This window comes from Teleopsis dalmanni, chromosome 2 (assembly GCF_002237135.1).
Source record: "Teleopsis dalmanni isolate 2A chromosome 2, ASM223713v2, whole genome shotgun sequence".
Taxonomy (NCBI): Eukaryota; Metazoa; Arthropoda; class Insecta; order Diptera; family Diopsidae; genus Teleopsis; species Teleopsis dalmanni.
Window position 1 is genome coordinate 68,811,067 of NC_051847.1, and position 72,089 is coordinate 68,883,155.

Here is a 72,089-nt window from a genome sequence, read left to right on the forward strand (position 1 = left end):
TTCAAGTAATAACTCAGAGCATCTTGAGAATCAGGACATATTCTTGACATTATTATTTATATTATTATATTCGATAAATTATAATTATTATTTTTTAATTGAATAAAATATTATTTTTATGTCAACAAAATACTGTACACTACACACTCCAATAAGTGCTCACATTAGCACTAAAATTCACATTGACCTATTGTAGACAGATTTATTATATACATTATAATTCATGATATAAAAAAATTTTTATAACACGACATAGATAATATTATTATACATAATATATACAAAATACATGTATAAAACTTATTCTATATTTTTACAACAAAATGTATAAAAAATTATAAAAACTCTTATATATAATATATATACAAAATATATAAAAAATAATAATAATTAAAATTTATATAAAAATACCAAAAATTTAATAATATCAAAATTATTAAAGTATATAAAAAACTTTCTTTTTCATATATAAAAATTATAACAAAATATATAAAAAATAAAAATTATTAAAATTTATATAAAAATAGTAAAAAATTAATAATGTCTTAATTATTAAAATATATAAAAAACTTTTTTATGTATATAAAAAATTATTACAAAATATTTAAAAAACAAAAATAATAAAAATTTATATAAAAAGTAGAAATTTAATATTGACTATATATCACTTACGTATATAATTTCCAAATCAATCCACCCGTCGAGTTTTTCACAATTTTTGCGTTTTTTTTTATTTTTTTGATTTTTTTTTTTTGTTGTCGAACTCCTACTTAAATTACGCACTAAATTTATATTATGATTATTTTTTTTATTTTTTTATGTTATTAAAATTTTAGTTCACAAAAAAAAATTTTTTACGCTTATCGACTTCCTATTTTAATTAGAGATGCACTAAATTTATAATATTATGAACTATTTTTTAAATCTTCAAATTTTTAAAATGTTTATGAACTATTTATTTTTATTTTATACTATTATTTTCACTATTATTACTATTTTCACTATTTTTTTTTGGTAGTTAATGACTAAGTAAGCCAAATAACAAACACACCAAATTTATAATATTATGATTTATTTATCATAATAATATTATAATAATATAATTTCTTTCACTATTAAAATATGATAATAATTTAATAATTATTTAATTTAATTTAATAATAATTTAATAATTTTCAGTTTTAAATTTTCTTATTATTTCACATGTTTTATTATTGCACCGAAAAATACCGAAACCAATATTAAACACGAGTTGTGACGTCAGGAAAGAAGAAGCAAGCGTAACTGTTTTTTATGAACGTTAGACATTTATTTCACTTAATTAGTTAATAATATTTTCAATATAATACGAATGTAATATAAAATAATACATTATAATTGATACTTCACATATTTTTATTATTTATATATTATTTATCAAATCACTTATTTAAATTTATATTTATTTATTTTTGCACGTTGATATTATACGCAATAACTGATTAAAAGCCGAAAACGAACTGATCTCCCACATCGAGCGCCATTAGTACAAACAAAGAATTTGAAATGAGTACAGATTGGAATTGAAACGGGCTGTTTGCATTGCTCCCCATAAACAATAGCAAGATTTACAGTAAGACTAACAAATTTAGGAATTTAACCAAAAACATGCTTTAGTTAGTGCACAGAATAAATATATTATTTTTTTCTTACTCTATGCTTGCAGCGTGTTCCATTTTCAAATCATTTGTTGATGAAAAAAGTTGACAATAATCGCTAATGTTTATACACAAATTATGCATTTTGCAGAAACATTATTGTATTTAAGCTCTATTGACTTGCGGTTTATATGTTATTTCAATATTAATTACATTATTTTCTTGTAAATAAATATTGAAATGTGAGAATATGGCATATATTAATAATAAAGTTGATACGATATAAAATTGAAGCTAAACTGAACAATTTATGTTTGAAATCATTCTTCCTATAAACTAACCTTAAAAAAAACTAAACTGAAATTTGTTAAATGAAAATAAACCAATCACAACTATATAAAACTTAACATCAATTAAAAAAATAATTTTGATAATAAAGATTATATCAATCTATAATCTTAGCAATGTCATAACTTGCACATAAGCCGATCCTTAAGGATCGATGATGATATCAATCTCTCTTCTAAGCAGTATCATAGCATCTATACATATAAGCTGATTCCTAAGAACGATGGTGATATCAATCTCTTTTCTTAGCAGTGTCATGGGGTCTATACATATATACTGATCCCTAGAGAACGATGACGGTATCAATTTACCTTATTAGCAGTGTTATTGCGTTTATATAAACCGATCCTTAAGGAACGATGATAATATCAATCTCTTCTCAGCAGTGTCATGGCGTCTGTATAAGCTGATCCCTAAAGAACACTGGTAATATTAATCTCTCTCCATTTTAAATAATTAGGGATTACCTTCTTAGCAGTGTTTTGGCCTCTATATAAGCTGACACAAACTATCCAAACTAATTTAATACTAATTTTAAAAAAAAAAGGAACAACTTTTTTTATAGTGAATGTAAAATATATAGTTGATAATTCAGCATTTGAAAATAAATAAATATTTAACTGTTCTGACACTCATCAGACGTTTCGTATATATATTAGATAGGAGGGAATGGTCTGAACCATTTTAGAATGATTTAAGTTTCAAGTACCACAATATATAATTATTGCCACGACCACTTATCGGAGTACTAAAGAAAAATTAAACAGATTTTTGTACTGAAAACGTGACTGATACCAGAGAATTATTTCTTCTACAACATATACTATCATAAAACAAATCAATTACTTTTATACAAAAACATTTAGATTTAATTATGTTCTTGATCTGCTAGTAATTGGTCTCAGTCTAGTTTCAGACGTGTCTGATTCGCAAATCTAGTTTCCTTCATTTATAATTATTTATATGATTTATATGGGCTTAAATAATCATTTACGAATAATTATGTATAAGACATAACTTTAAAATCAATGATGATTAGTATTTAGCAATACTCGAAACATCTGTAAGGTTAGATAAAAATTAAATTAATTAAATATAAATAAAAAATGTTGTTTTTGCAATTCAATACTATTCGAAACTCCTCCAAGGTCTGCTAGAAATTATATGGTCTGTTTATATACATATATTAATGTTTCTGTTAATTTTTTCTTAAATTTTAATAACTTCATAAATATTGACATCGATTGTTTGTTCGCAATGTAACTATCCTATATTATCAGGTCGAATATGAAAAACATATATTGTTCTAATGTGGCATAAGAATAATTAAATCTTAATTATCTTTGATTACGATGTTTTCATAAATTTGGGTAACTTGATTTAGAAATTTTTAATTACTTTAATTTATCAATTTTGAAATCACACAAGTCCTGTGATAGAAATTTATATGTCTTAACCCAAGCCCGCTCTGTATATGTTTATGTCCTGTCAACGTCTAATTAATAATAAGGATACTAAAATATGCCGGCATATGATAAATATGGTATGAGTTGAAGTTAGAAAGTTGAAAAACAATTTATTTAGGTTAAAAGGTCATTTAGGTTTCATTCAACTTAAGTTGACTTGTAAAGTTTCATAGGAAATTGCATATAAAACAGCATAAATTGTAAACACAACGATATTTCATAGCAAAAACTAATAAAACAAATTTAGTCTGACGTATTATTTCAGAAAATGAAACTTTATCAAAACAGCAAAGTTGCAGTTACTTCAACAACACATCCGCATTAGGACCAGGATATACAGTATTAAGGACATAAGGACTATGAATTGGTGCGCATGAAAAAAATTAGTCTACTACAGTCTCTTAATTGATGCACTTTAAACTTAAGCAAATTAATTATTTAATATATTAAATGAAATTATGTATTTATTGCATATGTGTATATTCTACTATTTATATGAAGTTCGAATTGCTTTCTCATGAAAATAATTTTTATGGAAAACTTTATTTGGAAAATCATAGATAATGGAAATCTGCCTGAGTGGCATTTTATTTTCTTGAATGAATGACATTTTTAAATGAGCGATGACGAAGTAAATGACTTGATGTCAATGATTTATACAAACACTTATATATACCAATATATACTTTACTAAGCAATAAATACTTAAACAATATATATTTATTTAGATTAATGTAGATTTATTGTCATCATAATATGACAAAAATTTCTGTCATCATAATATGACAAAAATTTCTGCTGACGAATAAAAACAAAAATTCTTAATTAACAAGAAATCAAACTAAAATGAATCCTTCGAAAAACATACGAAGAAATAAAATTATAATAGAGCTCCAAAGGGCATTTAATCGGCATTTTCTGAAAAAACTTAAAACCATTTTGCTTATCTAAACATTTATTTACGAATTGCTTCATATGTCAATTAGACGGTATGTAAATGTGATTATATTATTGATTATTTAAATAAATAAGATTATTTATTAACTACATTCTTTTAAATTTTATTCTTAATTTTTAACACAACACCAAAGGGCCAACAGCTAGAGGTGAACCTTTAGAATCGCCGGATAAACTAACCCAACCTATAAAATATCAGCTCCACATAACAGATTCATATACAGTCTATTGTCTTTTTTTGTCAAACATTGACATTTTATAATCATTTCGTTTTCCAAGATTTACTTTTAGTCATCGTACGGAATTGCATTTAATATATCAGTCAAAGTACTTTGTTTGACCAGCATTAACCATTCTGAACGGTTTCTTTTATCACCACTTTTACTGATAACTGATAATTTCGTGATTATTCAATGACTGATCTAAGATTTGCGTACCACCCCGTGCGGTTAGTAAGACAGCCTGCCGACTTTCACATATAGCTTCAGGGCTCTGTCCCTTATGTATTTTTTGACCGGATCTAATTCTAAGGTCTCTAAGAGTCTTCGGAGAACCTGACTTTGTGCAGCTTGTAGCTTCTGGATAGTAAAATCGGCAGTTTTGCTTTACACGACACACCCATAAAGTAGTGCTGGTCTAATTATCTGGCTGTATAGCTTTCTATACTTCACTATTTTTAAAAAAAATATTGCTTTGGGATCAAAATTCGATTTTAGCCATATAGTGAGTACGTTATCCTTTTATTTTTACTAAAATCAATCAAATGAAATAAAAATGCAAAAAATTTTTAAAAACATTTTAGTTATTCTTCACAGCTACTAAGTACACTGTCTGCCAAAAATTACCTTCCATAACAACAATTCGCACATGAACTAGTAATGTCAGTTAAGAGATAAGAGCACAGCTCGACGTTCAAAGTCAAGGAAAATTCACGGAATTCCTGCAAAAAAAAAAAGAAAAAGAACAACAAAAAAATGAAAAGAACAACACTATAGATACAAATATACAAAAAAAAAATGCAGACAATGAAAAATATAATGAAAATAATAAGAATCACATGCCATCTATGAATAAATACATTAAATAAACACGCACACATTAACATGTATGTAAACCGTCGTAACAGTCGCTCTGATAACTAACATACATAACGCACAGATCTGTCATTCCAGCCTGCACATGCATGTTAAATGTGCGCATTATTACAGTCGTCATGTGAATACAAAATGTAAGCTATGCAAACACATTTACTTATCTACATGTGAAAGCTTTCATGTATGCTTAAGTATCTCTGAGCGTCTGTGTGTGTGTATGTAGGTTCCTCTCCGCTGCGATAGCTGTCGTGGTGCTGCAATATAAGTGACATCGTCTTTATATTGTTAATGCTTGCGTCGTACTTGCCTTGTTATTATTTGTTATTGTTGCTCGTTTGATGTTAAAAATGTTAACTTCTGATCCTTTTTATCTATTTATACTTTGGTTTTTTTTCTTTTCTTGTTTGTGTTGTTTGTTTTGCTATACCGTATAGCCTCCACTGTTGCAACTTTTGCTTTATGTTAATGGCGCGGCAATGTTAGTTAATTCTTTATAAAATACTAATTTTCTAGTTTAAACATGTTGCAGAGAAATGAATTTCTTGCAACATTTGACTTAAGACTTCTTCTTCCTTTTCGGCTTCGTTTTCGTCTGCTTTAATGACTTTGTTTTGTTAATTAAACAATCATTTGTTGTTGTTGTTGTTATTGTTTTATTATCATTATTGTTGTTATTTCTGTTGTTGTTATTGTTGTTGTTGTTGTTGTTGTTTTCGGTGGTCTTGTTAATGTTTCACTTATTTTAGTGTTGAGTTGCTTATTTCCGTTAGCTTAAGCAGCCATTTTGGGTATGCCAATATCCGCTGGAAGTGATTTTGTTTTATTATTTTATTTTTATTTTCTACATTATTTAATGTGCATTGGATTTTTCGCTTGTCTTGACATTGCCACAAAATACTTTCATTTCATTTTATTTTCATTGTAGTTTTTGCCTCTTCTATTCTATAGTTCCATAGTTCCATAGCTCCAAAGCTCCATAGTTTCTCTTGACACATATTAAAACAGTAAAATTCATTTTTATCTTGTTATTTTAGTTACTAATTAGACATTAATTTTATTTGTCATGTGAAGCAAAATAACTTTTGTCGACTTCTGTCCTGTTCCGTATAACATTTTTTCGCAATTTTTATTCCTTGTTTTTGTAATTAATTCAAAGCACGTAAGTGTATCCTTGCGAACATCTTGTCCGTTGCTACCGGAATTTCATCTCATATCTCAAAGGACATTTTCCAAGAAAAATAATTTCAAATGAATTGCTTTTGGACAGCTACAATATACAATATAACACACCACAAATTCTTTTTATTTTTATTTTTATTTTTATTAATATTAATACTTACTTTTTCATACACATAAAGTTTGTTATGAGTGAACTATTTAATTAAATATAATTAAATAAATGGAAGATGAGAAATTACAAATAAAAATATGATTAAATATGATTTCAAAATCCTCTTTATGAAATATACTAATTTTATTTCCATCTGAAAAATTTGACGTTAAATTACAACTTATATTCAGAAAATATTGGTTTTGCCCGTCCGAAACGTGGAGTAACATTAATATGAATTTCTCAGTATTACGTTCCTAGATTAGGTTCTATGCATAAGAAAGAATATACAAATCATGCAACAAGTAATACCACTACAAACAGAATAGTATTGATATTTAACAACTAAAAATAAAAATTTAATTAATTAACTCAATTATTCTACAGCTGATTTATGAATTTGTTAATAAAACTTTCATAGCAAATTAACAAAACTCCAAAAAAACTTGCGAACATAAATGTCAAATACGACTTTGGGTCAGTTGACTAAGGTGTACTGACTCTCAGCTTTAACTTTAGCAGGGCACAAGTTCGATTCCTGATACTTGCAGTCTCTAAAAATTATTTGTGAATACAAAAATTATTTCCAAGACCACTCTTGATGATCAGCCAAAAATTCAATTAATTAAAATAATATAAAAAAGAAATTTTTGTTGTTGTAGTTCACTACTTTCCGAAAACCTCTTTATGGATTTTGATTTAATGCAATTTTTTTAGAGAAAATATTATATGTGCTCTAAAATCAAAGTATAATTAATATAATGCTATATTTAGATTATAGCACTTTTTTCCATTTGATGGAAAACATCGAAAGCCACAGTGTGAGATAGTGGGTTCTCTTTCACTAGAGCTCCCACGAAAAGCACCACTTAGGAATGCAAAATCAACCAATTCCAGCTATTGATCTATTAAAGTAAGAAGCGAAAACACCATTTCAAATATTAAGGAAAAGATAAATTTTAGAATATAAAAAGCTTAGTATTTAGACAATAAATATATCTAAGCCATATTTATAAATAATTCCTGCTAGGCAATAATTATTGACTAAGAGTAAACTTTTCACAAGGGGTTATTGTAACCACAAGTATAGAGCGGGAATACAAGGAATACAGAGACTTGTACTTCATATTATAAAGTAGATCAATGGAAAATTGAGTTCAGTGAATAATATCACGGAAGAGGATCACGACGAGTGGTAAAGTATCTTAAAATAGAGAGATAACAAAAGGGTAGAGATAAGTCTTTAGCTAGGGATAATAAAAAGTTATCTAAAAGCTCGATGTGAGAAGACTTGTAAATAGCGGAGTTGGAAAAGTAGCTGTCATCAAGTCAACACTTATAGTTAATGCAGTCCCGGAACAATCTTCTTTCAAACGCTCGAAGGCATCCCATTTAAGAGGATGAGATTCCGGATCAAATGGGAAATGAGTATGTCAAAAGTGATAGTATTAATTGATTGCACCACTAATTGATTGTAATAAAATAGTTTTATTTGTGCATTTAGTAGATTATGCCGGCACAGATCATTTTTTATCCTATGAAGTCGAGGAGTGACATTCTTGATGATATGACTAACGTGCAGAATAAAATTATGTGTGGAATTGAAAAAGATTCCTAAGTATTTTAGCCTACCAGTGGAGTAACTATAGAACTGAACACAACAAATTTCCAGCAATATGTCCCATTTTTCAGCTGAAATCTAAAGTGTTTTTCTAATATAGGAATTTTCTCTATGTTTTCGTAAACGCAACATGCATAAATTTGCTGAATTTCCAAATATACGTAAAGGTGCAGAATGCTTGTTTCAAAAATCTTAGCATTTGGTGCAGCTAACAGCACCATTGTTACATTTTAGTAGTAGTAGTAAAAAATACCTTTTGTGATATAGTTAAACCGATTTGTGATTTTAATGGTCACCACAGTTTCTACTAAAGATGATAGTAAACACTCTTCTATCCGTTAATAAGTTGCAGACATAATACACTACTATCCTTTCATTCGGTCGGATACTTACTATTTGTAATGAATGATTGAGTTAACCAAGAAGGATATCAAGGAATATTATCACTACATATTAATGAACACAGTATAATGTCAAGTTAAAATTATTATTTAACTACATTTTAATAAAATTAGTTCCAATAATTGTTCAAGACTATAATATATTTTGATATATTTTAAATATGAAGATGAAATAGAAAGGAGTTCCTTTTTATTTTATGTAATGTAAAATTTTTAAACGCTTAAGTGAATTATAAGTAAAAATAGAAAAATTTTTGGATTTCCGTAAAATATTTGCCATAATAACAAATGACGTTGTCAGTACCAAATTGTCAAAGTAAATGAATCAAATTGCATTCTTACAGATGTTGCTGATGTTGTTGCTACCCCACCCCTGATAGTGTTGCTGCTGCTCCGATTGCTCTAGCTGTTGCTGTTGGTATTGCTATTGATGTCCTGTTGTTGGTGCATATTTCATATTATTTTAGGGCACTTATGGGGTAAAATACATAAAATACATAAAATGAAACAATGGTAAATCTGCCAGTAGCACCTGACGGAGTCCTAAGTGCTCTGCAACAAATGTTGCAACAAATTTTGTTAAATCCAACAAAATGCATTTACTCTAAGCTTTATTTATGAATTTTATTTAAGGGAAATCATTTATGATTATACAATAAATTTATGTAAAAATAAATTCCTTTAAATTAAAACTGATATTCAAAATAATGAAGAGTTCATGTAATTTTAGTTTTATTTTTATATGAAGAGAAAAATATTTCACATATAGTTCAGTAGAATTTATAATATAAATATATTATGCAATAGTAACCCACCTAATCAATACACCTAATATAGCAGGTGGATAATTGGAAAATTATATTTTATGCTTCAATGTAGTCCCCCTTTAGCTCGACATACCGAGTTCAACGATCTTTCAACATTTAAATACCTTTTAGGTAATACGATGTATAAAGTCTTTTAAAATATCACGACCACACATCATGCGAAAAAGAATAATTTTGAAAATATTTTTGATAGAAACTTATAAAGTATTATTAACTACTAATAAGCAACACCACTTAATATCACCAATGACTGCAGGTGTCAGTACATCGTTTAGAGAAAATGAGTTGTGTTCAAACATGACAATGTCAGATCACATTTATCATTGTTGACTCAAAACAAATTGATGGAATTTGTTTGAAAAGTTTTTGTGCCTCCACCATATAGTCCGGATATTGCACCATCTGACCACTGTCAGAGCAACTATCTTGACGAGGCTCAGATGAATTCTTCAACTTGAAATTTTTTTGGAATTCTACTTTTTCATTTTTCAATTTGATGAGACTATGACTGCCTGCATAACATATGTTACCCCTTACTTGAAATTCGGGACGATCCTTTTTTAATTTTATATTGAATTTTTTTAAGAAATTTATTTTAATAAGCAATTATTGAGAGAATTGAATATTGATGTGTTTTGATAAGATACGTTTCACTTTCCTGAAGAAAATCAAAATTTCATATAAGCAATGGAAAAAGCTAAGAATAAGAAATCATCTTCAACTAAAACTAAGGAGCTACAAAAACATAAATCTCTTAAAGTAATCAATACTCAAAAATACTTTCAATTATACTTAAAGTAAAAAAATACTCAAAAAATAAATCAAAATTCAAACCGAATTGGTGTTGGTGCAAAGATGGCCAAACCTAAAAGTATAGAACCATCTACGGATCAAACTGCGTCCTCCAGAGGGATTTTAATGAATATGTACTCAACAATTTCTTACTTTGTCAAAAAGGTAGTGTTACTCAATAAAAATCCATTGACCATTGACGAAAACGTTAATTGTAAGAAGGACGATTCTTTCGTTGCTGACCGATCTTGTGAAGAAAAAAAGGATAAGAAGAAAAATAAGTACTGTTCTGTCAAGCATGGTAAGAAAAAAAATGGACAAAAGAAATATAAGTTTAAGTCTGCGGTTAGAATTACCAAAAAGAAGCATATTAAGTCCCAGAATGATAATGAAGCGAAGAAGAAGTCCAGTGGTAGCACTGATGGACAGTACAGATAGTGCACTTGTCAACCGAAATTGAATAAATTAAAAGGGAAGACATATAGACACCCAAATTTCTTCAAAACTGTTCAATGTGATAAAGGCGCTTTATCAATGCTTCAAGAACATAATCTTGTAAGAGCTTTTGTAAGTACAGTGGTTTAGTCTTGGAATCCGGAGAAATAAGTACATAAGGCATCATATCGAGAAATAAAACTCTGTGATTTGGGTTCAATACTACAATTTCTACATAAAATGGGATAGGAAAAAAGACTCACAAGTCATTGTTTTATTTTGAGGAAGCAATGGATCTCTAGGTGTACAATAATTACTTTATTATGCATTATAAAGTACATAACGCTCTACAAAGAATCGAAATTCTTTTAAAACTAATCAGTTTATTGGAAATACATTATCAAGAATGCAAATGCAGTGTCATTTGAAATAATCTTTAATAGCAGTAGGCTAAATATTGTGCGTTGCAAAGTGTGGAGCGGTTTACAGAGACCCAAGTATACTTCACATCGGGCTACTTTCCGAACACCTCTTTAATAAATGTGGGAGTTCTACTGAGCTACCTATGTCTGCTCGTTTTATTACTACTCCTAATTAATGATAATTTGCAAGGCGTCATTTTTATTAAGAGCAGAATTTTTTGGACGGTTACGGAACAGTTTGACTGTTTCGATTTATTACTGCTTGACAGCAAAACTTTGCTTAATAAACACTACCCGGATTCTGCTCCATCTACGCAAATGGTAAAGAAGTGGTTTACTGACCTCAAGTAGGACCGTGTACGCTGGAGTACTTAAGATACGCTGGTCGCCCAAAAGAAGTGATGATATCCGAAAACTTCAAAAAGTTTAGAAAATCAGAGATAAATAACACTAAAGATTTTAAAAATATTTGTCAGTTACATTTTGGTTAAATATTATCCATGAGAAACCTCTTTTGGATATCGAAGCTGTATTTGTTGGAAATAATCAAAACCAACAACATGTTGATGATTCTGAGTGCTCTTTGTTGCTCTTGAAGCGGTATAAAAAAAACTTTTTTACCAGCATGTAACATTGGACGAAACTTGGATACACTATTCCACTCCAGAATCGAATCGGTCTTTAGTTGATAGGACAGCAGCCGGTAATCCTCAACCAAAGCGGTAAAAACGTAGCAGCTGAAAATTCTCCCAGCTAGAGAATTATGACAACCGATTTTGGCATGGAATTTTGTTCTTTGACTATCTTAAAAACGACCAGACTATCAATAGCGATCGCAACAAGTCCCAACTAATGCATTAAAAAGAGGAATTTGCGAAAGAATAGTTGTATATGAAGAAGAAAGAAGTTTTCTTTTACCAATGTGTACACGTTTCGAAAGTCGTTTGCTATCATGTTGGTCATTACATGGATTACACTTCGAATTGCTCTCATAACCGCTGTATTCCTTAGAGTTTGGCTTCAGCGATTATTACCAAATCGCGAACTTGCTGTAGGAAAAGAGGCTTGGCTTCGATGCAGGAGTCATTGCGGAAATTGAGGTATACTTTTAGGCCAAAAATGATGACAGAAGCGCTCAAATGATTGTAGTAATCTGGAAGGACATTAAGTTGATTATTAAAGTCGAATTTTACTAAATAAACTTGTTGTTTTATTGATTATCTTAAGGAAATAAAACCCGATGTGCTATACTTAAGTAAAATGATTTTTCAATAAATAAAATGTTCGTTCAAAAATTTATCAAAAAACCGTGAATACTTCTTATATCCATCATTATTCATATACAAAATATAAAGTGTTTAAATATTTTTCTTATATATAATCGAATATACTTAACCTAACAATTCTTTCTTAAGAATCCCAACTGATGACATATTCGGATCTTTCTTACTAAAAATCTATAGATGCTTCCGTTAAATAGGAATAGCTTTAAGCAGTGTGGATTCATACGGAGTGGATTTCAGAAAATTGAATTGAATATTAAAACTGATAAAAGTGACAAATATACGCCTTTCTCAGAGTTATTCTCCCAGCATTATTTTAATATATATGTATTTATATAATTAAAAATTTTATTTAAAATAACTTACTTTGAAAACTTAGTTTATTTAGTTTGAATAATTAAATTTTTTTTTGTTTTTGTTTAATTATTTGTATTTATATTTACATATATGTATATTTATATTATACTCAATATAAACTTATACTTTATTTTTAAATAAATTATTATATAAATTATTTATTTAAATTATTTTGAAATAAATTATTTTTATTTTAATTATTTTTTATTTTATTTTTTATTCCATTTATTATTATTGTTTTTATATAGATAATCATATAGTATTATAATTTAAATTTTAAAGAATTTAAGTTCCATGTAAATATTATTAAATTAAATTTTTATTTATGTTTTTTAAAATCAGATATATCCTTTGAGTTATATTTTCGTTGAACTTAAACTTAACATATCACTTACCTATTGTAGTGGTACGTGTATGTATGAATTTAGGTGTGGAGGTGTAGAGGTGTGGTGATGTGCTTACGTATGTAGACAGCTTAAGAATCAACGGATGTCAGGAGTTTGTCAGGCAGGTGACAGGTAAAGTGAATTTAATTTAAAATACCTCAAGCCTAACCTGCACTTAACCTGTTCAATAAAATGGCGTTGCCAACTAACTACAGGCGCACACACACAACAAAAACCGTTTTGATGAGGTTTTGTATGTTTTTCATGGTGTGATCAATATATTGGTTACAAGTGCACACACACATACAACGCAACACATAAAAAAATCTAAATTTTTTTTGCTTGATAAAAAGGCAGGTTTTTGGCAAGAAAAAAAATAATAATAATAATGTGCTTAATTGAAAATTGAGTGCTCAACTTTGATTTTGTTTTCTTAACATACAAGCATACGTTCTTATTATAAATAAGCAGACATACGACAACATGACCGTACTTAGACATTTACTATTTGATGTTTACATACGCCCCAATTTTAGATATAAAAATTTGTGTTATAAATTTATGTATTTTATTTATCTGATTAATTAAATTTAAAATATATGCTGACATAAATTTAAGATACAAGTCAAAATAAGCTGCAAAATGGAATAAGCCTCTCCTGAACTCACCTTTCCTTATTGTTATCTATATAATAATTTACCTATTCTGCCTATTATAGAAACCGCCACTGTACACACAATTCACTGTGTACGTGCCTTGTATGCACAGAATTCGCTTGAAAAGTTTTCTCTCAGCATGTGAACGGAAATGTGTTTGTGCGGTCGTGTGTGTGTGCGTATGTATGTGTGTGGCAAATATGTGCACAATATTCCTGCGAGAGTTGCTGATGAGGTTTGTGAATTGCTGTGCCACATATTTTCTTTTGGAACACCTCATCAAGTTGCCTAAATTTCGAACCCGAAAATCATCAAATGTTGATTTGTAATTGGTAGAGAATTCGTTGCTGGTTTAAATGTGCATGTGTATGTGTGGTTGTGTGATATGTGTTGTATGTGCGCTGTATGTGAGTACATGCTTAGTGTGCCTTTAGGTGGATTGGCTTACACTTTGTTGGCAATTGGTTCAGTTGACTGATTTCTGAAGTGTTCTTTTATTTGTTCGATTTTTTTTTTTTTTGTTGTTTTTGATTTTTTCGGGTGAGCTTTTCTTCTTTTCTTCTTTCCTTATTAACAATAAATACAAGATTTTTCTTCGTTTTTTTTTAATCTTTGAGTTACTGATAAATTGACAAATATTTTGTTTGCTGCTTTATAAATGGTTTTGTGGCACCTTTTTTTTAAAGCCTTAATTTTACATTTGAGAATAGATAAATTGAATAAAAACTTTTCTGCAGAGGACGATTATGAATTTGTACACGTGCATAATTTATAAAAATAAATTTTTCATTTTTCTAACATTAAGAATAAAAAAAAAATAATGTATAATAAACTATTATGTGTTTAGAGTACTTCTTCTTACATAACGTGGGATTTAAAATTCAACTTTTTAAAAATAAACGTTTCTGTTGAAGCCGGATTTGATAAATGCAATCCGTATACTAAGTTTTCTATCAATTTACCTCCAAATTTAAAAATATCACTGCCAGATTTAAAGCAAGACACTACTTAGCAGAGCAATAGAGGAACTTAATTAACTAAGTACATACGAACGAAGTCAGACTCCGGACACTGTCCGAAATTATCTCCATAGATTAATCAGGCTATTTAACCTAATGCACATGTTTCGAAACCTACTTCGTAGCTAGTAGCGGGCGTCGGCTTTTTGGCAAGGTGTTCACAATTTGATCAAAACAGAATTCCAACTATAACGTATTCCCCCTACTCCTTAGTTTTGTCTTTCCACAAGCAAATAGTGTACAAGACCAACAAAACAATTTATTTAAATGTTCGCAGCCTGTGTTCCACTGGTTTTTATGGTAAAAAGCTGTAGGAAAACGACGACTTACCACAGATTTCGACATTTTTACAACAGGTACCAAATTCTTCATATCTGGAGTTGGTCTATTAATTTTATGAATTAAAACCCTTTTTTTCAAAAGAACGTTTAAAAAAAATATTTGAATCAAATCTTTAATCACACATTAATTCATTTCTAAATATTATTTTTCATTTCAAATTTCTTTAATTTTTTTCTTTACTTTTACCATTTGCTAGTATAAAATTGCAATAATGGTTTATTTCCAACCTCTACATAAGAGTAAGAAACTCTCATGCATTCATTTACTCTTTTATTTTGTATTTACTATGAGCGGTTCAGTTTTTTTATTGAACCATTTGCCAATATAAAACAGCAACCGAGATTTTGATTGTATTTGCACACTTTGTATGAACTTGGGGTTCAATTTGGTCGACTGAACCTCTCGTCAAATGTAAAGCGATTTTCGCTTATTGAACCGCTTGCACGCATTTTTTTAAGAGTAATGATTATTTTATGTACTTATTTTGCGGGGCTTGTTTTCTCTTTTATTTTAATATTTGTTTGTATGTTTTATGTTTATTCAATACTGAACATAGTCCCAATGTGAATATTGTTTCATTTGCATGCTTTGTAAGCAGCGCGGTGCAGTTTTTATTCTGAACCTTAGTATATTTTAAGAGGAATTTATTTTCACTTTTATTAATTATATGTAATGTTGGGTGTAACTAACATATGTATGTATAAGTACTAAAATAAAAAGCCCTGGAAACCCTTTATGTAGTAACGACTGCTGAAACGTACTTTGTAATTAGAAGCAGTCCTTTTGAATATGTGTTATACTTATCGCGTACAAGGCATTAAGTCTTGTCAGACTTCAGAGATTACTACTAAAGTCTTATTCCAGTTCATATTTTGTACAATTCATATATGTTACATTATAATCTAAGTTTAATTATAGTCTTGAAGCATATGTTTTGACCAATTAGTATTAGGTTTTACTCCCACTCATATATTGTGGATGTTTCATTATAATCTAAGATAAATCATATATTTGAACAATTTGTGATGTTATCTTTTTCCCAATTATACCAAATACTGTCATAATTTTTTTCATTCAAAATTTTAATTAATCTTATACCTTCACTTATCGATGTCATTAACCGTGTCAAAAAACCCTTTCGAAAATTTCAAATATACATGAAGATATCCTTCTCCAAATAGATGGATCGTGCATCTGTTCACGGAATCTCATTAATTACTTGGTGATAAATGTATTGCAGTAATCAATCCATCTTTTAATTTATATTTTTTGCAACTAACATGAATTTGTATTAGTTTCACTTAAAAGTTACCTTATATTTTGATATGGAAAACGAAGATTATTCCATCTCAAAATTTAAGTAAAAGCTCAAAATCTCTGCAATTCAATTCAAATAGTGTTAACACAACATTACTATTATTAAGCTTATTTGCGCACTAATATGCGAAATCTATATCAATTTTCCAGGGATAATTATCAATTTAATCCAACAAAGCGAAATACCAGCACAACACATTCGATGTGATAATTTAGAGCGTTGAGCTGAATTTCACAAATTCCATTCCTGCTAATTGATTTAATGAACACTAAACATCGAAATAAGATTTTGAGGTTGCAATTTAGTTTGATTTTCAGTTTAAATTGCAGACGAAACAGCAGATATTATTAATTTTTAACATGTAAAATAAAATTTAAAAAAAAAACTCAATATATATTTCCAAAATGTAACACACACATACATGCATACTATAAATGCAAGCAGTGAATGAGGCTCAACTACAGAAACAAATCTTATTTTTGTTAGTGTTATTAGTATTGCTATAGTTGCTGTTGTTGTTGATATTACTGTTAATGCCTATGCTATTGCCTCTGCTACTGCTGCATCACTGTAAATGTTGTTGCTATTGTTGTTGTTGTTATTGCTTACTCTTAAGTGGCCTTTAGACATCAACGCGCGTTGACAAACACACGAAGTCTTCTCTCTCCATTACACATTAAATTTACCAACAATTTTTTAAACACGCCTCCAGCAAAGAATGCAAAATTTGTTCACTCATCAGTATTAAAGCAATCGCTGAAGTGTCGACAGCGGCTGCTATGCGTAATTTCCTTGCGAAAAATGATGTTTTACATTTAATTTATAATTTTAATTTATATATTTATATTTATTTTTATGATTTCAATTTATATATTTATTTTTATATATATTATATTTTATATAATTTAATTTTTTTTTTTGGTATTTTTTAGTATTTTTTGTATTTTTATTTTATTTTAAATTTTCCGTAGGTGTACAATGCAATTAATATTTAAAACAAAATTTTTATTGTAATTTAATGTTTGGTTATTTTTTTTAGCCCAAGGTTATTAATATTTTAATTCTTCTTAATAAAATGTTTTGGAAATTAAAAATTTTTACCTAGGTAGAAAATACAAATATTTAAAATTAAATTTATTCATATTTGCAAAGCATCGCATGCTAACGACAAATCATGCGTGCATTTAAACGATGTTTACGCTTCCATTTCTCAAAATAAATAAAATTTTGCATGCCGACCAAATCCGACTGTATATGCAAAAACACGAGCGTGGTTGAAGAAATATCACATTTCTTAAAATTTCAAATGTTACTATTACACAAACAAATTTCGCATTTCACAAAGTAGGAGAAAAGTAGGAGAAAAAAATTCTCATGTGAGAGCGATTTTTTAGTATATTTGTTGTTTTATCTGGGGCGTGTTTAAAAAATTTTTTAAAAATTGTTTGTGTAATGGCAAGCGCGCGTTGACAACGAACGTTGCTGTCTAATGGGCCCTTTATATGTTACAATATAAAATGTATTCATTTTCATTAGTCGTGAGTCTATGTTGTGGGTGTACCTTGAGGGGCGTTTATTGAATTGTTTGCTTGGTTAGTTTCGAATTCGTCGACACTGTAGGTGTGGAAATTTGCCCTTTTCATGTGTTAAGTAAAGCTACTCAAAATACTCAGCGCTTCATTGTAAATGTGTTTATGTTTATTTTTGCTCTTGTATTGATATCCACAAATATTGCAATATGCAAATATGTACGTATAAATGTATGTACACATATACGTATGAGCATTTGTAGTATTGTATTTGTATTTGTTAAAACTTGACGGTAATTGTATTTATTTAAAATTGACTACTAAGGATCTTCTTTTACTTTTGTGACTGTTGCTACTCTGCTCATAACGATACGTTGCGCTAATATGTAAGTAGATACTCTGTTAGTGCTCTGTTACTGTTATTGATGCTGTTGGCAAATAAATTCGTTAAAAATCTGTGAAAATCAATTTAATTTTTTTTTACACTTGTTTATATACATTTTTTGCGGTTAAGCCAACAGCATTTTACAACAAATACAATATAATGAAAAAAAAAAAATAACAAATATACTTAAACTCAATATGTGTAGTGAGTTCAGCCTTAAAATTTATTTTTGCCACATTTTGTCTCACATATTGCAGCTATTTTCCACTTGAAGTTCTGTTTTTTTTTCTTTATCGTAGATATTTTATTTTATTTTATATTATATATATTTTTTTTATAAATATTTTTAAGAAAAAGGTTATCAGCTTCTGCATTTTTCTTGCTTTTATAATAGCAACGAAACCGAATAAGAAAAACAGTGTAAAAAGGACAATTTTATTCGCTGAAAATCACTTTTCCTTGCACTGTTGACTTGCCTTCAAAAGAATGAAATAAGAAGAAAAAAATCTTAACAGAAAAGTGTAAATAAAAGTTTAAAAATTAAATATAATGAAATTGGTGTCGAGAGTACAGAGTGGGCTATATGGGCTGAATGGGCCGAGTGGGCAGAATGGGCGTGTTCAAACACCCCAGTTGACATGTTGTGTCTTTATTTTTATTTGTCCTGGCAAAAACGTCTTTGAACGAATGAGCTGTAAAATTAATTGAAATCTTATCACTGATGAATTTAGACGCAATTTAGGTTGACATTAGGCCCCAAAAATTACAACAGTCGAAAACTTAATTTGGCTGAGCTGCTCTTGAGCTGATTTCTAAGTGTTTTGTTTGCTTGTATTTATGTGTATGATTTCTGCTGCTTTCTTCCACTTTTACTTTCCGTTTTGACTTTTTCACTAAAGCAAAAAAAAAGACATTACAAAATCACAAATAAAAGTCTCCTACCTAATTAAGTTGCTGGGGCTTATCTCTTAGGGATTTTCATACAATTTCATTCTTCCCTCTTCTGGTTTTTTTTTGTTTTTTTAGGGACAATTTCAAGTTGACAAAATTTTATAGAAAATTGCCATACAATTTCTTTTTTTTTGTTTTCAATTTCGTCTATAAAGCAAAACACACAAAGCAGAGATTAAGTCTATAAATATTCAATAATTGCTTCCTAAGGAAATTAAAAAATAATTTTTTTTCCTCTAATTTATTAGAAAAATAAGAAATTTCTTAACAATTTTGTAATAAAAATAAAATATCAATCTTAAGGTGAATGATTTGTAATAAGACTTTGTGGCAATTACGCCAAGTTTCTCTCAAATACCTTAAGCACTTAAATTTCGTCCTATCAAGAGAGATAAAAAGATTTTGAAGCTTCCAGAAAACTAAATCGATATTTGAACCAGAGTGAGGTACGGGGAGAATTTTACTTTAACATAGTATAGGTTAAGTTAATTAGTGTTTTATTGACTTATCCGCACATTAGGTGGAAACTTTATAAAACTCTATATTACTTTATAAGTATATGAATAATATAATTAATTAAGAATAATCCTTTATATTTATGTCAAATTAAAGATCATCAGTTCATCATAAAAGATAAAAGGATTAAAACTTTTCAGAAAACTAAATCAAAATTCAAATTACATTGAGGTAAGAAGAAAACTTTGGCTCAAAATAGCATATAAGAACGTTAGGTTTACGAGTGAGTTCATTAATGGCTCTATATATACCAGTAATATTGGCAACCCCACTTTCTTTCAGACCACAACAATTTTTTACAAGAACTACACCTCTAAACTAAATCAAAATTTAAATCACATGTGTTTTGATTCAAAATAAAATATAAGATTAGTCTCGTTAATGGTACAAATTCGTTAATCTATCGCCGAAGTAATTCATAGTATTGGTTTGGGTTTTACATACAAGAAGTTTTTAAGATACCTGTATTCCTAATTCAAACACTTCCCAAAGTACTTCAACTCATTTAATTATCTAGAAAAGATTTTGCAAGAAAAACTTACTTCGTTTCCATCCATAGTAGGACTCAATATAGTCTCCAAATCGAATATATAGTTAAAAGAACTTGACAGTTCGATTGAAGTTACTTTATTGTAAGAGAAATAAAGTATATATATAGAAAGAAAAAATGAATAATAAGAAAATAGAATTCCACAAAGATGCATTTTGTAAAGATATACATTCTTTATCAATACTTTAAATAAAAAATGTGAGGTGTTGCTTTTGGTATAATTTGTATGCTATGCTTTTAATAATAATAAATGTTTGTTCCTTGAAGCATAACAAAAAATAACTATGTTCGTAGCGCGACTGCCTTGGGCCTTCCGAAGACATCCACTCAATAGGTGAGAACTTAATTCCTCATATTTTTCTTGACAAAATATCAGTTAAAAATAAGTTATTTATATGCCTACATATTAAATACTAGTTAATGATAAAAAAATGATAGTATTAACAACATCAGTCCTACTAAAATCAAGCCTAGCCAAAGGAACTATAGAGCATTAATTAATGTATTGGCAGATCACTGACTGGTCGCATCACATGCGCACAAAGTAAATTTAATTCGGAGCAATACTTGTAGGAAATACAACGAGCTGAATGAAAATAAAACTCTGAAGAATCTGCTTTTTAACTGTTCGGCTCTCTCGAGAACTCGACAAAAAAATTGGGGGCTGTCAGGCTTACAGGACTAGATCACAAACCTCAAGTTGCTATTGAACTCTGAATGCAATTCGCTAATAAATCGCGCATTCTAAGTAATGCACACTATCGCTAGAAATAAGACTCTGATCTAGTATCGCCATGGACCTTAATCTACTAACCTTTAATAAATTTCATAAAATAAAATAAATTAATTAATTAATAAATAAATCATCGCATTTCGAAATGTAATTGTTGGAAATAAATCATTCTGTATGATGACCATAGCTATATCTACGCGGAGTCAAAAAGTGTCATCACATTTGGAAGAGTAAGTCTTTCAAAATGAGGCAACCTATATAATATCCATATCTATAATTATCCGGTGTCGAAAAGTGTCATCGCATTTCGGAAATAAAGTATTTTGAAATGAAACGCCATATTTATGAAACGAATATTTATACCTATAATTTTTCGAAGTCAAAAAATATTATCACATTATATAGAGCAAGTATTTTAAAATAAAACACTCTGTATACTATCCATATCTTAATTTTTCCTCAGTCAAAAAATATTATAAACATTTTTCGAATAAGCTTAATGAGTACTGTGGATACTATCCAAATGTTAACCTGTTAGTTGACGAAATCCCCTTCTATTGACAGAAGTAATTTACACCGCACATAAACTTTTTAACTTATACTCAAAAGAATCAATCAATAAATTTTGCTTTGAAGTTAAATATGACGAAAAAAAAACTATTTTTAAATAAGAATTAATTGAATACCACCAACAAATATTTTATATTTAATTAATTGAATTTTTTTTTTGCATTAACATCATGTGTTTCGAGCGCTGCCAAATACCCAACGTCAATAGTCTTTAGCACATCTTTGGTCTTTAGAAGCAATTTAGGTTCAATTTAGTTGTAAACAAAATTTGCCCTTAAGCTTTAAGAGAAATAAGAGGAAATACGCCGGTTGATTTGCTCATCATCTATGCTTTCAATATTGAAAGATCACTCAGAATGCCTCTCTCTTTTTTATTTAAATGAAAACACTTGCCACTTAGCACTTGCTTTCTATTTCATTGAACAGCTAAGCGAAGAGCACCTGCTAAGCACTCGCTTCACAATTATGTAGAAGTGAGTGCTGTTAAGAGAGAGAGAATGCGCTATTTCATACACTTTGCGCTCTTGTGCATGGCATGTGCTTAGAATGGGCTTAAAATATAATTTAATTTGTTTTTGTTGCTTTGGTTAATACTTGTAAAACAACAAGGTCAATGCACAAATATTTTCCTGCCTTTGCGTTTTTGTTTTCATATTTATTTTTTTCTTTTGTATTTGTTTATTTTGTCTGCCTTTTAGTCATTTTGTTACTTCAATTCTAAGTGTGTGCGGCTTAAGCACAGAGCAGAACAATAACCGCTTTTAATTATAAAAAAAAACATGTTTAGAATTTATACTGAATGTGAGTAACAGCGCGTCATATGTTTTGCACTGCAATTAATTTTAATTATTTTAAAATTAATATTGGCTGTGTAAATTACTGTACATATATTTTTAAAAAAATAAATTAAAAATTGAACAAACAAAAAAAATTAATTTTACTCCAAACTCAAAACAAAAACTGCATTAATATACACATTAAAAATTCAATGACCGATTTATTAATTAACAGCAATACATTTAAGATATGTAATTAATGCTTGTACTTGCTATCTAATTAATTAAAATTCAGTTTTATTATTTAGTCATGAAATAAATTATACACAAACAAGCAATTAAAACGTTCAGACCTTTGATCTGAAATTTCAGAACACTTAAGGGCATTTATAAATACAAAACTAATATAAAATATATATGTATATAGTATATGCAAATAATTTAAGTCGCATTTTTTTAAATTTAATTCCTTAATATGCAATGATAACTTTATATCTTTAATCCCACAAGGCAATTATTTTAAATCAAAATCAAAGATAACAGCAAACATTCATATTTGCACGTATTTTTTATCGGTTTTATTGATTACAGTCGAACGATAACGTTGAATAAACCAGTGACGAAATTAATTTAATAAAATATAATAAAATTATATTTAAATATTAACACAATAGTCGAATTGAATAGAAGGCAATATAATATGTCTGGTATAAAGCAACTCTCCAGTTATTTTATCTTGTTTGGTGAGAGAAAACTTTTATTTTGGCATTGTTCTGCTCTCTCCAGACAAAGATTTAACTCATCATAATAGTTATATTCGTACTTACAATAAATGGTTAAACTAGATTTAGTGCTCATAATAAAATCTTCCATAGACACTGCACTATCAGTATGAGAACGTGCAATTAATTCACTACCTTATAGTATGTTTCCACTGCTTACTTAGTAAGTTACTTAAGTAACATCAAAATTTTGTTCTGTTTGTTCTGTTTAGAAAAATTTTAGTTGATAACAAAATGAATGTGTAACTGATGTATTGAATCATTTATATATACATATATATATATACATATATATTTTATAAATCTATTACTAAGTCAATTAATGAAAACAAAGATTTCATTAAATTTTTACTTTCTTAGTACGTTTGTTTATAACTCAACTGTTTTTTGTTTACATTTTATAAAACATATGACAAATATTTCAAATCTTGGTAATTTCCTTTGTAGGAATTTATTTTTAAGGCTTGCATTTGACATTTTTGCTCTAATTTTCATTGATTTGTTTTTAAGTAAGTTAAAAAGAATGAAATTTACTTAGTAAGTCAAACTTACTAAGTAAGCAATAAAAACATGCTCTCTGAATATTACTCTCTTCAGACAAAGATTATATTCCTCAAAAAGTTTCTACTTTGAATAATTCGCTCTATTAAATTGGGTGATCAGAACTAAAACTTCTGTCGAATTTATCAGTGTGAGGACGTGAAAGAAAAACTTATTGTATCACTATAGTATATTACTTTCATCAAACAAACATTTTATTTATGTTATATGATTTCTACTACAAGGAACTGCCAAATCTAGGTAAAATCGATTTAATAAAACTTTTATTGTTCATTATGGATGCGACTAGTCTGTGACTGCTCAGTCTTGATCTTGGCCAGGAGGAGGTCATTGGGTCGAGAATTACTCTACGCTTCTGACATTAAGACGTCCTCAATGGCTAACATTCTGATTTTCATTTGGTAGTCGGAATGTCATCTGTTCGGTAAGGGCCTGTTGCAGCACAAAAAATTAACAGTAATAATTAATAATTAGTATTGAAAAACTGCCTTAATTTTTCTAGCTCCCTAGAAACAATTCCAGTGCTCCGCTCCGTTGGAAGCTGGTTTAATAATTAGTATTGAAAAACTGCCTTAATTTTTCTAGCTCCCTAGAAACAATTCCATAAAAATAGTTCATATGTATGAATGAAAAATGATATTACTGATTTCATAAAAAAACATTATGTTGGCAACTCTAAACGTTATCAATCAAAGATATTACATACGGATATTACCGGCTACAAAATCAAAATTTCTGCTTCTACACAAGAAAAAAAATATGGTTCGCTTATCAGCGACAAGAATTACCAAAGTAAAATTTAAGTTTGAATTCAAAAGTTTGAGAACAAAAAAAAATGAAAACACCAACAACAACAAACAAAACAAACGATTCAATGAGTGTAAATTGTGGCCGCACAAGTGCAAAGTACGATAAACAAACTAATTTTCAATGGAACAATAACAAAAACAACAACAACAACAATCACAGCTAAATTAAAAACTAATGTGAGAATCACATTCATATAATAAATTAAGTAACAACAACAAAAGCCAAAAGAAGAGCTCGCCTAACGGCATAAAAAGCCAGAGAAGAGTAGAAGAGCAGAAGAGAACATTTTGCAGCAACCGTGGGAGCATGCAAGTTTTTTTTTAAAAAAAATAACGCCGCGGAAAGCATTGTGCGTTCTCAAATATCAGTTGAAGTGCAACAACGGAAAGGCGCGATCATCGGGTGCGAAAAAACGCCCGCGACGGAAGTGAATAAAACAATTTCCATAGAAAAAAAAATAAATAAATTTTAATGAACTACACTACAAAAAAAAGTACATGGGAATTTTGTGAATTAATTTACGTACAAGTCTATATGTGTGTGTGTGTGTATGTTTTGTTATAGCATTGTTTTTGTGCAAGTTAATATTATTTAAAAAAAAATTCTTATTATTTTAATTACTTAATTGTGTCCTTTAAAAATTTCTGTGAATAAATAAATTAAATTAAAATTTACACAATTTTATACAAAAAACAAAAACAAAAAACGTAGGAAAAAAAAAACTTAATATGACAAAGTATCAGAAACTGTATAATAGTAATACAAACCTCACAACCGCAGTCGATGAAAGCTTAACATTATTAATTGATGATAAGCACAATAACCGCAACAACAATTGTAATACTATCAACAATTCAACCGGCAGCCACAACAAATACAACAACAACAACAATAACATTGCTGTTAATGATTACACAGCAATGGAAGCCACCGACGAGAATATAATGGAGGTGCCCCTGTTAAACAACAGCAACCATGCAAGTATCACTTTACATGCCATCATCGTTAATAACTGCGGTTCCATTTATTGTTGATAAAATTAATAGCGATCATATATCTATAAAGTTAAACTTCACAATGGTCAGGTGTCTAATAATATGTGAGGTGTACATAAATTTACTTGTTTTTATATATGTATGACAATATTAACCAAGCGATTATGTGTACAATTGTCGTTTAGGTAGATGTCTTTAATTGAGACCACTTATTCACACAAAATAGGCTGAAAGCTTATCCGGTTGTAGTAAATGAATTATATTTTCATACAGTCATCTACAAGTTCAGTTCAAAGCAGGAAGATAACGATGCAAATTAGTTAACAAAGTCTTAATGTCGCACAGCGTTTGAACTTCTAGTCTTTACACATAAATTTAAACAGCACTTAAGTTCATCAAAATATAAACAGTAAAATAAACAAAGCATAAAGTGCCAGCTAACAGTATAATTTATATACTTCTTTTCTTCCTCAAACAGCGCTTAACTTAACCCAAACCTAACTTAAATTCTCAATGTCACATAGCTTATACTTCATATCTTGACTTATACATATAAACAATACTAAACTTAAACCAAATAATAACATTTAAATGAACATAGCACAAAGTGCCAGCTAACAGCATAATTTATTTACTTCTTCTCTTCCTCGTACATGCCAACAGCGCTGAACTGAACCCAAATCTAGCATAAATTCTCATTGTCATATGGTTTGAACTTCGCTTCACTCATACATGTAAACAATACTCAACTTAAATCAAATATTAATAGTAAAATAAACATAGCTTAAAGTGCCAGCTAACAGCATAATTATATACTTCTTTTCTTCCTCAAACAGCGATGAACTTAACCCAAAACTAACTTAAATTCTCAATGTCACCTAGCTTGTACTTCGTCTCTTGACTTATACATGTAAACAATACTCAAGTTAAATCAGATAATTAACAATAAAATAAACATAGTATAAAGTGACAGCTAAAAGCACACTACACTCATATACACAGATAACGCTCAACTTAATCCAAATGTAAACAGTAAAATAAAGATAGCATAAAGTGCCAGCTAACAGCACCAAAGCAACCAAAACAAAACTTATTTCAAAGCCAAAAACTACACAGGAAAAATAAGAAAAAATTTGATCTTTTATATAAATATTTGTAGAAGTATTTATTTTCGAACAAATTATGATCTAATTTACACAAAAAACTTAAACCAGTTACTAATAATAATATAAATTTCTCTGTATTACATTGTATGTATATATTTAAAGAAGTGTTGTGATCGCAGATTCGCTGGTGTAGTTTCTTTTAAGAATCTTGAACGGCACCACTTGGTCGTCGAACATAACGAGTGGCTCTAGATCGCAAACCTGACTGCTCCTGGTTACTCAAAAAGAGTTATCTGTTGCGATACTTAAATAAAACCCTACCCTAGAATGCTAGTACAGCATGGGTTGTGTGCTCGTGACACATTTTCAATATAAAAAATTTTATAATAAACTGGAAATTTAGCAAAAACGACCTTTATTTACGCTATATTATATATCAGTATTTTAGCAAAATCGATTCTGATTTACACTACATTATATGTCGGCATTTTTGGATTTTCTAAATTTCTGAATTTTTTACATGAAGAAATCTACAAGTACACACACTATCTAGAGAATAGATCCAGCAAGATGGACCCCAAGCAATTTTTTATGCTCTAATGGTATGTTTAGATTCTCGAGACATCGGACTTTAAAGTTATAAATTTATACATTAAGATAAAAAAAGAGTAGACTTGTTGATAATGGGAGTGCTCAGGAATCCGCTTTATTTTAATTCTGCTAAGACAAGTATTACAGTTATTTCTAATAATGCAGATAAGTTCACTGCTATAGTTAATATTTGGTATGAAAAATCAGCGTTCTTTTATTCCGATAACTAGAAAACCAAGTAAATATAGTCTGGAATATAATACCCATATATATCAAATCATTTTATATGTATGAAGATTTATATTCAATATGATTATATATATCACACTAAAAATTCTCTAGGATGCCTTTATATTAACATGTTAAAGAACTAGAATATTTTTACTGGACATATAGGTGTCAGTATTATAAATGCAATGATTTCGTTATGAAATTCCCATTTCTTCCCCAAAATAAATCAAACTCTATTAAAGTATTTTATAAAAAATATTTAAAACCTCCCAATTCTTCCAACTTTCAATGTATAATGTCTGTATTATTATAATTTAAGAAGTGCATGTTTCATATTAAATTTTATTTAATGTATGAAATTCTCTAGAATGCCTCTAACATATTAAAGAGCTAGAAAATTATTCCAAACTATCCAGTTCTCAGTATTTTTAAAATCAATTATTTTATTATAAGTTTTAGCACGTAATCTTGAATTCCACAAATATTAGACCAATAAAATCGTATACATTAATATACGCTCAATACATGTAATACTAATACATGTAATACATGTAATACATGTAATAGTAATATAATAATTTATATTGGAAAAACTATTAGTAGTGGTACTTTATGCAAGTACTACTGTTATTCATTTTATATTCAACAAAAACATATCGCATATTATTTTCAGAAAATGGTTAACACATACTGAATACGATATATAGATGCCGAAGAACAGTTACTTATTTTAGATCAGTTATATAGCAATTATATGATATGACTCATTCATTTGGTTCATTTTATCAACTATTTGGGATCCGTTCCCTAAAAGTTTGCATAACTAAGTTCAACATAAAATGTGATGACTAAGTTTTTAAAATCAAATATGGACTTTCATTTATCTAAATTAAGAACTGAAATATTCATTATAATTTAAATATAAACACATAAAATCACAGTTTATAGAGTCAATGAAAAATCAACAAACTTTACTGTTTGATTTATAGAGACCCATGTTAAATGAAAAACTAGCGTATTAAAAAAAATTTCTCAGAATAGCAGATCCATCGTCGATTTGGGACTACTCTGATCCATTCAGATTATTTTTCTTTGTGATCCTTACAGATTTGAATGCTTTCAAATCATTTATGCTAGCATTGTTTTTATCTCTAACATATGGTTTTTGAAAAATCTATCCTTAATTTGGGACTACCCAGATATATGCAGATTATTCTTTTCATGATCGATACACCTTTGAACTCTTTTAAACAATTTGTGTAAGCATTATTTTTCTAATCCGCTTGCGATAACTCTAACATATGGTTTTTGGTAAATCTGTCCATCATCGATTTGGAAGTACCCAGATACATTCAGCTTATTCTTCTTTATGATCTATACATCTTTGAATACTTTCAAACCATAATGCTAACACAATGTTTGTAATCCGCTTTCGACATCTCCAACATATGGTTTTTGGTACCTAGATATATTCAGCTTATTCTTTTCTATGATCTATGTACCTTTGAATACTTTTAAACCATTTATGCTAGCATTATTTTTGTAATCCGCTTGCGACATCTCTAACAAATGGTTTTTGGACTCAACAACACAAACAGCTCTCTCTGTTGACGACCATCGTTGGATACTTCATTTTCCCTCAATATGCAAAAACGAAAAGAAGTTATTCAGTGTTAGATTACTATATAACTGTTCGACGAATGAGGATGGCTCATTAATTCGTTGTATTAATTACTTAAGAAGTAATTTATTTGAGCGGATGTGTAATGATCTGAATTATTATTTTCTAGAATTATACGTCATTGGCAGCTGACTATTCCTATTTTTCCGACTACCCAAATAAATAAATTGTGCTACACCAATACATAACTTCTAAAGAATTAAAAGTAATATAATTGTCAATAATATTATCAATATAATTGATAATAATATTATCAGTAAGATCAATAATTTAAAAATTGCTCAAGTTAAATGTCAGCTGGTAGCGAATAATACTTAAAATTGCTACTGTTCGCAATAGAGATATATGCATAAAATCATTTTTTTTTCCAATTTAAAAAAATTTATTGTATTTTTAAATTATAATTATTTTTAAATTAACATTTAATTAATTATATAGTAAGATACAATTGGTAATTGACATCTCTTTCTTTGCATTGCAAAGGTATCAACAAACTTTATATATTCTTTATATGCAGTGGTATACAGGGTATAGAATTCCTATGTGTACTTACTATATACACTTATTATTTAAGTTAATACCAAAATTACTTTATTCATTCAGTTAAATATATTTATTCACATATTATCCATTCTACAAAATAAAAGGAATTCGCTGATCATAGCATGAATGAGAATTTATAATGAAATATTGTAGTGAATGAGACGTACGATATTTGATTTGTATTTTATTTGGATATGTAAATAGCTTACCTCAACATTTTGTCCGCAGTCACTATTTAAAATACAGGGGTCTATTATATTAAATGTATGACGAAAAACTTAGCATCCAGCGTCATAGTGTTAAACAATGCTGAATATGCATAAATTACGCTACTGAGAACACGTCAAACCAAAAGGCTCCTGAAAGAATCTTTTAGGAGCATAAACCGTTGTTATTAAAAAGGGAAACATTCAGTATGATTCTTGTAAAGAAAAAAGTAGAGACTATTATTAGACTGGAAATGGGCATGCAATAATTTTCAATTTGTAATAAATGAAACTTTGGATTCGCAATAGCATGGACGTTATCACAGAATGTTGAAGCAGCACTGGGAGTGTTCGAGAGTAGTCCTTCTTAAGAACTTTGATCCTCTTTGAGTTGATGACCACTATCGCATCCGAATGAACCACGAGCTGTACGAGCTTTATCACGACATTGATTTAATTCAACGAATCCATATACAGTAGCTTTGGCTGAATTGAAAATGTGATGAGAATGGATGAAAATGCTTCAGCTAAAAAGGTTTTTGAAGCAGTTGTTGAAGAACTAAGGCGTAGAGGTAGACCATGTTTCCGGTGGAGTAATTAAGTTAGGCAGCGCTAACTTCACTTGATATTCGAAACTACAGATCGCGCACACAGCAGAAGCGCTTGCTTCAGCCCGAAACCTGATAACGGGTTATGATCAAATAAGTAAGTCAGTAAGTTACATAGAACTGTTAACAAGCCACTGTAGATTGCTATGCTATCTGATTGAAAAAGATTGGAAACAGCAGAACACGTTGTATGCGCCTACTCAGTCAGATGCAAATTATCTAGGCAGTAGAGTTTTGAACTCTAAACAGCTAGCTAAAATACGGTCTACAGTTCTCTTCAAAATTTTGAATTTGAACTAGTTGAGCGAAAGGCTGCAGAAAAAAATCTTTCAGTTCGCAGTCTATCCATAATAAAAGTCAGTAAGTACCTTTAGATTTATAACACAATCCGAAAAATACTCCTTAAGACTACTTCATTAAACACCTTCGAATCAGATTTACATTGGTTTGTTAAAAAGCATTCCCGTATAAAACTTAAAGGCCATTCAAAAATGCCTATCAGCATCGACTGTCAACCTCTTACCAGCGTTTTGACAAGAAGTGGATCTACTAGAAAATATACGTATTGGCAGTGGTTTATAGTATATTTATAGATTATATTACTAATGGGGGGTTCTTCCTTGGTTGTTAAAAATGAAAACAACCTGAAACTAAGCATCAATAAAACTTTTCCTCAATACTACCTTAGAGGTATGATATAAAGTAGAAAACCTTATTTATACTACTTTAAATAATTATTATTTATCTTTCTCTCTCTATAGGTATTACGTTAGTTTCTCATTTATTTTATTTTTCCTGTATTCTTTCTTCTATGTTATATTATTCTTTCACATTGTTTGTTTTATATTTTTTAATTGCTGTCTTCACTTTCTATATCCACAATTTCTAGAAGTAATAGTAGACGATGAGTTATTGATTTCTCATTAATTATTCCAAAAACAGGTAGCGATCTCAAACCTCATCCGTGTCTGTCACCATCTTTTATGATTGTATTGCACGTGTCAACCGTTTAAGCTGCATGAACTAATATTGCACTAATTTCACGGAATGAATCATTATCACCAATTTTAATGAGAAAAACCATTAATTGTTTTAGTGGTTACTTAAATATTTATATTAGTAATGAATTCAAAGCAAACTAATATAGATATTTCACAGCTCAACTAGAGACCCTGCTGTGTAAAATGAGACCATTGAATGTGTGAATATATTCAATGGAAAATGTTCTGTATCTAAAGTATTGTTGAAAGTATCTAAAATATATAAAAAGCAAAAACAAGTTCCAAGTGAAGTACAACAAATTTTTTTTATATGAAAATTATTGCTAATAAAGATTATTTTGACGGGTTACGAATATTCAATTTACAACTCAATGGCAAAATTGCTATTTTTGCGTTTAGCGCGTTCTGCGACTATATAAGCGGAATTCAGATAAGAAATTTAAAAACAAATCAAATGGTTTTGCAGTTTTGAAAACATTATAAATAACTTTTTTTAATATTAAAAAATTTTTAAGCTCTTATTAATGAACACAAGGTGAATATTTTGAAAGTTTATCTATGTATATAAAAATATTTATATTGGTATCCTAACTTTTTACAGCAAAACGGTTTATTTTTCATATATATGTATATATATATATAGCTAAAATAAGTAGAAAAATATTTTTATTCTAACAGCAATAACCTTTACCTGGTAAAGTACAAAAATGCATTAAAGAAGAAATATACAAAAAATAAGTTACCGATGTTTGAATATAATTCACACGTAATTATTAAGCATTATTTAGCAAAAGTTTAGCAGTTTAGAAACACAAGTTCGAGTGATTGATATTTTAAAATAAAATCCAAAATCAGTGCTTTGAACTAGAACCAGAAAAAACCAGAACCGAACCGATATATTTTTTTTGTTTTGAACTGGAACGAAAACCGGAACGAAAAAAAAAATTCCAGTTTGAAACCCTAGTTAAGATATTTACAAATGGTGTTTAAAATAATTTTAGATACTCAAAAGTTAAACTTCATGTAGAGTCTCTACCGAACATTCGATATATCGCATCCTCTAAATAAGAAACGATATATTCAATGTTGTAATATTCAACAAAAATATCAAACAGATTTATCCTTTAACCCCCTCAAACCATCTCTTCGGAATGAATAAAGAAGATTCCCACCGCAGTCTGAAAACTTCATTTCACTAATTAGGGAAGAGAGATGAGATCAAGAAACTTAATACCTAGGCCAAGTATACGTTTATCTTATCCATGAAACAGATTTCTCTCTAAATAATGAATATCACATATAAAATACTTTCTTAAAATAAAATGCTTTGACATTTTATCATTTATTATTTTGAGACCCTGTACTTAAAAATCGCGTATTTTAAAGACACCACAATTTAACTACGAAATCGATTATTCTGTTTGTTTAGTTTTGTTTTCTTGACATCAGAACTCATAATTGCAGATTTTTATATAAATTATACAAATTATTTATATAAATTATATATTAAATTATACACGCCACCTAACCACAATAAGTATATGAAATTACTACCTTATTCTGAAAAATTTGGTTCACATTATTTTACAATCAATAAGTTTATTTTAACTTCGCATCTCTTCCTAAACTATTACTACTAAAACAGACATTAAAATAACAATCCTTCTCGTCAAGATTACATATTTAAAATATCTCAACTTTCCTATCCCTTTCTCAACTTAAAAATTATCAAAAACTAAACAAGATCTAATTATTGATATAAATATTGTTTTATTTTATATACGACTACATGTACCGCCCTAAAAATTCTTTAAAATGATTCTATACTAACATATTAATAATTTTGGATTGTATTCCAAGCTAGCTCAATGATTTTTCTATGTCAAACTCTATATAAGGATTTGAAAAAGGATTTATAAAATCAATTCTCTTGAAAATTGCAAAGGTTTCGGTCATGGTCAGACTTGAAATAGGTATATTTATTAATTATATAAGCTCAATCCATGTAATATCATAAATGACACTTATATGGGAAATATAATATAATGAAAACATGTAGTGCTGTGTTCAAGCACTCTTGCGGTACATTTCATATTCGGTAAAAATGTATCACATATTTTACTCAGACAATGGTTGACAAATAATAAATATTAAAAAGTAATCAAATAGTTTAGATCAGTGTATATAGCAGCTATATGGTGTCATCAATTCATTTTGTTTGTTCCGTTGAATATTCTTTAAAAGTTTGCAAACCTAAATAAAAAATTATATATACTATAATATTATATATGAATATATATTTGAATATATTTTGATAATGAAATAAGGACGCTTACTTACATAAATTAAGAACTGAAATACTCGTTGCAATTCAAACACAGAAACCGATATTACGAAAACGATCCATTTTGTCAAGTTTATATAAGTATCTCTGACATACCATTTTACCATATATTACTATATTAAATATTACCATATTTATTCATTATAATTCTAGTATAAAATTTTCCAAAGTATTTATTGTCTAAAATTAGAAGTAAATATAATTTCATATATGCCAATAAATTTCATTCATTAAGCGCTAGAGAAGATTATTATCATACAGCGAAATATCTCCTCTCAGTTCCGCGTAGTCCTGAATATGCTGTTATCAAAAATTTATTCATTCAGTTAATTATTTTTTTTAAATATAGTTTATAATATTTATAATCATATTTAAGACTGTATCTAATCAAAAAACCTTTGAAAGTTGTTGCAGTTTACGTTCGAAGTTATAAATCCATTTAGTACAAATAAATGCAGTTAATAAATTTTATGTCAAAATAATCATCCCGCAAAAACCTAAAATTAAATTAAATTGAATCAAAAGAAGAATTTTTATAAAGCTGCTTACGTCAAGTCATAACTATTCCAGATGTGATATATTCAATAGCATACTATATGGAACATATCATAAAATGATATACTTACTTTCCCAGATCAAGTGAGGAATCTCTTTTTAGATGTGAAAAGAGTTCCTCACTGTAGACTACCTATTACCGAAAAAGTCGGTAAAATAATGCAATAGTTTTTATATATATAGTATCAGGCTTGTAAACAGTATACATTTCTGTAGTCGTTTAATTCAATAATGCTATACCCAGCTTTTAATACCAAATATGTTCAAATATTGAATTATAGGTGAAAGAGTCTAGCACCATGTAAGATGAGTATGATACTATGACTGCATACAAACAAAAATTATTGCTGATAAGCAGGTATAGAAAAGTTCTATCTTAACTGTCACAATAATACCGGTTTCTAAGCTAATATGAAGCAAGAGGTTATAATGAGAATTTCTTAAAAGTAATATAATATTACATGTATTTTCACAGAGTCCATAGATTTTTAACGTGTTTACCTACCATAAATGATTAGAACAATGGTGGTCTTTAAATAACTATCAGTATACTAGTATGACAAATGCCCATAATAATTATTCAAAGGAATCCAGTATCAATCGAAGCATACGTTTTCATATAGCTTTCTTCTTGGCCCATCAAGTACACCTCTCCTCGTCTTTGACGTACAGCACTAAGGTGGAGAATATAACTCTATATCGAATGTAAGAATTGAATGCAGTCATCCTGTTAGTGTACTTTTGGGTTTTATCTAATGTATTATGCCATCACCATAATCCTGTTCCTATAAAAATACAAAACAAGGTTTAACTTTAAAAATCACCTCATAATATTTACTCTGATAATTATTTGTCATCGAAGGCATATCTAAGTATAATCTCACATATTAAATATGGTTATGTGTATCACTCTTAAAATTCATTATCCCGATCTATTCAATTCTCACTATTTTCAATGATTTGATTATAAAACTCCTAATTCTTTCACAAATAATGTCAAAACACTTTAAGGTATTGATATATAAAATTTGTTCTTTGCAAATACATGCATCCCAGCAAGGTTAGCCTAATATCAACAGATATTAATGTAACCTTGATGAATATAATACTAGTTTGTATAAAAAATACAATTGAATGAGAGTATGAAACAGTGAATCCAAGCACTACAGACTTGAAACGATGGACATTGAAGTAATTACCATCAATAACGTTTATATGAGAAATATAATTGAATTGAAATATAAAGTGCTGTATTCAAGCACTACAGACTTGAATCGAAGATAATGTAAACTCTTTTTGGCAACTTTATGAGCATCATAATAGCAATAAGTAGTTATCTTCGGTTTTGAGTATTGAGGTTCCAATCAACATACGCCTTTTGAATCTAACCTAACCTAAAACTCAACACATTCAGCGCAGTATAATAGCTACAAAATCCGTGATAAAAAGTGAGATAACAATCAAATCATAGGGTTTGAATTGGTCAACTGGACCCATTTAACCTAACCTCAATGTGATATGTATGGGTATCGCTGATAGGAATTTCATCATTTCTGATCTCAACTAAAAATTATTATTTGTGTTTAAAGAATTTTGTTAATAACAACATTGTAAGAAATTAATTAAAATATACTCACTTATATATTTATTAATTTTTTAATCAACAATAAATATTCTAAAATATTTTTGTTTATTAGATGAAATCTTAATTCAAGCAATTTTATTATTGAATTTATAAAACAACGAGTTAAGGTAAATTTATTTATTTACTTTAAACTTATTTACAAACACAAAAATATTTCTTTTATATTTTTGCAAAAATCGTGATTTATTATTTAATTTATTCACAACTAAAACCAAACCAAAAAACCCATCATTTGTTTTAAAAATATATGAAATATTGTGGAGCGAACCCCAGAAGATGGGAATTAATGCTTGTGTTTACATTCTGTTGAGAGCTTATTGAATAAATGCTTTGTTTAAATTTTCGTAATTTTCATTTATTGAATATTTTATTTCATACACCAAATGCCGCAAGTAAATAATATAAATTCAAGCGAAAAAATTAAATTTAAAATTGTGGAAATGCAACGCGAATATGTAAATATTGTTGAAGCTTGCAACACATAATCACATGAAAATATTCACTAAATATGCTAAAATTCTAAACAAATGCATTTACTTTCATCCATAACATCCATAATATTCACACATCTATGAGCCATATCCGCAGGTTCCTTAACGCAATCTAAATAAAATTAGTTTGAACTTGAATTAAATAATGTGGTTAATAATATTAATAGCTCAGATGTGATATTTAACTTTCCCATTTAAATCACAAATCGATTTAACAACCTCTATAAATCTCCGTTTCAACCACTTAAAAACGAGAATTCCTACACCATCATTTTCTATAATTGCCTTTTAGTCCTCAACCAGTCATCGTTTCTGCCAGTTTAAAAGATAATTGATACACACTCATAAACAATTTATACTTTATACACGCATGTATAGAACACCTACTAACAATCTCCATTTCTACCAGTTGGAACCGATAATCGATACACAATCATTTGCTTTGATTATCTTTTTTTCATGCATAGATAGAACATCTCTTATCTGTAGGCATTCTTACCGGATAATACCAAGAATTGATATACAATCATTTGCTTTCATTACCTTTTTTTAACATATAGATAGAACACTCCCATGTTGTATCTTATACATCCCATGAACAGCCCCTAAAAGTCACAGTTCTCAACATATAGAATAGATAACTAATACGATCTCGGTTCTAACTGACAATCATACGATTAGCTATTTCCTCGACGTCGATTAAACATCCACTTTTAGTCACTATTTCTATTAGTTAAAGACGACAATTGTTAAACGTTATCATCTGCGAGAAATCACTTTATTCACACATATATAGAACGTAGCCTATTAGTCCCCATTCTTACTAGTTTAAAACAAAAATTGATACACAATCATTATATATGGCAGAACCTTTTATCTACTCTTAGTGAGAACATTGCTTACTGGTCACAGTTACTATCAGTGAAAATAATGAATTGATACACTCTCATTTTTCAAAACAATGTACTATGTCCAAGTAAAGCTCATTATTTGCGGCAGCCCAAAAGGTGTAAATCAATTCTCAGCATAACAAACAGATTGAAAATGATGTGTCCCATATACTCCAAAACTATAGCTTCTGACTATATCTACAGGAGTAAAGGGAAAGTATCTAAAAAAATATCGATTTTGATGGAATAAGAGAGTATAGAATCACACAAAGCTAAGCTAAAGTAAATTCAATGTATTATGTTTGGTAAAGCTCAAGAAAGAGAATGCCAAGCGCATTTAGATCCGGATTCTATTGCATCCTTTAATTCTTAAACTGCTAGCTAATAAATTAGATAATGAGTATGTAAAGAGTTCAGTTAATTTTTGGCAATAACAGTTGAAGGCACAATCTCCATATGTGATCGCATATTAAAGCACATGAACCTAATATATCCTTTTGTACTTTAATCCATAGCTAAGTCTATAGTAGAAAAATGTTTTACTCTGATAAATCCACATATACCATCTATGAAGAATCCATATAATTTTAAATCATCTCTTTGCTATGTGATCATTCCAATCCCCAGATTTTTAGTTTAGTTTACGATTGAATAGAAAAGATAAGTATAAGGATCCATGATAAAGAAGATAAGATAATTTCGCTCAATATGAAATTTTTTGTCTTTCTGGTATCACTTAGTTTACGTTAGTTATAAATTAGGATGTATAATTAAAGTTACCAAGCTGTTTGAGTACCCTTAAATCATTGTCTGTCATATTTGTATAATGCCCTTATATACCACTACTTTTGTAACTGATCTTTTCACTGTATATTCCAGCATTAAACTCTTCTATCTGATTTGGTACAATGTTAATGAAAAATGTATATCGTTTCTGTTTCTTCGCCAGTTACAGAGTCAGGCACCTTTATTGCATTACTTAAGCCATGTCACGGAGAAACTATGAATGGAAATTGAATAAGAAGATAATTGTAGCCCCTTCTACATAACCCAAGTATTGTTTAGTGGTATCTTGATTTTGAAATTCATGTTAAAAATCTGCACAACAATCTTACACTCACATCGCATTTACCCTTTTACAGACACCAGCGTTTGTTTCTCTTTCTTTAATCCAATAGAGATTGAATGCGGTCTCATTTCTGAGCAATAATCACTGATTCGTGCTATATCAGATCGTACTTCTATATATATATATATTATATATATATATATATATTTGATAAACAATCATTTTATATATATATATATATATATATATATATATACTTTATCTATATAAATATAACAGAACCGGTTGTCAGTATTAGCCGAGCAATTTGATGTAAACAACATATATTCCTAATCTTGATCTGATTATTCTCTTAAGGTTATATCCACTTCTTAAGGTAAGTGAATTAGGCTGGTCTGTTGGGTCTGACAGTCATAAGTTTAGGTTCAAAATAGTGACATAAATTAACAATTGCAAACTAGGGAACCATGTTAGAAGATTGAATCTCTCTTTCAATCATACCTGTCGTAGCTGTGAGGAAAACGATTAGGGTGCCTCTCAGTCTTTGTTAGCTACTCTGTCTTTGCCCAGCCCCCTTTCTTGAGGAAGACCTGTAATCTTTAAGAAGACCTGCTACTAAATAGCATTTTGAGCTTTGCTAAAGGTTCTAAGTGGTTTTAAACACTGACTTTTCGTCTATATACGGTAACGCAATTGGCTCGTAGGCCTAAATGGATCATCTACGGATCGCCCGTCTAACCTTACCTAACATAACTTAGCAATAGTATAGTATTGTTAATTGTATTGTTAATGGAGTATCGTTAAAACAGACATTGTATTTGATATAAATTTCAATGTATAAAATAAATAAATAATTATTTTGATTTTTAAGTCCGCTTAATGAAATCAAAGTTTGACATACACAAAATTCACTTAAAATAGAAATGTAAATGCATTTTGATATTGAATGCAACAACATTGCTTTTATTATTAAGTAATCTTATTTAGAAACAATAACAATAAGGATAACATAACATTTTCAAATATTTTTAACTGATTTTTTGTATCAAAAATTTATTTACAGTTTGATGTGGAATACTCATCGCATTACCCGCACATATGCCATTGTGAACAACCCGGTTTCGGTGCTAATTTAAAAAATAAATCAACACAAGAAGCTAAAACCAAAATTTTATTGGCAGTGTCGTTATGTTGCATTTTTATGGTGAGTCTCTTAAAAGCTATCTAACCACTTCCAGAACCTAATACACGCAGAGATAAACCTACATTATCCAGAATACATGCATACATACTCATACACGCATACACAGATTTCGAAAAGCAAAAATTATTCACTATCTGTGCACTTCCTGCACTTGAATAATTAAAAAATTATTCGCTTGGTTCGCTGTTCCATGGAAACTAAAACTAAGTTCCTATTTTGCATTCTATATTTTGTGCAGATTATTGAATTCCTTGGCGGTTATTTGGCCGGAAGCTTAGCTATAATGACGGATGCTGCACATTTGGCATCCGATTGCATTAGTTTCGTTATTGGTTTGGTTGCGATATGGCTGGGCGGCAGACCGCCAGATAGTCGCATGTCGTTTGGCTATAAGCGCATGGGTAAGTTATGAGCTCCAAAACGCAAATCACTGCAACCATTCAGCGCCTAAAAGCGCCCATTTACATTATTTATTCAGTTGTGAGTAAGTGACTTGGGTTATGAACTTATGAGATTTTCAATTGTTGCATAAATCGCATTATTGTGGCTTAATTGTTGATTTTATTGACGATTTCGTGTTTACCCTTTGTTCTGACTCAATCGAATGTGTTCAGAGTTTAAACGGACATCCAATAAATCAAAAAAAAAAAAAACATATTAAATCAAATGAACTTTAAAATATTTGATATCAAAGCAATCAAAATATAATTTTTGTTTAATGAAGTAATTTAGATAAATTTTTCTTTTATCTAAATACTATAATTATCTTAAATTTTTTGATAATTATAGATAAGAGGAAAATAAAGATTATTTAAAGCCTTCAATTTTTGAGGTCTTTTATTGCTCAACATAAAATTTTGGTTTCAATAATTAAAATAAAAACATTTGGGATTGTATCTAAGTTAAAAATAAAGCAAAAATATAAATGTAATTGTTCAGTTATTGTACAAATATATTAGCAATTTATCACGTATGGACTATGTAGTCGAACGACTCACACATTTCGAAAAATGCAACAGACATAATGTTAACATTCAACGCCTTTTAAGCGTGGGTCACCAAAAAGTTATCAAATACAATAATGTAACACAAAAACAGTTAAGATTATAAAACTATTTGAGGTAGAATAATGCTGAGAATGTTTGAGATTGCATAAGGAAAATGACGCCATACTATGAATATCAAATATGCAACCCATTAATAACTAATAGATTCGATCCATTGTAGTAACTAGGTTTTATCACTTTGAGCCAGAATGGTTTCATCTAGCACCTATTACGCCTTGACTGAATTATTGTTTATCACTTTATCAGACTAAGCAATAATTGACCTCAGATCTGCATACCTCCCCGAGGAGCCTGTAACCATTCTGAGATTTGATAACGCGGTGTTGGTAAGTCTGTCAGTTTTCGCAAATAATTTCAGGCTCTATCCTTTATGTATTTTTTGATAGGATCAATCTTGATGTCCCTGAGAATATCATTCGTCCTAATGTAGCATGGAACTTTGAAAAATCTTCTCAGAGCCTGGCTTTGTGCAATTTCTAGCTGGCGAATAGTAATGTTTGACGCTTTACTAAATGGTACACAACCATATAGAAGTGACGGACGAATTTTTTGGTTATACATAAGTTTCTTGTTCTTAGCATTGAGATTTTCGTTCCTGAATAGCGGTTGGAGGCGATAAGGAATTTTAGCACAGCTAATTTAATTTAGATATAGTTCTTACTATCTTCTTTTGAAAGAAGAACATAAAAAACACTTGGGTTGAAAAAGCACTGTTAATTTTTAGGAGGACAGCTTTCGTTTACAAAAGTTTGTTAGGCTTGACTTCATAATGTTTATATTCTTATGCAAACTCGAAAGATCAATGATTTCTTATAAACATATCACTGCGACCAGCAGTCAAGTATATATGAGTCCCATATAACTCATATATTAAAGCTGAATCAACTTTCGTGTTTCCGCTTATCACAATATCATATTCGTAAATATTACTCAGTCCTTGAGCACATAAAATAAAATACTTTAATTATACAATGTGAGCAAAACATTTAACAATATTTAATCAAGAATAATGCATTAATAATTTGTGTACTTTCAAACATTTGGACTGAAGACCATTGAGTCATAACCCCACATGCTTCTTTGTAAACAATTGAAATAAATTAAAAAATTTCTTAAAATTAAAGTGCGCTAAAAATGTATATTTTTATATTAGCAAAATATAAATTCTTAAATAATTTGTTATGATAATATATATTATTTATGCTACTAAACCCCTAAACCCACTCACATATTTATATTTATAAACAAATAAGAATTTTTTCAATTATTATTAACCCAAGTCGCTTAAGTTAGTTGAGAAAAGATTTTAAAATTTATTTTTATTTAAAAAATATTGTATTATTTAATTTAAACAAATTTCTTAAATTTATTTTAATTTCATTTTTACCGCTGGTCTAACAAATAATAAAACCAATAAACATAACAATACGCAGAGGTCATGGGCGCAATTGTATCAATTGTGAGCATTTGGATACTGACCACCACGCTGGTCATGGTGGCCATCGAAAGAATTCTCTCCAATGATTTCGATTTGAATGCAAATACTATGATGACAATATCCGGCATTGGAATTTTAATTAATATTGTGTAAGTACCACGGATACTGTGTTCCGTGACAACCGTGAGAATAACAATAAAACTGCGAATAGCAAAGCCAAATAAATCTAGCAACTTGGGTAGTCGCTTGACGTGGAGAACACCCAGAAAGAACCTACAAAAAAAAAACAAATAAATAAAAAACAATTAAGTTAAATAAAATATTCAAGTACACGTGCAAAAAATTTAATAAATTTTTATTTATCTCAATAAAAAAAATATTTCTATCTAAATTAATAAATTTTGCATTTAATAAGATTCTGCGCCATATCCGTAGCTTTATAGAATTCGCCTTCTTTCAATTAAGAAATTTTATTAATTGCTTTTTTTTCATTAAATGTTAGCATGGTTTTCATATTGCACGGTGGTGAAATTCTACCTGGTGGTCACGGTCACTCTCACTCCCATGGTCATGGACACGCCCATGGACATGGACATGGACACTCTTTTGAATCAGCCAACTTATCTGGCGTGTCTGAAAGTGCCTTTGAATCAGCAAAAAATTGGTGGGTATACATTTTTTTTCCATTAATTCTATTTTGAATCAAAAATGTAAGGATACAATGTCAGGTTACTTAAATAAATTATGTACATCCTTTGCGATAGATGTTGCGGTTGGTGTTTCAGTTTCATTATCATTAACATTTAAATTTTATTTTACAGAGAATGAGCAAAAAATGTATTGCTTAGAGTATAGGAAAATCAAATTTTTCTTTAAGTGAAATTAAATATCTTATTATATCGAAATTATTACGTTCCAGCTTTTTATTTTGTGTCGGGATCTGAGATTCCAAGTATTACAGTTCCATCTACGAAGTTAATAAAGTTTATGGTATTATTTTTTTTATTTGATATGATCTATATATTTGGGATGTCCAGCAATCTTATTTATTCGAAAACTTCCAAAGTATAATGTCCTAATCCTGCCACGTCTGAACACCTACGTATAAAGTCTTCACCTGTTTCTTTTTCCCATTCTTCCCTACAGTTCCAGCATTGCTGATATGAAGAAATGTCTAAGATTCCGACATGGGTATCTACTGGCCAATGACATATCAGCTCTGCTTCAATTTTAATGCTTCGATCCTGAGTTTATCTAGTGATAGTTTAATTTATACTGATGGATAACACAATTGGAGAACAGTTAAGCAAATGCAAGACTAATTCAACCAAATTAAACGGTATATTGTATTTTTCGGTCTTTTATACTTTAGTTAAGAAAAAACACATAATAAAAAAAAAACAAATTTAAGTGCAATTAAAAAAAATATTAAAAGAGTTGTTATTTTAATATTCTTGCTATACACTCCGACAGTCCTAGTACAATCCTAGTTGAAATTTCCATCTCAATATATTATTGCTTTCCCATATTAGACTAGGGTTTTCACAACTTATCATGATATTTATTGTTAAATAAATTGATATTATTTATGCTAGATAGAGCTGCCAGTTTTCGGAGAGTACATATTAATAAATGTTACCATCCCAAAACTATGGATCTGTGTGAGATGACAGCTCTGGGTAAGATGATGTCATCCAATAGGTGTATTTGGAGTCATTTCCAATAGTAAGGAGATTCAATAAGTTTATTTTTGTTAACTTTGCCATGCCAACAAAGAAACGGTTCTTTACACAATATATATATACGGAACAATATACTTTGATAGATTTTAGGTACTTACTTTTTATTATGGCAACACTCTAAACTTTAAAATTGGCCAACGTTAATATCTTAATATCTCATAAAATCTTAATATCTATATATTAGTTATCTTAATAAGCTATAAAATATAAGAAAATATATAATTTTTCTTCAATATTAAACTTAAAATATATTATATTTTATTTGCGATTATTCCAAATATATAATTTATATATTACATTATGGTAAATATATATTTATTATTATATTATTTTTAAAATAAATTTTATGTGAAATACTACACACCACGACCATATGATTTTTACCCTAGATTACCCTAGATGGTTTTCTATTGTTCCATGTTGCAAATACTAGTCCCATTTGTTCTGGTAATTCTGGTAATGATTTTTACCCTAGATTACCCTAGATGGTTTTCTATTGTTCCATGTTGCAAATACTAGTCCCATTTGTTCTGGTAATTCTTTCACCTGCAGGGACCTGTCAAAAAAGCTGTAATGATTTTAATACTCTCTCTGCTAAATTAATTAATGGTTTGATAAATTTCTTAATTAGTCTTGATTGAACTGTTCAATGGTTTTTAAATCATGAGTTTTCCAATTTTTTGAGTTTGTTACTAAATGCCCTCTTGCCAAAGTATAGAATAGCTCAGTTGTAAGATTCGGTATCCAAAAGGAACATATTTCAGTTTGAATTGTCTTACAAAAATATATCGAAATCTTACGATATTTCAAAGTGTTCAAACTGGACTATTCGATTTACTACAATAAACGATACATGTTAGTTAGGATAGACTAAAGTGCCAGTCGGCCTAGTTAACTAACTTTCCTATATACTACAAATCCATTATGATATCTCTGTTCAACTTGAGATCTTAACTATTTTACTTCTTAATTGACATAAAGCTCCCCGTTTGACGAAAAAGCGATTCCTTTTGTACCTACTTATTCTTTAAAAAGTAACTACATATTTATTATAATAAAAAATAAAAAATTTTATATGAACGTTTGTTTCATTTAATGCTATTTTAAATATTAGTTAATATTAAAAATCTCTTATTTATTTATTTTGTATAACAAAATTTACAAAAAAAAAAATATCTGATATCGGAGTTATCAGATATCAAAATTTTACGGAGCTCTTATTACAATGGATCATCTAAATAATCACAAACACAATCGAGTAAAAGTACTTTAAACAATAAAGAAAAATATTTTTTTTTTAATTTATAATAATAATTTTTCGTATCCAATATACATTAAACTTGTTAGATGTATTAGAATACAATGCTATATAATATTTTTTCTCATTTCAGCGACTCTGGAAAAAATCTCAACTTACGGGCTGCGATGATACATGTCATCGGCGACTTAGTTCAAAGTATCGGAGTATTTTTTGCTTCAGTATTAATTAAATTTTTAGTAAGTTCAGTGAAAAATATTTTATCTATATAAATAATATTTTAATTTTTATTAATTTTCCTACAGCCTAATGCGAAAATTGTAGATCCGCTATGTACTCTAGCCTTCTCAATAATTGTTATTTTGACTACAGTACGATTATTTAAAGAATCCATCAATATTATAATGGATGCGGTGCCACAGCATATATCTCTAGATGATCTCGAATCTGATTTTACAAATATCGAGGGCGTGAAGTAAGCACAATTTAAAAAAAGTTGGATATAATTTTTAATAAATTCTTCATACTCTCTTTAGATCTCTACATCATTTGCATGTATGGAATCACACCTCCAACCATGCCGTACTGACGGTTCATTTAGTCATAGGTGAGCGTGAGTTGTAATTCATTTTATTAATTTTTCTATAATAAAATATGATAAACAATTTCGCTTTCATTTGTTTATTAGACTTATTAACTGATAGCAACACAGTATTGAAGACGGCGACGCAATTAGCTGAAAGCAACAAATACAACATCAAGCATTGTACAATCCAAATTGAACGCTTGACATCGTAAAATTTATTTAATTAACGTTCCCCGAGCAGCATATACGTAGCTGGATGACTATTATTTTTTTATTTTTTTATTTTTTGTTTTATTTTTTATATTAATTTTTTACTGCCAAAGACTGAAAGCTATAAGAAAGCATTTTGCTAATTTAATTTAAGTGTCAAATGGCTTATTACGGATACCGTTGCCTTTTAAAGTGCAAATTCTGCTTTGAAAGACAATAAAAATAGTCAATAAATATTTTTATATTTTTTATTGAAGCCAAAAAATTAAAATAAATTCTTTATTGTCGAGATAAAGCTAAGTACACATTCGATAAATCTTTATAGCGATTTTATGAGGTGCTAGCATTCTGAGAGCAATTTTAATAGTTAATAAATATAAATTTAAGATAATCAAAAACTATACGATAAAATAAATAAATCGCCAAAAAGTATGCTAAACTATAAAAAATTAGTTTTATTAATTTTTAGAAACTGTAGTATTAAGTTTTGATATTCGCAAAGAACTTACCTCCCTAACGTAGTAAAATGGATGTTCAGTGTAACTCACTTGTAGCCAAAAAAACGTTCAAATTAGAATTGACTTATTACAATAAATCGAAGTATCACTATTTTCGAATATTAGTCTTCAAGTAGGACTAATTGATTTATTATAATAAATGTCATATAGGTAAGATTAGATTAATGTGGCAGTCGGTCTAGTTGACTAATTCGATGAAACCCTACAGGTTTATTGTAATCTCCTTATTTCACATGAGACCTTACATTCTTATTTCACATGCGACATTACTTATTTTATTTATTAAACAAATTTAATAAATATTTCACTGATTTCGGCATTTTCAATGTTTGTTTTGAATAGATTTTGATATTTGTTTTCGAATTTTTCTATGATAGTAAAAAATCTACGATATTAAGACATTTGCAAATTTAAAATTAATCCCGACTAAAACGAGGCTAACTTTTGTATGGAAAATCTTTGATTAAACAACTAGATTAGTACTTTAATCTCGATGATTCCTTTAAACTATTGTTAATCTCACAATGTAAACACAGTATGAGTCAAAAAATACGATCCTTTAAAAACTTTGAAGCAGTAAGGATTATGTCAAATAATGGATATGCTAAACAATATTTTTCAGATAATATTAGGCAGTATATATCGAATCTTTAAAATCCTAAAAAGAGCATAGGGCCGTTTATTCAGTTTATTATTAATAATCTATATTATCAGTGGGGTAAAGTAGTCTATACACAGCACATAAGCCTAATGATAGCTATTCTGTGATTGACAAAAAGATGTTAGGTGTCGTTACAATATTATACTTATACTTATAATGTAGTTTACTGAGACAATGGTTCTTTTTATTTGGCACTACAGTTCAGTTTGAAACTTGACCCCCCACACGACCTGCCTCCATCTGCCCCGATCTTGTGCTACTTCTGCCTAGACAATGGTTTTAATACTAAGACTTAAGATTAAGATTTTAAAAACGGGTTGAAAACTTGACACTTCATTGCATCCTTTGACGTTTATTCTGACATACTCACTTTAGTTTCATAGACGAGTAGCAGTTAAGAACGCCATTATGTCCTTTGAAGAGATGTTGCTTAATTCCGTTATAAGTGGATAGGCAGTGGATAAGTACCAAAGTCTAAGTCTGACACAGTGACACATTAATTATATTTAAAGTATATTTACAAAAAGTAGCGGTGTTATTATATTATTTTGACCACTCAGAATTCATGCATTTTTTCTCTTATGCGTTTTGGCTGTTTAATACATTTTAGCTCACCTTACACAGATTTATTTGTTATTTTTCTATTATTTATAGATATTTCATCTAACTTGGATTAGTATTTTAATATAATGGAGCAAATATCCGCATACCTACCAACTGTGTTATTCTGGTTAACACTTTCTAAGCATATTAAATACTGAGCCGATAACCATTTTTTAAATATGTTATGATGTGGTTAACTATTTTATTCAGTAATTTTAACGCTCTATCATTTATATAAATTTTAATGAGAACTACGCAGAAATCCCTTGTAATGTTTTTGAAACTAACGTACCACAGTGCATTACTTAATCCGCTTTGCAGTGTTCGTGGGATGTAAGAGCCTCAGGAACATAACAATAATAACAGTTTCATTTTATTTATACCAAATTGCTATTAAAAGTAATAATTTAATTTAAATATCTTAATGCAGCACTTAAGACAACACTTAATAACAAATTAACTGATTACTTAAAATAATATTTTCGTTTATAATGAGAAATTCTTAAAATTTGACTTAATTTATATTGCTTAACGCGAAATTAAGAATATAAACGCAAATTGCTTATATTTACTTTAGTGTTAAGTGAAATATTTTAATTCCACAACCACACTGAAATCTTAACATTGAAAATAAATTTTCATCTGGCAGAAAGAATATTTTTTGAGCCAATTAAAAGGGGAAATGCACGAAATAATCTGGTAAATAATAAGGAAGCATACTTTCGAGCGCAGATATACGAGCAATGTGCAAACCGGAAATTATACAAAACATTTTAAATACTTTTCGACTACTAATTACTTGCTTTAACCAGCGAGGCAAGATTCGTTGGAAAAGTTAAAAAAATTAATGCAGTAACTGAAGGATTTTAAATACTTTCCCATTGCAACTTTATGTGAAAGAAAATACTTTCCACTTTTAATTGCAATGCATTTAAATGGCTCAACCACAAACAGCAAAAAATACGTTAATATTAATCAGAATTTAAAAATCAAATTAATATATTCAAGTCCACATATACACACACACATATATATATTTTTTGATATTTTAATACTTTTGTAATTACTTTTCCATTTCGTATTTTGTATTTTACTTTAAAATCATAACTGCAAAGTAACACAAACGAAATTACTGCTTGCATAAACCAAAAGAAATATCCTTGGGTCAAATTTCTACCGTAACGATGAAATGCATGACTTAACCGCTACTGTAGTTAAAAGCAAGTATACATACATTTTAAATACTCTTTTATATACATACATATATATATATATATATAAAATGTATATAAACACATTAAAAAATGCATGTAAGTGTGGTTGCCGCCGTTGCAACTGCAACTGCAACTGTTAAGGTGAAACTTATGCAACATTAACGCTTGAGTAAATTTAAAAATATTAAAATTGCATTCGCGTATTGCAATTAATTACAAAACACTTCTGTATCAGGATCAGCAACAGCTTCAGAGAAACACCAGAACACCAGAACAACGGCAGGCAGTAGCGACAATTGCAGCAGCAACAGTCTTAACTCGCTGGCATGACAGCTCATACCAGCTCACACCAGCTCACACCAACTCACACCAGCTCATGCCAGCTCACACCAGCGAGTTGCATGAGCTCAGCAGTAGGAAAATCAGCTTCATGAACAACTTGACGTTAATTGCAAAATGCGAGTCCTTATCAAGGATGAAGTTACAATTGCAATGAATTATTGAATTTCTACGAAACGCATACATACGTCCAATTTCTCCATACTTATCCATATACATACACACACATAATATCTTTACAAAATCAATGTAAAATGCACTTGTGGGTTACTTTTACAGCACTTTTTTTTTTGACGATGGTTTGTTATTTCATATATATTTAACATATTAAAATTTTTTTTGTATAATATTTTGTATGTTTATGCATATACATATATTATGCAACATTTTGCGTTGAACAGATTTTAAGTATTTTGTAATTGAAATGTTGAATTTGCCACTTACGCGTACGCATGCATAATGCACATTAATTTTAAAGCACCAATTTATCCTACTAAAGCACACGCACGTGTACCAAACCAGGATAAACACATACATATCAAAATATATCCTTATTAATATTTATTTTTTTTTTTTTTTGTAAAATAAGTTCAAAATTAAATCATGTCTTTTCGCGCTTGACTGCATAAATTAAGGCTATGAAATAATTTTATTAATAATTATGAATAATGTAAACGCAGCGAAATTGCTGATTAAATTTATTTTTAAATTGCACCTTTTATGTAACACAACAAATATTAAATACACACAAACACACAAACCTCACATCTATGCAAACACACACACATACTACATACAGATGAAACATCAAACATTTGAGATAAGCAGGAGAAGTGGAAGTTCCAACTGTATCGCACCTAGTACGCACCTACTGTGTGCGAAGTGCCTAGAAAATGGAAAGAGGTAAGAACTACTGCAGTGCTTACTCGTATAATCACTAAGTTCCAGATTGCTGAAGCAATACGATTGTAGACTCAACAACTTAGAAGTAATGAACTTGACCCACGAACAGACAATTTAGCAAAAATACTTCATAACATACTCTCTTCCGTTGAAATAATCAACTGTGGTGCCGTGTAAATCTATCTGTTCGAACGAGAAGAGATTTATAAAATTTTAAAGTTATTCACCGTTTTCAGCTATCGTTGCTTTAAAACCTCCTTACAAAAAAATATACAAGCATACATACATAAACACATACTTAATTGCATACATACATGTATACATACATACATCCAAATATACATATATAAATATAAATATTTATGTATAAAAAATATTATGTAAAGCAATCGAGCGGTTAAATCGATTGTGTGAAGCTCCAGTCCATTAAAATCACCACGTTTTCTAATGATTAGTCCTCTCGGGACTACCGATTTGGTATTACGTCAACAGACCGCCCAGAGCACAAAGCTCAAATGTCTGTTTTTTATCATCATTAAGTTATATATACAACATTTTCCCGTTTATATGTTTTCATATATCATTAATGCTGTTGGGTTACTACAGCTGTTCTTATTGGGAACGCTCAAGTTCGAAATATCTAAGACGACAGCATTCCATTTGAAATTACTTGATCACATTTTATGTATAATCCTGTTAGGACATGGTAGATGTCCTAAAACCTTATCGAGAAGTTCTCGTTTCTCTTTAAAACGGCCACAATGAAAGATACAGCGTTTTCTTTGATTTAAGCAACATTTTGAGTTATTGTGCATTAGGTTCTGTCAGCTAAAATTGGTGGAGATATTCTAAAAAGCATCCGTGCGAATTCTCAAAACCCCGTTTGATTCGTATGTCTTAAAAAAAATGTTTAAAAAATGTTTACCTAAATATGTGTCTTTTTATTTAGCTTCACTAAATTTAATAAAAAAATTTGTGAAAGAAAAAAAATGTAAAACTGTTTCTAAAAAAATGTATTTTAAGCCCTCTTTTTAAAAATTGATTTCACTTAAAACGAGTCTTTACTAAAAACATTCTTATTAGAAACCGTTTTTATAATCTCTTTCATCTCACTCTCGCAGTTCAACCTACAAATATTGAATATTATATGGGGTTTACCTTACAAACTTAGCTGGTGGAAATCGACTTTAAGCGCAAAACTAGCAACCAAAGTGGTTTTTGCATATAAAAATAGGCACAACTAACTTCAAACTTTAACTGAAAGTTGACTTTATTTAATACCTTTTCCTGATTCTGGTTATAATGCATTATCGATAAGTTTTTGGTACGAAAATGACAAAATGACATTTCGTTTTGTTTCCATCGTTGTTTGTTTACATTTGAATCGACGTTTGTTTACAAAAGAAGAGTAAATTTATTTTAAGTAAGATATGTGGAAATTATTCAGTTTTTATTATATATATATATATATTGAGTCCATACACTTCTTGGTCTTCTATATTTATTTGCCGCTATTAGTTGTAATATTTTTCCAATTATTTTATGGTGCTTTTTTCGTATGTATTTTAATTTACTATTAAGTATTTTACTATTTTATTTTCCTGGTGCAGAATCGCTGCAGAGCAATGCAATCATATATCCATAATTTTAAACAATATACTAGTATATTTAACAATATATTTTATATAAAGTAGTATTAAAATATAAACAAATAAAAACAACTGTCCAATGAAAACCCTAAACGATAATGTAAAGGTTTCAGGTTTAGGAATTAACTTAAGTGAAATTCGTTCCCTAAAGTTCGAAATGTAAACATAGTATTCTAAATAATTAAATGACAAAAATCTTTATTTAGTTAATAAATTAAATCATTTAACACTAGAGATTTATCACAAATCTGTAGTATTTTTAATTGTTAATTTTAATATAAGTATTGCCAAAATATATAAATATAACAATTAAATTTTTGATAAGATTAAAAAAACCACAATTTTAATCACAAGTAATTAATATTTAAAAAAAAAAAATATATGAAACATTATATATATATTAACTTTATAATCAATTATAAGATAAAAACAGTAAATAAATTAACAATAACAACCTAATCGCATTGCACAAGTAATTGCAATTTTGATTTTAATTTTGTTTGTTTAGTCCATTCAACTCACTTCGCTAGAAAACATAGTTAAAACTATAATCTAATTGAATAAAAAATCCCACAACCAAAATTACAATTAAATTGTAATTTGTCTTAAATTAAGTTGAAATTATAAATTCGTGATTTACAATTCATATATATAATTGAATAATAAAAGCAAAACAAAGTATTGTTGCAATGTTCGGTGTTATTATTTACGATCACATTTAAAAATGCAAATTCGAGACTCGAAATTAAGATTAAATAGAGTTTTACAATGTGAACAGGTATTTCGCGAAGATGCTAAATTACATACACTTGTGTGTTATGGGAATAGAATTTAGAAATCATACTTTTGCTATTTCTTCAAATATTGTAATAACAACTATACACCACAGACTCAATTGATATATATGTTAATAGATATATTATTAATATATACTTTAAATTAAAAAAGTTAAACTTATTCAAAAAAGATGTGTATATATATCAAAAATATTACTAAAATTCATTTTTAACAATTTTGCGCTTATGTATTTTTATATATCTCGCAGATCCATTTTCTATATGCTATATAAATACAGTCAGTTCTATTAAATTGCTCTATTAATTTTTTATAAACCATTCTAGTACTGAGATTTATATTTATTTTTTTTTATTGTATTTATACGTAGACAACATTGTCATTCCGCTATCTTTCTCATATTCCGATATATAATATCGTTTCAATAATCGTCGTTTCTTCGATTTATAAGGAAAGTGCAAGTTTTCTTCCGCCTTAGTACGTGCTTATAAGTCTTCGAAGACGGTCGTTTTGTGTATCATAATTGCGCTAGTGTAAGCAATTTTATCTTATGTGTCAAGGAAATTTCTTAAAAATCCTTTAAAGAATTTGTGAAAATTACAATTTAAATAAAATAAAACATAAATATATAGATGATCGTCATTTTATTTGCCGCATATATTTTCTTATGATTATTAAATTTAAAATAAAAGTTATAGAAATTAATTAATATTTTTCCAAAAATGTGAATTTTTCAAGCAAATGTTTATAAATATATATGTAAATTTTTCGGTGTTTTAAACACCATTCTATTAATTTCAAGACCTATCTAATTATCGTGTTTTAATCAAATCAAAAATAAAAATTTATATAATCTCAAAATTTTGATATATAATTAAAAGGCCCGCGCATATCGGACGCAACCTGTCGCAATAAAAATAAAAGCGCGGGAAATATGCCTAATAAGAAAATTTAAAAAAAATTACTATTTTGTGATACTTTAAATTAAATTTATTTCAAAAACAAAACAATACATTTCTGTTAACTATAAAAATTTATATCTAAATTATTTGGATATTAATAAATAGGTATTTTAACATTAAATTAAAATGAAAATCACATAACCTCAAAATTGCGAAATATATTTAATATGACCGGCGCATATCAGACAAGCCTGTCCCAATAAAAATAAAGACGCGGGAAATATACCTAATAGGAAAATTTAAAAAAAAATGACTAGTTTGTGATACCATAAGTTAAATTTATTTAAAGAAAAAAAAATGTTTTTGTTTACTATAAAAATTTATATCTGAATTATGTGAATATTTTAATACTAGTAAATGGGTATTTCAAAATTTTTTTTATCCAAGTTTTTTACGCAAGTTATGTTCGAAACGGTGAAAGCGGGCAATTAGTACGTCCGACTTTAATTCGAAATATGTTCGACAACTACAAATGGATGGCAAATAATTTGAAATAATTAAAAATTAATTTTCACAAAAATAGTTTTTTATGGAAAATAATTTTTTATTAATAATTATTTATTATGAATATTTAAACATATTATGTATATAATACAAATATTATTATTAGAATATTTTAAAATAGAATATATTATATAATAATAAATTATTATTATTGTATTTATTTGACAAATTTAAGTAATAACTTTTTTTATAAAATAACTAAAAGATATAAAAAATATTTTTAAAATAAAATAAAATATAATATATTTATAAAATAATAATAAATAAAATAATATAATAAAAAATAATTAAATAATACCAAATTCTATAAACAATTGAGATCGATAAAAAAAGATTTATTATATAAATATAATATTTTTTATATATTTTCTTTTTTAAAAATACAATTAATTTATTATGTAAATATATTACAATTTATATATAATGAAAATAATTTATTAATTTTTTAAATTATAAATTTCAATAACACAAATTTTTTTAGGTGATGTTTTAAAATAAAAAAATTGTGAATATATAATTTTATAAACCTTATGCCGATTATAAATATTTAAACAAATTTAATTTCGAGTAGAGCAAATAAATTGGCTTTTTTTAATAAAATTTCTTTATTAACCTTTCATTTATTCCACCACTTTCTACAATATTTCATATTTCGCCAATTTTTAATCATTCATTGAACATAGTTCAATTAATTTAATCTATTGTTCTTAAGATTAAAGATTTAAGCCATTAACATAGTATTATGGTCAATTTTTATTACCTTAATGAAGTTATGATTGACTTTTATGTTAATTTTACATTGATAAGACATATCAATAAAATTTCCATATAAAAAATACCCAGACAATACAATGTATACATTCAAACCTCATTAAAGGTTTATTACTCTTATCAATCATTACCCTCATGAGAGTATTGTCATTGATTTATACTACTTGTGAATATGATGAGTACTTATTTGTACTTCTGCTTGTACTCTATTCCACTCATTAGCAAAGGCACTCATAAACGTAAGTACTTATTACTCATATTTGTGGTAAAAATGAGTGCGTATAAGTATCATATGAAAATAATAATTATACATATTAATAATGAAATAAGTAATAAAATAAAGCATTACATAGCGTATTTATTCAGATATTAAGCCATAAATTATTTAACTATCTTTACAAGAAATGTAGACTGAAATATCACGTTTCAGAGACCTGTTTGTTTGACCAGATATATAATCACGGATACTTTCTTACCATTATCACCCTATACATAATTGATTTGCTTTCACTTTTGGCTTTGAAATATTTTAAAAATAAATATCAACTATCTGTATTTCAGCTACCAATCGTAAAAGAAAAATATTTATTAGATACTGCTTCAAAATTTATATCATTTCAAATGCTCTATGTCAACATAATTTTAACATAATTTTTTTTTTTTAGAAACTAGATTTCAATCAACAATGTTTGAAAATACTATGGAAGATCACCATTTTGAAAAGACTGATTCCGGAGCATCGATAACTTATCCACTGCAGTGTTCAGCTTTGCGTAAAAACGGATATGTTATGATACGCAGTAAGCCGTGCAAAATAGTTGAAATGACCACATCAAAGTCTGGGAAACATGGTCATGCTAAAGTTCATTTGGTTGGGATAGATATCTTTACTAACAGAAAGTAAGAGATGTTTTTTTTAGCAAACATATAATTATTATTAGTTTAATTAGTTTTTTTTTATGAATCTATAAACTAAATTCATAATATTTTTAATAGATATGAGGATATTTGTCCATCTACTCATAACATGAGTGTACCCCTCGTGAAGAGGGAGGATTATCAACTTGCTGACATCAGTGATGATGGTTATATGACACTAATGTCAGATAACGGAGAAATTCGTGAAGACTTGAAAGTGCCAGAAAACGAATTGGGAGAGGCATTAAAATTGGATTATGGGAAAGAAGTAGATCTTATGGTTACTGTACTTAAGGCTTGCGGAGAGGAATCCGTTATAGCAATAAAGACCAATACATCACTCAAAAAGTAACATACAAATCAAAAAGTAACCTTTATCAAATCTGCAATACTTAACAAACTGCATTATAATGCGTTAATAACAATTAAATAGAATTTATGTTGATCTGGATCTATATAGATAGAGCTACATATAATATGTTATCTATCTAATAGATCTATATAATCTTAAGTTTTAACATATTTTCAATTTAAAATGTTAATAAAGACAACATTATAATGTACAAGAAATTAATTTTCTCAGATTTAATAAAAATATATCTGAAGACTAAGTTTTTTTGGATTTTTTTATATGTAGTTAATATTATAGAATAAAATAGTTTGTTAAAATAATAGCTTACATCAACAACTTTTGATCTATAAAATTAAAGTTATAACAATTAAAATTGACTTACGAAACAGAGTTAGATTGTGAGTACCACACACATTTCAAATGGAATAGTATTTTGAGTTATGCGCAAATAGTTAGAGATCATATTTAAAAGAATATTGGAAAATTTTTGGACATACATTCCCTGCACCAATTACATCTATTAAATACTATCTACTCAAGATGAAGGTGTACTTAACACATACTTTTGCCACCTCCACAAAATGTTAACCATTATATATTATGATGCCATTGATGTAATTGATATCAATTTTTTTCCGTCGAAGTAAAGGATCAATAGGAACTGTTATTACCACAAAAAGGCCAAATAGTACACTGTGACCTAAAAGATCTACTGCGCTTATCCTAGAAAGAGTATCCTAAACAAATTAAAGCTATTGGCAGGCTTGATAAATTCTCTTGCATTTAGAGTTCGAACATCATTCAATTTAGTTGAAGATTTTAGACTTGATTCCTGGCAATCAGAAGGCAGTATCAAAAGGTACTAGACTCAGATTCACAACGACTCGATCAACCGAGGTTTACTGTGGAGTAAGTTAGCTCACAAGAAGATCTTCAAAAAAAAAATTAGAATGTAACCGATAGCTGCCGGCACTGGCTATACATTCCAGATAATCACGGGACTAAGTATCAATACAGTAGAGCATTCCTTCTTAGTAGAACAGACCAAAGGTTTTTGGTTATCTAACAAAAAAACCATTATCATTATCTTAATAATGATGATAATAATGCATTATCATCTTAACAGCATATATTTGTCTGAAAAAAAAACTGTTTACTCTGCTTGAAAGCGAATGAGATCTATGATTATATTTTTCGCGACTGTCTCCCTATGATCTGGGCCAGGAAAAGATTACTGTAACGAGAATTCTTTTCCCCATTTGATGTAAAGATGCTGTCAATAGCGGGTATTTTGATTTTTATAAGAAGGGTGAAGTGTGCTTTACTTTGACGCAAATGAGGTCTCTGACAATATTATTTGTAAGTTTCTTTCTTTGATCTTGGCCAGGAAAAAATTATTGTGCGGAATGTTGTTATTCCAGTTTAATATTTAAATGTCTCTAACGGCAGATATTTTGACTTTGATAATATTGATATTTTGATAATATTATTTTTGACTGTTGGACATTGATTTGGATCATGAAGAGATTTTTGAGCCGCCTTTTGATTATTACCTCCTTTCGTAATTACCTAATTTTGATGTGAAGATTATCTCAATGACAGACATTTGACTTTTATTACGATATGGAATATCTACTATACTGTTAGAGTCAGTTAACAGTACAAGAGATGAGCCATGATCACGAAGCTTCTATCCGCTAAATATATATACCCCATACATTGTAATTTTTTAGTCTAAATCTTTTAGGAAACTTTAATCAGGTTATAATCTAATCAAAAATTCTACTGATGTTTTTCCAATTGGAGAGCAGACGTTCAGAATAAAAAACGCTCTTAATATTTTTTGTCACAACTGCAACAGATCAGTTCAAAAAGAAACTATTTCTTATTATCTCAATGGAACCGCAAAAACTGAAGATTATCGTTCTATTTACACAAACGATTGGGCTAGTTGGTAATGAGTATGTGACTACAGATTTGTCTGAAAGTGCCTATTGGACTCATGAAGCATTACCACACAGCTAACCAACCAACCTAAGCTTTGAAATTTTAATATTGCCAAATTGTAAGTTATATTCACCACTTGGTATTGAAAAGAGTTCAATACTTAATTAATCGTGTTTACTAGTCTATAGCGAAATAGTCACTTTGAGAGTTACCACACCATATATATATGCAATAATCATCGATATAGTAAGGAGCCCTGTTGTACGAAGTTATTGTAGTTATCATAAAGTAGTTAACATAATGCATGGATGGTTGGGTGATTGCAGTGACTGCTCAGCAAACACTATTCCACTTCTCATAATTAGTAATTATTCGGTGTTTTAGTGTCTTGTAAGGAACATGTGTAGATAAATTATATTTACCACATTTTATAGAAGGTTCATGGAAGAATCATTTCATGGTAAAAGCTCAGTAAAACATTATATTTAATTAATATTTTTAAGTAATTTGATTTTGGAACTACCATTTAGTAGATAAATATGTGCTCCTTCCATCAAGCAATATTTATTCAACAAATTTTCCTATTAGAGAGTTTTGTGTAAATTTACTTTTAATAAATTATTATTAAATAAATAAATAAAACGAATATTACCTTCACTTTTACCAGTAACTATGATTTCGACTAATAATATTAAATCAATATAATTATTAACTATAAATAGTGAATTTACATTGCTAATTGGTGCTAATATTTTACATGCATGAAGATAGCATCTAGGAAGAGCCACTCATCATTAAAAGGTTTGCTATAGTGCATAAAGTAATGTAATTAGTTCAAGCTCCCTCAAGGCATGCAACATATCACAAAAATTACTCATTTTCGAAATACATCACTAATTAGAACAAAATAATAATGAAGTTTCCAAACTGAGAGTAAAATTTTGAACTAAAATATGAAATTAAAATTCAACTAAATTCGAAAAATGTTCAAAAAAAGTTTGTTGTAAGTAAGTTTATATTATAATGAAAAATTTTATTTATCTATTTTTTTATAATAGAAAAATTACTCATTATTAAAAATGTAGTAAACATAAACAAGGATTTTTATATAAAATATTCTATAATATTATAAAAAGTATAATAAAATTCCTTTTGATAAAATATCTTTTTTAATTAATTGCAAGTACTAAGGTTTCACGTAAGGTCTCTTTTTCCACGTACACTCATTTTTAATTTATTTAACATAAAATTTCCAATTAACTATTTTCTAATGAATCTATAAAATATTTTGTAAATAAACATTCTCATTTTAAATTTTCAACTTTTATGAATTATTTTGAGTGCAGCTAACAGTTTAAGATCGAATATGAAAACTCCATTGAATGCAACTTTGAAAAAAACTGAGGAGTTTCTTATCACTCTAGTTCTGGAGTAAACTTAGCCTGCAGATGTACCCAATAAAAGGACAAAACTTATTTAACGGGACCATATCCAATTATGATGATTTAAATTTAGAAATTCTTTTACTTTATACTATGATCAGCCCAAACATATAATTAATTAAAAATATATTTGGTAAGCGCCATGGTATGTAGTATTACTCATGTCACACAAAAAATTGAAAACTTTTCATTTTCCTTTAATTATTTGAATATTAAAATTTATTTTATAAAAAATCTAAAGAGGTTTTTCGAACAGAACAACAGAACTAAAACAACAAAAATTCATTTCATATTATTTTAATTAATTGAATTTTTAGCTGACCATACAGCTGTTTCGAGTATTGCCACATACCCATCATCAGTGGTCTTGGAAATAATTCTTGTATTTAATTATTCGGAAATAATTTTTTTGAGACTGCAAGTACCAGAAATCGAACTCGTGCCCTGCTAAATTTGAAGCTCAGAGTCAGCGCTCTTTCACCAACTGACCCAAAGCCGTACTTGACTTTATAAATTTATAAATTATGTTTTTTTTATTTTCTGCAACCAGCACCTAGACTAGTCAAACCAGAATAAGCACTTCTCAAGTAGATATTTATAATTGATGTTGGAATCTGTAGGGAGTGCCCTTATATATTCAAAATAAAATTATTCTTATTAAAATTATTCTTATTTTCGCTTTGCATTCTCTTCAACTGATTTTGATTTTAAGGTGGAACATTATAGAGACTTAATCGTGGCACGTAATAATAAGACACAATAATTTGCTATTCAAAATGACTTATTGACTTTTAGAATTTTGTTTTTAATGCTCTATACACATATATATCGACATATTGGAACTATTTATGATAGACTTTTTCTATTCCATTCGAAATACCTTCAAAACGTTACGTTTATTACAATTCAGTTCAGCAGGTATCGGACAAATCGTTCAACGAGTTGAGGAGCAATAACACAAAATAGAAACCAGTGTATAACTTTTGTAGACTCCTTAAGCTCCTAATGGAGTAAATAAATAATAATAATAAAAAAATAATATAAATAACAATAATATATATAATAATAATAATATATATATATTTGTTATAAATTGTTAACATCCTTATTCATTATCATTTTCTTTACTCTGTAGTGAAGTAGTGATGCTCTTAGCGACATAATATTGGATGAATATAATCTTTACTTTAACCAACATATATTAATTTATATTTAGCATTTATGGGAGTTTTAAGATATAATTGGAACTATTGAACCAATTAATTATAATTAGATGAATACAACTTTACAAGACTTATTTGTTGCATTTAATATACAAATTTGGTATTGAATTTATATAAGATTAAATTAGTACAGCTGAAACCACAAATATATCAATTATGCATTAATTAGTTTAAATATTTAATAGATTTATATGTGCTCCATTAGATATAATCTGCACATGAGATACTCGTAATAGTAAATTCACAAATATGGGCTTAGCAGCAGCTGCAGCAATAACTTCTCATGCATAAGCACATAAATACCGAAATCAAGAATATCAAATCTGTTAATATAATTTGGGCATTAGTTGCTCACATAATATAAACAATGTGAGTATCTTCAACAAAGGTCACCTTGAAGCAAATTTCAGAATTCATGCAAAATCAGATTTTTACAGATGCAAATCAAGCGCAAAATATTATTGAACTCTTGTCAGATATTTACACATGCGTAAGTATCTATAAATTTTACTCAAATTAATAAAATTAGGTTTAGGAAATTATTCGAAAATTCATAATTAATTAAGACACTAATAATATTGCAGTAATCGTAAGTTTATTTATACACGTGTACCCGTAAATTTGTTAGGGCAAAGAATTGATTTCATTAATATTTTGGAGTCAATTAATTACTCGTAAAAACAAAAGAAAACAATAACCCAAATTTTATTAGATAAAATACTTGAAGAGCAGAAATTGATGACCATTCGATTTATTCGTGAGACTTAAAATATCTCAAAAAATATAAATACAACACCAGACAAATGTTATCGTAAAATTCTTCCCTTAAGAAGAAATCCATAGAACTTCAAAACGTTGGCAAAAAGTTTTTTTAAAAAAACAATTATAAAAACTAAAAACCAACAAAAAAATTTTTATATTCACATATAAACCTTACGAAAAAAATGCAATTAAAATCAAATATTAAAAACAGAAAAAATAAATAAAGAAATCAGCTTTAACATAGGTTCACAATAACTTAAGTACCCTACACACGGAGTTATCATTGTGTCTTTCAAATTAAAAATATATGTTTATATACTTGCTTTATTTAAATTAAATCAATAATGTCCCAGTCCGCTGACAGAAAAACTGATGGAAAACAAAACAAACTGGGATCACATACCAATGTTTACTGAAAAAATTCTGAGGTTGAAAAAGGAAGATCTTGACATAAGGCAACTCGAGCAAGCTAGTGACCTAAAGCAGTAGCGGTGCCTGGACGCAGACCCTACCTTGTGGTAATACTAACGTAGTCCCGAGGTAACACAAAGTATCTAGCAATGAGGAGGATGTGTGATAGTCCCGTTTTTCAATAAATAAAGAACATATAAAAAAGTTTGTATGCGTGATTTTATCCGTGTTTTCCAGAAACTGAAACTGATCTGTATTAGAATAGGCAGTTAGACAGATATCAATTAATCGATTCATCTCGAAATTCTCCATCGATTTCTTAATATTATATACTCTTTCTAAAGTGTATAATGTGTCTTACGACACAAACATATCATCAAACTTAATGCATGCCTTTCGACTATGTGAAAAGATATAAAAATACAAAATAAATCTTAAGTCATCTTAAATCTTAAAATTTAAAACTTAAAAAAATCTGACTTAAACTGAATTTATTTCTGTTTAAAAACATATCAAAGGAAAGGTTTAAGCAATTGATGTACCAAGGCAATTGAACAATTGAAAAACATTTTGTATATATCTTAAAAATTATAAAATATAATATATAAAGTTAATCATATATGCCACAACTAAGTATAAATAAAACTACACAAACTTTATCTAAAATGGTGTTAGATTCAGTAATCTCGAAAATAAGTTTGGTTGATTGCAGGGGCAGGTCAAGTAATATCTTTTCACTGGCCATAATTAGCGATTTTTCCTCGAGAGATACAAAAAGAACTAATCTAATCTCATCTATTCTAAAAATTCATTCCTTTGAATTTAGATAATTTGATAGATCTCTTGTCCTTACCGATAAACAATCTCACAAACTGTGAAGAAAGTACTTCCCTATTTTTTGTTGATCCAATAAAACAATACTGGCCAGTGAGACACAAAATGCTTAACTTTTTTAGAATAAGTCTATCTGATTTGTTCTCTTCTCTTTGTCATTGCAGTTCCATTAATAATTTTATGCTAAAAGATTTAGTCTGCCAGCATGTGACATGTTATGGTTCTGGTTATTGATCTCTTATTTCTTCCATATAATAGTGTGTTACTTTTCTTCAAGACCCAATTCATCTCATTGGGTTTTGTTAATTTTTACCTGAAACTTTAATGATACTTAAGGTTACTTACAATTTCAAATATTTTCAATAAAAAATGTGTAATATACCCAGTTCCAATTAAAGTATACTTGAATCCATAATTTTTTCGAAATTTCTCTTGGTTAAAGGAATTAGTCTCAAAAACTTGAACAAGCCCTCTTGAATAACATTTTTAGTACCGAAAAAACTTCCTTCACTCATAAATCAGGTTTAAAGAGCAGCTAAAAGTCATACGAAACCAATCAGTAGAATACGATGGATGATTAACCATAAGAGTGTGACCTTTTTTGCTCAAGAACTAAAGTACCATAATAGGGTTATACCATCAGCATTTCTATTCCTTTATAATTATGGCCACTCAAGGTAGATTAGCGATATCTTATTAGAAAAATATATATAAGAGAAAATGAAGTTGTGATAGCTAAGACAATATCATACAAAAAAACGATCAAGTAACACAAACACATACAACTTATATCTGTGTTTTTGCATACTTATCGTATATAGTTCTAAACTTGATATACATTTATTCAGTGAAGTATATACTTTTAGATATATATATATAACTAAGTTTGAACATAACGAAAACCTTTCGAGTGCAATTAAAGAATAAGAATTGTATTTTTTTTCTCTTTTGGAAGACCTAATACATTATTTGAAGTATAAATAATTTTTAAGGATTTAATGGATCTTTAGAATTTGTTGAATTAAACCTATTAAAATCCATAATACATTAAAATCTTCTACGACAAATAACAAAAAAAAAACAATGGAAACAATAAAATATTTTAAAAAGATACTTCAAACCACTCAGACCACTCAAGTTGTCAAAAAATTTTTCGCAAACCCACCACAAAATATATGAACACTTGTAATCAGACATCGAGCCACCACTTTGCATGGCTTTTTAACCGAGTCACTTAACTTGGCTTAACCCATACAAGTTTCGTTTCAATTAAACCACAACGCTTCGGTTTTGGTCCTTTTAACGCAATTAATTGAAATTTATTATGTTACGTTATTGTTGTTGCTGTTGTTGTTGCTTTTGTTGCTGCTGTTATTATTGTTGTTGTTGTTTCGACTTCATGGCAATCTGCGCTCAATTATCTGTTCGCTTCATATGATATGCATGGCGTCAAAATATTTACCAATAAAATTTGTAAATTTTGGTTTCATTGCAGTTGAGACCACTGAGGGAGATAAAGTCCATGGTGGCATTATTGAATTGCATTTAAGTATAAATTTTGGTATTATAAAGAAATTTAATAGATAATTCAACTAATGAAAGTACTTTTTGTTTAAGAACTCGTTGAAGAGGTGTTAACCCATTTCAACGCAATTAAAATCCTTTAATATAAAACAGTTAGTGTTTGAATAAATAATTTTTAAAATATTTAAAGATACGCATATTCTTCATACGTATAGATTTTTTCTTTTTTAAATTCACTCCTTACTTATAATATTAAAGACCGAAGCATTTATATAACAATAAATAGCAAAACATCGATCTCTGCCTCCTCTACATCTCTCTACATTAAGAAACCGTTAACCTTATAATCGTTTGTTTAGCAAAAAAAAATTATCTTTATATAAGGTTTATAAACCACTTAATAGTATAAGTACCAACACTTACTTACTTACTTACTGCTATACTTTTCTCCTAAATAGAGCATAGGCCTTCAAATTATTAACATTAACATTATCTATAATGGCAATGGTGCATCCTAGTCTTGCCACTGCTCCAAACGTATCTGTTATATGTTTTATGGCAAATTATTTACTTCTCACTTTATTATTTATAACTTGTATTATAATATATTGGAAAAATTTGAAGAGAAGCATCTCACTTAAGCTTTTCTTAATTATTTCTTAATTTATTTTGGTATAAATATAGTTTCATCATACCACCTAGTAGTTATGATAAAACTATATTGTGTTATTAAAAACTTAATTTTCTTCCTTAGCATCTCAAGATCCTCAAGACATTTTTCTACACATTGAAATTAAATATGAGTTATATTTAATACATCAATGCTATATATGTATATATAGCATATATACCATACCATATTTATTTTTTTTTTATATGAATTTATGTATATAATTATTATTATATACATAATTTATTATATACATTATTATTATATAATTATATTATATGGATTTATATATTCATATATAAAAATTTTGAAAAATATAACACTTAAAAAAACCTAAAAACATATTTTAACATATATTGTATATAACACTTTATATATTCACCTTCAATAATTCAGCAATTTTTTGTATTATTTTTGTCTCCATCTTCCCTAAGCTTAACTTGAAAGCTTAATGGAAAATTTATAATAAACTTAACATTTAAAACTCTATAAATTAATTTTTAATTCAGGTTATTATTTAATAAATATATTAATAAATTTATCGCCTTATTGAATATTCCATCTCTTCCTTAACTAACCACCCTAACGATCTTATTTTTGTAAATATATATAGTTATTAGGTTTCACTTCCACCTTATTGATAATAATACATTGTATACATAATATATACACACATATGTCATGTATAACACCAACTCTTTTTATTGTTTAAAGTGTTGTTATATTCCTTAAGCTCAGCTTAATACTTTAAAGCTTTAAAGTTCTAAAGTTTTGTAGTGTTCTAAAACACGAATATAAATATTTATTTTAAATATATATTATACCCTTTATAATAAGCTGTTTACATATATATATATATATATAATATAAAATAAAATTTTAATTTTATAAAATTATATATAGTTTATAATTTTTATTTTAAACACACTCTACAAAGGATTGCATCTACATTATTATTAAATAATTTAATTTATTGAGAATTATTTTAAGCTACCTTAAGCTTAACTTAATTTGTTAAAGCTCGTAAGCTCAAAATTTTACAGTGTTCTAAAATAATATATTAAAATGATAAATATCAAATAAATTTAACAATATAAGTAGATATTAAAAATGATTAATCAAAATTTATGCAATTCATTAAATTTATACAGTTATAGGGATTACATATACCTATCATATAACCATTTTTTATATGCGCGCTTCCGAATCGGTACTCTATATATAAATTTTGTAATAAATATGGCAATGCTAACTCTTATTAGAAAATGGGATCACAATTCAATTAATTTCAATTAATATTTGCTAATTAAGTGGCAATTCCGGGAAAGCTCTACATTTTCTAAAGGAGCGCTCTCCAATTCGCGCGCACTTCACTATCGTGCGCTCTCAGCTCAAGTCGCAAATTGCAGTTCTTTGTGAAAAACAGTGAATTTTAATTTTTTGTCAAAATAAAAAAAAATATATATATATATATAGTGTCATATCGTGAATAAATAAAATGTGAGTATTTTTAAAATTTTTATTATTTTTTAATAATATAATATAATCGTATAAAAAATGTCTTATTTGTGAAAAAAGTTTTTTAAAACAATTTTTTTTCTTCAAATTTTTTTTATAAAAATTTTTTTTTAACTTTTAAATATAATCATTTTTTTATGTATTCAAACAATCATATAAAATGCATATCTATATTCTAATTTTTATTTAGTTTAATTTTTTTTAATCACCTTAAACTCTAATAAGTTACCCCTAAACAAAAGCTATAAAAAGCAAAATCGAAGTGAAAACACGAATACATTGAAAAGGAGTGCCACAGAAACGAAGGGAAAAAAGTTGCCTAAGATTTTTTAAACATATGTACGTTATTACATAACCGATGTGACATCAATGTATCTGATAATACGTCAGGTACATATTATATATCAGAATCATAGTTATTTACTAGTTGCATACATAATTGTTTTAGTTTCTGTCCATCCAACTGATCTACGATATATATCTGAATACATAGAATAAATAAAATATGATAGATATATGCATCCAAAAGAAAACATATAAAATTATTTCCAGAATAAATAAAAGTCGAGATGAGATGTGTGAGTTATGTGTGCAAGTATAGATACAAATACCTAGTAGATATTTTTCCTTCAAGAATAATTAAAAGTATATAGTAATAATTTCTTTTAGTTTATATAAACAAAAATTTGTTAGTTATTTATTAAGAAAATACATCAATTAACATAATTTCTATTAGAATAAAAAAAAAGATACGTAAAGGAAAAATCAAGTGTTCAGGATATATACGCCCAGTTTTGAATGTTAGAAGAAGACGAATGATATACTTATATCATAAAAAAACAAGTGAGAAAGATGTTGATATATACCTCATGCCATAGAACGGAATTGAAAATTATATTATTAAAATTCTACAGTAGTTCCATAATTTTATATTAAGATTTTACAATTTATATAAAGCACAATCAATTTAGTCAGATTGAAAAATGTTATATAAAAATAATATATATATATAATAATCAAACATTTATTATATAATATATATATATGATTGTTTATGATTATTATATATATATATTATTTTTATATAACATTTTTTGACTAAATTGATTGTGTTTTATATAAATCGTAAAATCTTAATATAAAATTATAGAAACTATACTATATATATTATATATATTACATTACATATTATATGTTATACTTAACTATATGTGTCATATATTCTAAATATTATATTATAAGATGAATATGTCATATAAATGTTTTATCATTTGTTTATGTATTGTTTATTTACTTATATCGTATATATCGTTCTGTATGTATAGATACATACATCCTCACACTATATAATCTATATGTATATAATATATACTATATATATATATATTAGTATATATATACTATATATAGATATATATTATATATATATATTATATATATATATATATATACCTTACTAGCTCTTACTACAAATAAGAGTAAGTAAAGCTTAATCAAAAAAAAAAATCGAAAAAATGTTCATTATTCAACTCTTTCGCACTTTTGCAATTTTACAAAGTTTTCCCAGAAGTAGAGAAACAAGTATAATGAAAAAGGAGCAAGTAAAGCTTAACAAAAGAAAAATGAAAAAAATTTTCATTATTCTTCTCTTTCGTACTTTTACACAATTAGAAGACTTTCTGAAAGTGCCAGTCAGAAAGTATCTTTATTAATCACTAATATTAATTCTGAAGAAGTAGTGACTGAAAGAAGCCATTATAAAGATTTTTAATAAAATTATATAAAAACCTAGTCGGTGATATAGTTCTAGTAAGAAATTATTATTAATTATTAAAAAAATTATATAAAGTTTATGACATATCCAGTGAAAACGAAAACCAATATTAATACTCTCATAATGTGAAAATATTGAGTTTTAATGTACAAAAGCCTGATTTGATTTCTAAGCTGTCTGGTATATGAAACAACAATACAAATGCAATATCAACAAGATCGTATTTTTATAATAGTTCAGTTATTATCTCAGGAAAGAACTTAACTGCACTGAATAGCAGGGATTGTTTTTGTCCGCCTGAGGTCAGTATATATCCACGTCATCACCTTTAACACCTTTCTAAGATAATAAACTAGATATAATATCTATGAGTCAGCGTCGTCTAATTAAAAAAAACTCTATAACCAATTAAAATAATAATATTAACAACATAATGTGTTTGGGTACTAATAAAAAAATTTATATATTTTTAATAAAAATAAATGCAGTGCAGCCTCCGAAATCCAATGCGAAGCAAATAGTGTTTGATAGAATATTACTACTTTTGCTAAAAATGTTTGCAAGACAATATACGGTAATTGATTAAAAAACATTATTAAGATTTTTATGAAAATATGGTTTTCTCACACCGTTTTTTTTTTTGAGATTAATTTTTTACCAAAATCATTTCTAAACTCCTTTAAGTATATGCACATATTATCGATCAAACTAAAGAATATTTAATCGATAAGTTGAAGAATATTTTAGTTTTATTCAAATAAAATCATTTTAAAATATTGTGACTTTTTTGAATAAACGCTATGTCATGCACGCAGTCATATGACGAAAGTTACATTAATACTTCGTTCTTTATAGCCATAGTCGGAAGGCATGTTTTAGCTACTGACAAATCACATTTGTTCATTTAATATTTCAACTAATTTTTTGTTAAGTTGAGTTTAAAAGTATATATTTTTTACTAAAAGGTGAAAATTCTGAAATTTACTAGTCAATATTTTGACTATAATGTCACTATAGTGATGAAATTATAACAGAATTAAACAATTAAAGTTTATATATTTTTGTTCTATAGAACAAGTGTACCGCCTTATAAAATACTTTTTTGAAGTTCTTCGTTTTATATAATTTACATTTGTCCAAAAATTTGGGCTCAGTGCTATAAATTCAAGTTTACTTTACTTAGATTATACTAGAGTTACTTACTACTAAAGTTAGATTACACATTACCTGGTGTATAATTCATCATGTGTGTGGGTATCTTAAGATATTGTACAATTTGCTGTTATATTTTAGTCCTCAACACAATTTTTGATAAAACCTAAAACCTTTTTAATATACTAATATAGCACATTGACTGAAAAATCGGTATAATAACCAGTGAAAAAACTTTTAAGTAAAACAGCACTCAAAATCATCGACACAGTTGTTTTTAGACAATTCTCAGCAAACCATTTCGAAAAGAGCTTTCTCATAGATAAATGTTCACACATTGGACAGGTATTATTTCAGTCATTTTCAATTATATTCTTTAATTAAAAAATTTCGAAATTAATCACACAAATATCCATAGAATAAATTATCTATAATAGAACCATTTAATTTGATTATTATCTTTTCACAAAGCATTACCGAACTTTTTGCATGCCAGGACCAAGCCCGCATTACTTATCGTATCTTAAATCTCATTTGCATATATATATGTTGACTTACCCGAAATATAATTTATTTATATTTAATAGTTTTGCATAGATATAGAGAGACACTCAGAACAAAACAAATTTAGTATAAACACTGGCCTATTTTCAATTTAACTATTAAGAATACAACAATATCATATAATTATATGATACTATTAAATGTTTGAACAACTACTATATACCATTTATTATTTAGTGATCAAATAATAGTATGTTAATTAAAATTTAACATATATAAATATTTAGTATTGTTTTAAAAAAAAACCAACTATGAATTATTTTATCTCTAGACACCATATCTTCTTTCACTGTCAGTTTTCATAATATAAATTGACCATGGGCTTAACCCATTAATTTTTTCATAATAAAAACAATAACATACCTATGGTGTAATAATTCTCCTGAATGTAATAGACTAATAGTAAACATAGTGATAAGGTATGTCCGGTGGGTGCAGATAGTTTTGTGGTGGAACAGCAGAGAACCTTGCTCTCTAATAAAAACCGGATATGAGTAACCCATTATTTACTGCTAAGCTGTACTCTAATTTTTTATTTAAATATTATGTTGAATTTATTTTTAAAGTCCGTTTTGATGAAAGAACTTAACTCTTAATATAAACTGTTATATCTCTTGTTTCAATAGAGAGATTTTTACTGAATAGTTGTAAAATTACAACAAAAGTTTTTATTATTTTTAACTACTTTAGTTTTTGACTAACCATACAGCTGTTTCGGGTATTGCCAAATACTTACTATCATTGTTTAAATATTGTATATATATTTACTAAATATTAATACTGGGAGTAGAACAATTCATTGTCAGATGTCATATGAACGTATACTTCTTAAACATGCTTCAAAAAAATTCTATATAACTATGTGTGAAAGGTACTTGTCTTTGGCTTAGCCAAAACCAACTTAATTACATATACTTTATTTATATTATCTATAATCTATTTTTTTCGAAATAACACGAAGAAACATATTAACCATATACAAACATTAACAGTAATATATATGTTATTATAAACAAATAAAAACACGTAAGTTTGTTATTAATATGTATATATAATATAACTTTGTTTTGAATTATCTTTAAATAATTAAAAAAATATAAATATTGATGAACTTTTTTAATACTGATAACCACAATGCATATATATTATATATACCATGTATATGTAATAATCATAATTTTTTTTTAATATATAATTTTTAAAATTTAACTTCATTTTTTAGAAACTGCAATGTTATCAAAGTATTCTAGAGACAACAGCAAAGTCAATTTATTGTTGTCATATAACCTTGAGGACGAAGAGGAAAAAGAAGAGTCCTTGCTTTTAGATAAGAACACAAAAAAAAATTCTCCAAATTTCTCTCAAAAAATTCAAAATGCGATATTTCCAGACTCTCAAAATAAATTTCTTATAATAAAAGACAAAGCAAAGCAGTCTAAAGTTAAGAGGATTATTAAGAGCTTTAACTCTGCATGTAAAAATGATCATAAAGGAATAGTAAAAGTGACTACAACCAAATATATAAATTTTTTACCAGTAGAACAAAATAATCCTAGCGAAAAATCCGAGAAAAACTATAATTTGGATGAATTGCCATCAACCAGCGCAAGCTATTTATCAAAACATGTACATAATGAAAATAACATTATTCAGGGTGCTAAGTTCGTCGAAAACACACCAGTACCAATTAAATCCAGTCATCCAGTTACAGCAGTAGTAACAGAAAACAAACCTATATTAAGTAAGCTTAGTGATCCTATTGCT

At 28.0% G+C, this 72,089-nt stretch overlaps 2 protein-coding genes across 2 annotated transcripts; both read left to right on the forward strand.

Moving 5' to 3' along the window:
* Positions 1 to 25,546: 25,546 nt before the first annotated feature.
* Positions 25,547 to 46,686, forward strand: LOC119684871 (zinc transporter 2-like). The gene is made up of 9 exons (XM_038099004.1): positions 25,547 to 25,831; positions 39,874 to 40,014; positions 40,253 to 40,415; positions 42,515 to 42,668; positions 43,022 to 43,183; positions 45,653 to 45,758; positions 45,825 to 45,994; positions 46,056 to 46,126; positions 46,208 to 46,686. The coding sequence occupies exons 1-9, from the start codon at positions 25,583 to 25,585 to the stop codon at positions 46,315 to 46,317; spliced, it is 1,326 nt and encodes a 441-aa protein (XP_037954932.1). The 5' UTR covers positions 25,547 to 25,582; the 3' UTR covers positions 46,318 to 46,686.
* A 6,795-nt stretch (positions 46,687 to 53,481) lies between these two features.
* On the forward strand, positions 53,482 to 56,620 carry LOC119681969 (eukaryotic translation initiation factor 5A-like). The gene is made up of 3 exons (XM_038095287.1): positions 53,482 to 53,530; positions 55,900 to 56,134; positions 56,231 to 56,620. The coding sequence occupies exons 2-3, from the start codon at positions 55,920 to 55,922 to the stop codon at positions 56,502 to 56,504; spliced, it is 489 nt and encodes a 162-aa protein (XP_037951215.1). The 5' UTR covers positions 53,482 to 53,530; positions 55,900 to 55,919; the 3' UTR covers positions 56,505 to 56,620.
* The last annotated feature ends 15,469 nt before the right edge of the window (positions 56,621 to 72,089 follow it).

What these genes read in the sequence shown, in the direction of transcription:
- LOC119684871 (XM_038099004.1), top strand. Translation starts at nt 25,583, where the DNA reads ATGACAAAGTATCAGAAACTGTATAATAGTAATACAAACCTCACAACC. An exon ending in GGAATTTTAATTAATATTGT is followed by an intron (nt 42,669 to 43,021) that starts GTAAGTACCACG and finishes ATTAAATGTTAG; the next exon opens with CATGGTTTTCATATTGCACG. An exon ending in ACAAATATCGAGGGCGTGAA is followed by an intron (nt 45,995 to 46,055) that starts GTAAGCACAATT and finishes TACTCTCTTTAG; the next exon opens with ATCTCTACATCATTTGCATG.
- LOC119681969 (XM_038095287.1), top strand. Translation starts at nt 55,920, where the DNA reads ATGTTTGAAAATACTATGGAAGATCACCATTTTGAAAAGACTGATTCC. An exon ending in GATATCTTTACTAACAGAAA is followed by an intron (nt 56,135 to 56,230) that starts GTAAGAGATGTT and finishes TATTTTTAATAG; the next exon opens with ATATGAGGATATTTGTCCAT.